This window comes from Homalodisca vitripennis, chromosome X, assembly GCF_021130785.1.
Source record: "Homalodisca vitripennis isolate AUS2020 chromosome X, UT_GWSS_2.1, whole genome shotgun sequence".
In the NCBI taxonomy this organism is placed as follows: domain Eukaryota; kingdom Metazoa; phylum Arthropoda; class Insecta; order Hemiptera; family Cicadellidae; genus Homalodisca; species Homalodisca vitripennis.
Window position 1 is genome coordinate 148,570,225 of NC_060215.1, and position 60,948 is coordinate 148,631,172.

The 60,948-nt window shown below is 38.9% G+C and overlaps 1 protein-coding gene across 1 annotated transcript; it reads right to left on the minus strand.

Annotated features, from left to right (window-relative positions):
* Nucleotides 1-21,838: 21,838 nt before the first annotated feature.
* Nucleotides 21,839-42,671, minus strand: LOC124368621. The gene is made up of 4 exons (XM_046825860.1): nt 42,635-42,671; nt 29,539-30,166; nt 27,747-27,950; nt 21,839-22,281 (listed from the first exon to the last, which is right to left on the minus strand). The coding sequence occupies exons 2-4, from the start codon at nt 30,143-30,145 to the stop codon at nt 22,103-22,105; spliced, it is 990 nt and encodes a 329-aa protein (XP_046681816.1). The 5' UTR covers nt 30,146-30,166; nt 42,635-42,671; the 3' UTR covers nt 21,839-22,102.
* Nucleotides 42,672-60,948: the final 18,277 nt, after the last annotated feature.

Consider the following 60,948-nt stretch of genomic DNA (forward strand, 5'->3'; position numbering starts at 1 on the left):
TTGATCGTGAGAGCACACGAAATTGTTTTACAACTTTATTTTGTATTAACATACAATACTGTCTATTGCAGAAGTACTGAGGAGGACTGTGAACGTGTACGCCCAGAGGTACCTGGCGGTGGCTAATATGACTTTTGAACGTGAGAGCACACGAAATTGTTTTACAACTTTATTTTGTATTAACATACAATACTGTCTATTGCAGAAGTACTGAGGAGGACTGTGAACGTGTACGCCCAGAGGTACCTGGCGGTGGCTAATATGACTTTTGAACGTGAGAGCACACGAAATTGTTTCACAACTTTATTTTGTATTAACATACAATATTGTCTATTGCAGAAGTACTGAGGAGGACTGTGAACGTGTACGCCCAGAGGTACCTGGCGGTGGCTAATATGACTTTTGAACGTGAGAGCACACGAAATTGTTTTACAACTTTATTTTGTATTAACATACAATACTGTCTATTGCAGAAGTACTGAGGAGGACTGTGAACGTGTACGCCCAGAGGTATCTGGCGGTGGCTAATATGACTTTTGAACGTGAAAGCACACGAAATTGTTTTACAACTTTATTTTGTATTAACATACAATACTGTCTATTGCAGAAGTACTGAGGAGGACTGTGAACGTGTACGCCCAGAGGTACCTGGCGGTGGCTAATATGACTTTTGATCGTGAGAGCACACGAAATTGTTTCACAACTTTATTTTGTATTAACATACAATATTGTCTATTGCAGAAGTACTGAGGAGGACTGTGAACGTGTACGCCCAGAGGTACCTGGCGGTGGCTAATACGACTTTTGATCGTGAGAGCACACGAAATTGTTTCACAACTTTATTTTGTATTAACATACAATATTGTCTATTGCAGAAGTACTGAGGAGGACTGTGAACGTGTACGCCCAGAGGTACCTGGCGGTGGCTAATACGACTTTTGAACGTGAGAGCACACGAAATTGTTTTACAACTTTATTTTGTATTAACATACAATACTGTCTATTGCAGAAGTACTGAGGAGGACTGTGAACGTGTACGCCCAGAGGTATCTGGCGGTGGCTAATATGACTTTTGAACGTGAAAGCACACGAAATTGTTTTACAACTTTATTTTGTATTAACATACAATACTGTCTATTGCAGAAGTACTGAGGAGGACTGTGAACGTGTACGCCCAGAGGTACCTGGCGGTGGCTAATATGACTTTTGATCGTGAGAGCACACGAAATTGTTTCACAACTTTATTTTGTATTAACATACAATATTGTCTATTGCAGAAGTACTGAGGAGGACTGTGAACGTGTACGCCCAGAGGTACCTGGCGGTGGCTAATACGACTTTTGATCGTGAGAGCACACGAAATTGTTTTACAACTTTATTTTGTATTAACATACAATACTGTCTATTGCAGAAGTACTGAGGAGGACTGTGAACGTGTACGCCCAGAGGTACCTGGCGGTGGCTAATATGACTTTTGATCGTGAGAGCACACGAAATAGTTTTACAACTTTATTTTGTATTAACATACAATACTGTCTATTGCAGAAGTACTGAGGAGGACTGTGAACGTGTACGCCCAGAGGTACCTGGCGGTGGCTAATATGACTTTTGAACGTGAAAGCACACGAAATTGTTTTACAACTTTATTTTGTATTAACATACAATACTGTCTATTGCAGAAGTACTGAGGAGGACTGTGAACGTGTACGCCCAGAGGTACCTGGCGGTGGCTAATATGACTTTTGAACGTGAGAGCACACGAAATTGTTTCACAACTTTATTTTGTATTAACATACAATATTGTCTATTGCAGAAGTACTGAGGAGGACTGTGAACGTGTACGCCCAGAGGTACCTGGCGGTGGCTAATACGACTTTTGAACGTGAGAGCACACGAAATTGTTTTACAACTTTATTTTGTATTAACATACAATACTGTCTATTGCAGAAGTACTGAGGAGGACTGTGAACGTGTACGCCCAGAGGTACCTGGCGGTGGCTAATATGACTTTTGAACGTGAAAGCACACGAAATTGTTTTACAACTTTATTTTGTATTAACATACAATATTGTCTATTGCAGAAGTACTGAGGAGGACTGTGAACGTGTACGCCCAGAGGTACCTGGCGGTGGCTAATATGACTTTTGAACGTGAGAGCACACGAAATTGTTTCACAACTTTATTTTGTATTAACATACAATATTGTCTATTGCAGAAGTACTGAGGAGGACTGTGAACGTGTACGCCCAGAGGTACCTGGCGGTGGCTAATATGACTTTTGAACGTGAAAGCACACGAAATTGTTTTACAACTTTATTTTGTATTAACATACAATACTGTCTATTGCAGAAGTACTGAGGAAGACGGAAAATAAGTACGCCCAGAGGTACCTGGCGGTGGCTAATATGACTTTTGAACGTGAGAGCACACGAAATTGTTTCACAACTTTATTTTGTATTAACATACAATATTGTCTATTGCAGAAGTACTGAGGAGGACTGTGAACGTGTACGCCCAGAGGTACCTGGCGGTGGCTAATATGACTTTTGAACGTGAAAGCACACGAAATTGTTTTACAACTTTATTTTGTATTAACATACAATACTGTCTATTGCAGAAGTACTGAGGAAGACGGAAAATAAGTACGCCCAGAGGTACCTGGCGGTGGCTAATATGACTTTTGAACGTGAGAGCACACGAAATTGTTTCACAACTTTATTTTGTATTAACATACAATATTGTCTATTGCAGAAGTACTGAGGAGGACTGTGAACGTGTACGCCCAGAGGTACCTGGCGGTGGCTAATATGACTTTTGAACGTGAGAGCACACGAAATTGTTTCACAACTTTATTTTGTATTAACATACAATATTGTCTATTGCAGAAGTACTGAGGAGGACTGTGAACGTGTACGCCCAGAGGTACCTGGCGGTGGCTAATATGACTTTTGAACGTGAGAGCACACGAAATTGTTTTACAACTTTATTTTGTATTAACATACAATACTGTCTATTGCAGAAGTACTGAGGAAGACGGAAAATAAGTACGCCCAGAGGTACCTGGCGGTGGCCCGAGGAGACGCCCGACCGAGGAGGTACAGCCGGGTGGCAGACAACCCTCGGGTGACGAGGGCCAACGCCGGTCTGCAATCCCGCCACATCCTGGAGGGTGCCTACCTCGTAAGGGCGAAGGAAGCTATTACGAGACAACTTAAGTCCGTCTTCAACGTCTTTGAAGGCGATGAATCGGACGGGGAGGTCGGGCCTCTAAACAACGCTACTCTTACGAACCCGCATCAATACGGCAGGACAAGACCACTCAGAGGTTGCCGACAGCATGACGCTGAGGTATGTTACCTTTATGTCGTTCACTACATATATTGTGTTATGTGCCCCAGAACAATAGCTGGGTGCCTAACATAAATAAGGCCAACATCTAGTTATGTGAGCTGGGAACGTTCCCAGTGGGCAGGGAATTTATAAATGGGACTATTTCCAGACCTCCTGAAGGCTTTAAGTTCCCAAAACGAGGGGATGTATGGGAAAACTCGTTTAAATGCGGTTTATTTTGTCTTAAACGGGTTTGAAACCTTAATAGCTTCCAAATGATCAACGATAAAGGCAAACTATCAAAAAGATTGTTATATGCCATGGCAAAAATTTCATCATGGAAGAAACTGAAAATGAGTTTGCACATGATGCGATGGCAGATGAAGATGATGAAAACCATATATTAACACATAACAACTATCCTACACCCATTTAAAATTGAATAATAGCCAATAAAGTGTTAATACAGAAATATTAGTCTTTTTCTTGGAACACCTGATCTGAACCGAGAGATCACGGGTTCAAATCCCGGGGAGGGCCAATCAGGCATAGACACGATAAAGTACTTTGGAAATAAATACCAGTGTTTAATAAATCAGAGTACATCGAAGCCAGCATAGCTTAAAGCTGAGGCTTCAAAGAGAGAGAAAAAAAGTTCATTGTTGTCTTTTCCAATGGGTAGTGTAAAGTGACGCTCTTTGCATCTGTTATTTGTTTGTGTGTGTTTTTAAAATGTTTACAACCCAACAATGAGTTTACATCCTTCAGTTGTGGTGGAAGTATATAAAGAATGTGGTGGAAGGATAAAAATACTGCTATAATAATTGAAGAATTTAGCGGTAAATATCCAGTTGTATTGTTTAACGCGTAAGTGTGGTGTATTAATTATACTTAGTTCAATGTGTTAGCAATACTCTACATAAAGATATAAAATAATGAACTCATACTTTTATTTTCATGTTTGAAATAAAAGATAAATAGTATTCTATCACTTTTCTGTTTTTAACATTATTGTAATAATTTTCGTACTCTGCATTATTATTCGTCCCCAAATTTTAATTTGTATCAAATATTCCTCTCAGCAAAAAAGCCTTATTTAAGTGTGTGTACAAGTAAAAAGTGCAATTATACTTAATAATTTGCCATTACAAACAGCTCATAAAATCTAATAGCCTACAAGAAGTAAACTACAACCATTTGTAATTTATTTAACTGTCCACAATACATGTCGTCCGTGAACACTGAACACGCCATTTACGTAGTCTAAAAATAAGAAAAATAAACAATATAAATAAATACAACATACGGTGCATTTCAAACATATGTTAAATTTATAACATGGGGTCAGCTTTTTTTATTATAGGTTACAACTTTCAAAAATAAAGGCTTTAACTTGTTTTCATAGTTTAGTTCAGAATGTTTTGAGGATCGTGGCTATAATTTAAATAAATTTACACTTCTTATATATTGAAGGATTCTCCTTTCCCAAAAATTTCTAAAATCTTTTAAATAATTTTGTATTGGGATTATTTTCTAATCTCTTAAAAATGAAGATACCTTAAAATATTACTATGTTGCCTATACAGGGTGATTCATGAAGTTCTCCCCCCACTTCTACAGCACATTTTACTAGTAAAAATAATGAAAAAATGTTATATAAACATAGGTCCGAAAACGCTTCGTTAGCGAGTTACAGCTAGCGAAAGATTTCGCCTGAATTCCTGGGTAAAGAGTAAAATAAAGCCATACTGAACTTTTGGAAAGGTTAATTAAGTAAGAAATATCGTGGATTCTTATGTATTTGTACCTGATAAAGCTAATAAAATAGGTTTCAGAACTGTACCTGTAGTCGTTTTTGAGGGATTCAGGGTTAAATGCAAAAAATTGGGGCACGAAACAATGTTTTTTTAAGTTTGATGTACAATAACTTTGTTAAATTGGTAATAAATACATAAAATCAACAAACATTAATTGTAGAGATTTTAATTCTGAGAAAATTGATATAATCAAAGTCTAAAATAAAACAGAAATAAGTACCAAAAAATCGATTTTATTCAGTATAATACATTACTAGTTTTAAGCAAAATTAATCAGGTTGGGCCAACCGTACGCACCTTTTTATAAAAGATGTTCGGACCTATGTTTATATAACCTTGAGTTGTATTTTGTCCCCTGGCATAAACCAAGACAATTGTATACTGTTATGTGTACGAAATACATTTCCACACCGAAAATTAAATTAAAAATCATACACCAAAGGAAATGCTGCACATCTTAGTTATTAATTATTTCATGATTTACACTTTTAATCAATGAATCGCTACTTAAACCTTCCATGACTCAGGAAGGCAACTTCTCCAAAGTTAGGATTAAATGAATACAGCAAAATCATTTATTAAATTTGTAACCACCCTTAGTAAAAAAAAGTAAAAAAACATCGAAACCATTACATTTTTCGATTTAAAAAATCTAAATTAAATGAAAAATAGTTTCAGACAACACTGAATCGAAGTAAATAGAACTCTCTGTTTGAAGTGTCCTACATGTTTGGTTTAACACTTCACATGAAGCTATTTATTGCAACGTTTATCTGGCATTAGTCTTATCAGGAAGTCAGAAGTAGCTATATAATTCTGTGTAATTCATTTAATAGGTTTGTACGACTGAAAAGAGCAAACCTTTCAGAACGCAAATTTCTTAGAAGTAGCGCCTCTCTCTGGATAAAACAGAGAAACTCGTTTAGGTTTTGCTTATTGAATAGTAGTATTGATTTCACCTCACACCCGTAATACTGGTGAAGTCACAATTTTCCACATCCGGTATTCTAGTGAAAATGCGTGGAATGAAAATACACTGCGCAGCGCATCCTTTAAGTCTTCAACTTCCCTGTAAAAAAATTCAGTTTAATATAGAATAATTAGGATAAGTAATTTATTTTCATAACTTTAAACCATTAGTATTTTTAATTGCAAAAGCTTGTAGACATTTTTTAAGTAATGGTCTATGCTTCTCCTTATTGTCTGTACCCAGGTGGTGCGCACGCCAGTGTAAAACAAAAATAAATTAGAGGTTTAGCAAGCTAAGTTTGTTCTAGTCAAGATATGTATACGAATATAATGCGTTTGTCCAACAGCGTCAGCAGGAAGGAGGAGTGCCTTCTGGTGCAGCCGCGCCAACTCCTGCTTCTAGTAGGCCACGCCTTGCTACAGCTGCAGAAGTAGCACCTGCTGCAAACTGCAGAGTGTGTTTGCTAGAGCAGGCAACGCACGTGATCGTCCCTTGCGGGCACCTGTGCGTTTGCGCGGACTGTGCAAGCAGATTCTTCCCTGAGTGTCCGTTGTGCAGGCGCGAATGTATCATGATCATGAGAGTCTACACTTAAGAGGAAAGGTTCGTCAATACAAAACTTAAATCCAATATTTATTTTATACATTTGTAATTTCTTTTCTCATTACGTTGCAGACAAAATACAGGGTTCCTTCTGTGTCTTAAAACTTTTGTTTGCAACACGAACGCGAAACACTCAGTTAAGATGGCGGAAGTGGAGGATGTTGTGCTTGCAGCAGCATGCTGTGTAATTTTACACGATCTTTGCCAATATTTGCTCAGTTATATTTATTATAAAACGATTCAGGCATTGAGTAGTGTGTGAATTTTTGTAAATACAGCTGGGCCAATACCGGATAGTGATCAGTCACTGTAGTTTCTAGAATTATAGGATTAATTTGACTCAAATTATGAAATTTTCCAAAAATATGATCGATACTAGTGTTACTAGATGGTCGCGTTACTCTATCTATACACCCCACGAAACCTGCATCGCTCAGAATATCCATGTACCGTCCTTGCTGTGAATTCGTATTTTATCATTCGTATTAATATTCACAATTAATATCCCCTACTAAAAAACAAAGTTTGTTTCTATTGATATTACAGTACTCATCCAAGGCGTCATTAAAGAGGACAATGTTTGAATTGGGACTGCGGTAAATAGCCAATAATTGACAAGGGAGACCGGCCCAATTGAAGGCGAGAGATAAGGCGGTGGCCACCCCTCCAAGTCTCAGCTCACTGCAAGACACCGATAACGCACTATCTATATAGATAACAAGCCCATCTGATCGATTAATGTTGTAGTATTATCCAAATAATTTGAACCCATTCAAATGCATTAGTTCACTTTCGTTATCGAGCCATGCATCTGATAAATGTATGCAGTTGAATGTAATTTGTAAACTATCCAATAAAAATAAAAATTCAGGGTCTTTTTCTTTTAAGGGCCAGCACCTTACAAACATTCTATACCTGACTGACAGTGCATTAAATCCTTTTTTTGATGTTATTAGTACGTAGGGCAGTAGTCCAGGTACTACTTCTAGTATAAACTCGTCTTATCTTATCAGTGATAAACGCGCGCCGCTTATCTTTTGCCTGTAATGAAACCTGCGTTAGTTCTGTGAGTTATACTTAGTTTTTCTTGTTCAATAAAGCGTGGTGGGTTGATCTGGGCTTGGACTTTGCAAGCTCGAGTTAATTTTTTTTCTCAAAGAGCAAGCAGCGCAAAGCGCTGCGCAGCGGGCAAGCATCGCGTGATCTGAGCTTTGAATAGGCAAGCTAGGGTCTTTTGTGCTGGCCCTTAAACGAAAAAGACCCAAAATTCATCTATATTTTTATTGTAACTTCGAATATTTTGGTGTAATGTATTGAATGTGGTTTCAACGGGTTACTAGTAGACCGCTTGAAATATGTCGAATTTTTAAAATTGTTGATATCCGAACAAGTTTCAATTTTATTATGGGCACGTCGAGGGGATCGTCTTCAATACCTGTATAATCATTTAGCGATTATTAATCTCTAGTTTATTGTCAATTTATGTATCTAACAATGGTATATGTAAACTGAAATCACATAAGGGTATTTATATTTTTAAGTATATAGCATTTATTTGAACACGTATCTAAGAAAAAAAAACTTGTATATAAATTTTAATTTAAATATAAAAATTACTCTGTGGATTTAGATAGATAGATTTAGATACTAACGTATTGGAGTGTTTTCATTTTGAATCTAGATTTCCTCTCTCAGTACCAATTCTTTAAATTCTTAGACGGTGTAGCAATTCATTAAATAGTTTTGGAACCGATTAACTAAACAAACTGATGTCTACACTTCGCTTTCTCCAAATTTGGCACTAGAAGACTGATGTTGCGTGCAGATATACTCGTTCTAGTTGCTTGTTTAGTTTAAACTGGTTTAAATATTTAAAAACCCAATAACATACTATAAGTATGCAATTGATTAAATGTTAAGATATTTTTCAGCAAATAAATGACTGACCCGATCAACCTTTCTAATTTGATACACATTGCGGACTCCGTGTCTCTGACATGGTTATAGACTGAAGCACGGTCGGGTAGGTAATGTATGACACCTTACGTCAAAGTGCCATGCAACATATACCTTTCTACTAATTGGCGTCGTTTGATAAACTCTCGCATGTGATACAATGGGTAATTAATTTGCCTTATCCTTTTATTGAAGTAGCCACCGTGCGCATCCCATTTTAAATGTTGATCTATGATAAAGCCGAATCTTTAGCGTGTTCAACGACTTCAGTGCTACCACATAAACACAAATTCGTACGCAAATGTTCATAACACATAAAAATCAAATCTGTTTTGGAGATCAATTTTTCATAGCGAAAGAGCAAAATGCATTTTGACTTGGTCACGCTGGTGTTGAGTATAAATCTCTGCTTACTTTTCTCCTTGGCCTCAGTTGGTAGGCCTGGTCCTATCTTGTCAACACCTACTCCACAGTTTAACTGATGATTGCTTGTTTTTAGGATATCATGAAAGGTTTACACGAGTTTCACAAGTTTTATTTAATCTGTGAGGTCTGAATTAAAACTGATAGGACAGCATTAACACTTAGCCATAAAAAGTAACCATCAAGCTAACAAGGTCAGACGTGCTGTTTGACGTGACTTTTGGGGGGGCGCAACTAAAATATAAGTACGCTTCGGCCACGCTCGAGAACAACAGTTCGAAATCCACTTTTTGGCATTTTTCATTGCTTGGAGCTAGTACAAACACCTTGTTATTTATTGTTCAGGCTTAATTGTTGGTGTTGATCTTTATTGTATGTTCATTTATTACATCAATATCGTTCCCAACAGAAGACCTTGTATTGTATACAACAATATCAAATTTAGGCAACGGGCTCTGAAAAGGAAAAATATTGTAATAATAATAATAATAATACTCTTTATTACATCAACAATAGTTACAATTGCATTGCATGCGTAATAAAATGGAATTTAAATTGAAACTTAAATTGAAACCACAACTTTAAAATAGAACTATTAATAGGCCTAAAAATAAATTAATAGGCCTATTTTGCGTAAATACAGTATGTGTCACCCTGCTTTATCACTTTATGTCATTCAGTCTTTATTTATCTATATCAGAACCGGGTTTTGTGTTGATACTCTTGAATAACTTCATTAATATCTAATATTTTCATCCCAGCGGCCCATTATGAACTCATCAACAGAGTAAAATGACTTTGACACTAGGAAGTGTTTTAGTCGAGCTTTAAATTGATTGGGGTCGTTTAATTTTTTAATACCCTCAGTGAGCCTGTTGATTAGCTTGACACCAACTTGGGACGGTAAGCGTCCATAAGCCGTCGTTCTGTGCTGCTCGAGTCGGAAGTTGTCCCTGCCTCTAGTCCCGTAGTGGTGGACATCCCTGCCCCGTTCCAACTCACATTTGAGTCGACAGTACAGGATAACCTCTAAAGTAAAGAGACAGGGTTAATTCAGTAATCCAAGACCCCTTAAGCCGTCTTTGCACGACTCTCTGGGATTCAACTTAACAAAATACTAACGCCTTTCTTTTGAGATCTAAAAACTTTTTGAAACATGTTTTTGGAACAACTGCCCCACAATCTCAAGCCGTAAGACAGATATGGATGTATAAGACCAGAGTAGGCGAGTTTTAAAATATCCAAAGAACTACAATTTCCAAGGTTGCGCAGGACATAAATGCCCGAGGCAACCTTAGAGCAAACGCTCTCAACGTGGGTGTTCCATGTCAGCCCTCGATCAAGGTGTTGGAATGTATTCCAAGGAACTTGGTTGATTCAGCTTCATCCAGAAGAACGTCGTCCACCATCACCGTGGGCCGGAGCTGTTAGTCGTCATGCTGTCGAAGTTCATGACGTTTGATTTTAAACTGTTTGTTTTCAAATTGATTCTGGAAAAATACTCGATACATGAATTCAGTTCGATGACCAAATTAATTTCAAGATCGTGTTTTGATTTTGATCTGATACAGAGTCGTGTCGTCAGGATATTGAATCATTTTCCATATTGGACTGATGAGTTCAACCTGTTGACGTATATCAGGAAAAGGACTGGCCCTAGTATTGATCCCTGGGGGACACCATAAGGCATTTTTACCTTCTCTGATAGAGCACTCCCAATCTGCACGCACTGCCCCCTATCTTCCAGATAAGACGAGAGCCACTTATGCGGCAGACCCCGAATACCACTTGTCCACAACTGGTGCATCAGTGTCGCATGATACACGCAGTCAAAGGCTTTGGAGAGGTCGAGAAATTTGCTAATCACATGTTCTCGCCTCTCCAGTCCATCGACAACATTATGAATGAGATCTGTTACGGCATCGATTGTCGACTTGTTTTTCCTGAACCCCAACTATTCGGGACAGAGAACGTCGTAAAGGTCAAGCAATTTTTGAAATTGATTGAGGAAAGCTTTGTCAAAAATTTTGCTGAACACAGGGAGGATTGAAATTGGACGATAATTGCTTGAGATGCAAGGATCGTCTTTTTTGAAAATTGGAATGACTTTGGCAACCTTCAATGCCGATGGGAAGACGCCTTGTGCGAACGATAGATTGATCAATTTTGTGAGTGGTGTCAAAAGATGCTTGACGCACCCTTTGAGTAACCACACAGACATACCATTGATGTCACAGGACTTTTTAGGTTTCAGCTCCTGCACGTTACGAGCCACCTCCGCCTCACCCACGGGGACGGTATTTAGGGAAATGTTGCGGATCATCAATCAAAAATGATGAGAATATGACGAGAGTGACTGTTTGTAAAGAAAGTCACTTTATGAGCCACGTACCACACTGGTTAAGCCTAGCCCTGCGCCCGTCGCGTCCTCCAACATTCAGCATGCGGGCGCGGAGCAGGAGGCGCGGACGGAGTCAATGTTCAACAGTCACTCTCGTCACGTTCTCATCATGTTTTGATTGACGGTCCGCAACATTTCCCTAAATACTGACACGACATTTTTCCTTTTCAGGGCCCGTTGTTGCCTAAATTTGATATTGTTGTATACAATACAAGGTCTTCCAGTTTTGGTTTTTTTTTTTTCCGTTGGGAACGACATTGATGTAATAATTAAGCAATCAATCAATCAATCAAATCTTTACTGTCAAAGACATGGTTTTACATGTATAGCAAACGTAAGTTTTTTATAACTAAAACTTTTTTATATGCACTACATAAAATCCCACTCAGACATACAATTCAGCATTCATTCATTTTCCATGCACTCGCCAATTTTCCCACCTCCAGCGACGTAGTCAATCTTCTGATTGGGCGGTTTCCCAGTTACATGCCAAAAACTCGTTCACACCATTAAAACGCTTGTGATGCCATAAAGCGCTTTAAACGAGTTTTGAGCGCCTTGGGCGTTTTACGCATGTTTGATCCAATTCGACAGCTTGTTGATGAAATGAACACCTGCCTGTGAAGGCAGATGTTCATAAACCACCGTTCTGTGTTTACCAGTTCGGTAGCTATCTCTGCCTATCTGGTCTCATAGGAATGTATGTCTTGGCCACTCTTGTCTTGACACATTTAGACATACAAAACAGACTTGGTTCGAAAATGTAGAGACCCGGCAGAGTCAAACAGCTGCAATTTTTTAAAGGTTTCTCTGCAAGACTCTCAGAAATGCAAATGTGCGATTAGTCGAATCGCTTGTTTTTTGCAATTTGAACACTCTCATCAACTGGTTGTTTGCACAAGCACCCCACAATACCTATCCGTAGCAGAGGTGGGGGTAAATCAAGCCATAATAAGCCGTCACCAGAACCTGAGTAGGGCAATATTTGGCTAGAGACCTCAAAACATAAATGTCTGAGTATAGTTTGGCGCAAACATGGTCAATGTGATCGTTCCATGTCAACCCTCGATCAAGATGTATTTCAAGGAATTTCGAGCTGTAGACTTCTTCTAGTATGGAATCTGCTGTCAGGACGGCAGGGCCACACTCAGAGTCTACAGGCCGCAGAGCAAAGTTGAGGACATTAGTTTTGGATGTGTTTGTTTTGAGATTGAGGCTGTTGAAGTGTTGTACACAATTGTTGATTTCAACAAAAGTGCGTTCTTCCATGAGAGATTTTGATTTCCCGCTGATACAGAGAGTCGTGTCATCAGCATATATGCTGATTAAGGCCAATATAAACTGCTTTTGTTGAACCTAGTTTGTTGTGAAATCGATAGAAAAATTTTACCTCAGTTGAGAATCGATGATATTACTTATGAGCCCATAGAAAATATGTAAGTATTTGTTTAAGTGTATTACGGTTGATTTCGAAAATATAATGTCATAAATGTTAACTATGTAAGTATTTACAGTTTGTATTTTCAACCCTTTCGCTAACCTACCAAATCAAGCGGAGTCGGCGATCGATATCTGACTTAGTGGAAATTTTATTCTTCTAACGATTTCATGCAATTGGCATTCTTTTCCGGAAAGAACTGCCAAATTATTACTTATTGTTCTTAAAATAATGATGTGGTGCTTTGGTTTTTAAAATACTGATGTGATGGTAAGATAAGATAAGATAAAAGTTTTATTGATCATTAGACATTACATGCAATAGATCACGTCAGAATACTTATACTAACAGTAAAATAAACAATTTAAATTAAACACTCATTATAGAAGACGCAATAGTTTACATGTAAAAGTGCATTATAATAATACAATAATTTTAGTGAGACAAAAGTGTACTATTTAGCAGAACAATACACTAAAAAACTATCCCACTGATGTCAGATGAATAAAACTCTGATAAGTCATAAAATGGCCTTTCTACCTGCCACTTATAAAGAACCGTTTTAAATTTATTTAATGTAACACTCTGAGCATTCAGAGGTAGTTTATTGAATAGATCTATTCCAACGGCCTCATATGAAGTTTGAATTTTAGAAAGTCTTGTGAAAAGTTTGCTGATCAGGTTAGCGCCTCGGGTATTGTGAATATGAATGTGCTTATTCAGTGTCAGGTTTTGAAAATTATTTTTGACATGGATCAAACAGTAAAAAATGTAAAGATTGTTAACTGTTAAAATGGCTTCTTTTTTAAAAAATCGGCTTACAATGATCTTTGAAATTAGCATCCGCTATAACTCTCATGGCTTTTTTTCTGAGACAATAAAATTTTATCAATACCATATGCATTGCCCCACAAGAGCAGACCATAACTAATGATGCTCTGAAACAGTGCAAGGTAAACCATTCTTAGCGTATCTTTGGAAACATACAGTTTTAGTTTTCGCAATAAATATATCACTCTGCTCACTTTTTTATGAACATAATCAACATGTATATGCCAAGACAGCGTAGGATCTAGAAAAATTCCTAATAATTTTACACTCTCAATCGTTGTTTCTTTCAAAATTGCTCTATTCAGAGTAAATACCAAGTGTTGGGTCTTCTATGTGTTCATAAATAACATATTGGCTTTATACCAGTTATCGGCTTGATTTAAAATAATTTTTAAATCATTAAAAAATTAAATATAATGAAGGTTGAGTTGTAAAAAAGTAACGTCATCAGCAAACATAACCGATCTGAAATTGACATTGACATCTAAATCATTAACTAACACTAAAAACAAAAGTGGGCCCAGAACAGACCCTGTGGTACCCCATGACAAACCTCAGCATAATTAGAGTAGGTATTATTGCTGAATACCGTTTTAAAACGATTACTGAGATAGGAGTTAAAAAGGGAATTTTCAATACCAATTATTCCATAATACTCTAACTTTTTCAACAAAATTCCCCGGTCGACGCAGTCAAACGCCCTAGAAATATCACATAATGTGGCTCCTGTAGGTGAACCTAGCTCAAACTTGGAAAGCATGTGGGACACAAGTCCCTCGACCGCGTCGATCGTGGACATTCCACACCTAAATCCGAAGTGACTCTTACTGAAAAGACTGTTAATTTCGAAAAAAGAAGTTAATTGAGTTTTTAGGACGGTTTCAAACACTTTGGAAAAACAGGGGACCAGAGAGATTGCTCTGTAGCTGTTTATTTCACCGTAGTTATCTTTCTTAAAAATAGGTACTACCTTAGACATTTTCAATTTAGCGGGAAAACTTCCCTCTAGGAGACAAGCATTTATACATTTAGCCAGTGGATGTGCTATTGCATCGATTACACCCTTCACAATTACTGACGATATGTCATATATGTCACAGCTTCCCGAGGATTTAAAACCCGAAACCAAACGACTCACTTCACCACCAGTCACTGGACGCCAATTGAAGAGCTGGGAAGGGGCCGCCGGGGTACTGCGTTGCAGTAGATCGACAGCAGAAGATGATGGAAGAGAGAGGCTCTGTCGAATCTCGTCCACAGCACTGATGCAGTACTTACTGAAATCTTCAGCATCGGGTTGCTAATGATGTGATGGTCTATCTCTGCCGGTTTCACGATCCACAATAGTCCAAACAGCCTTACACTTGTTATCCGCTGTATTAATGAATTCTTCATTAGACTTCCTTCTTGCAACTTGCAAAGCTTCTCTGTAGATGTGTCTAGAATAGATTACAAAGTAAGGACAACGTATTTAACGAATAAGCCCTACAAGGTTCTCTTTTTTTATATTTTATTTAGTTTCTTTAAAATATGAATATCGTAAAAACCTTTTTTGTACCTTTTCAATTAAATTAATGCGATTAGCAAAATAAGGATTCCATACTATATTGGAAAATTCCAAATTTGATCGGACAAGTGATATATACAATGTTTTTAAGGTTGAAATTGAATGAAAATTTGAAGACTGTCTAATTATAAATCCTAAATTTTTGTAGGCCTTATTTACAATAGATGAGATATGAGGATTGAAAGTTAAAGTAGCATCCAAAATTACGCCTAAATCCTTAAATTCAAATACCCTTTAAAGATTACTACCATTGATGGCATAGTTATTCGAAATTGATATCTTTTTCCTTGTGAATGACATTACTTTGCACTTACTAATATTTAAAAAGATCTTATTTTTACTAGTCCAATCTACAATTGCATCCAAATCCCCCTGTAATGCGTTGGAATCCTGAGGGCTATTGACTACTTTATAAAGTTTAAGGTCATCTGCGTACAGTAAAATTTGTGAATTTTTTGTACAGTTAACAATATCATTAATAAACAAATTGAAAAGTACTGGGCCCAAGTTTGACCCCTGGGGAACCCCTGAAGTTACTAAATATTGACTAGAATTGTGCCCCATATAAGAAACATATTGTAACCTATTAGAAAAGTAAGAAGAAAAAACATTTACCAACTTAGATGAGAAACCTAAATTATGCATTTTACTTAAAATTAAACTGTGATCTACTCTATCAAACGCCTTAGTTAAATCTGTAAATATTACATCTACCTGAGAGTTATTATCCATTTGAAATAAGACATATTCCGTAAAATTCAACAAATTTGCAACAATTGATTTCTTAGTTGAAACCCATGCTGCCTATCAGACATCAATGGTGTCATAAAATTTACAATTTTTTTACAAATAATAATCTCAAATATTTTTGCAGGAGTTGATAAAATGGCAACTGGGCGATAACTCTGTACAAGCTTAGAATTTCCACTTTTAAAAATAGGCGTTACTCGAGTCAATTTAAACAAATCAGGAAAATAACAATTAATTAAACAAATGTTAAAAATTACATAAAGTGGTTTCACAAATATTTCACTACAACCCTTGTAATAATATGATGGGATTTTATCTGGGCCAGCAAATCGTTTACAACTAAGGTATTTAATAGCATCACTTACATCACCCTCAAATATTTTATCAATAACTAAGGCTAGGGAGGATAGACAAGTTCCAGGGTCAGTGAACTTTCCAGTTAAAGAGGATGGAGTGAAAGTAGATTTAAAGTATGTAGCAAATGCTTCCGCTATGTTACTATCCCCTTTAATAATCTGACATCCATCTGACATATAATTATTAGCATTCTTATGATTCCTTGAATTCTTTATAAAATCCCAGAATTTTCTCACATCTTTATTGATGCTACTTTCTACACTATTTAAATAAATATAATAATCCAATTTTATTCTACATGTAATATCTTTCCTTAATCTTTTGAACTCTCTTAAATCTATCTCATTAAAGTTTCGTGTTAACTCCCTTCTAATTCTTATTTTTAATTTAATAATATTTATTAGTTCGTTACTATACCATACTGGATATCCACATTTCACTTTGTTCCTCTTTGGACAACAGTTATCAAAAACTTGATAAATTGCTTTGTACAATAAGTCCACAGCCAAATTAGGATCATTAATATTATACAAAAAGGACCAATCAATGTTCCTAAGACCATGATACAACTCTACAAAATTAGTTTTCTTAAAATTATAACTACTAATGCTGCTGTTATTACTATTTCCTGACTTATTCCAACTATAATGCACCATTCTAGCTTCCAAACATAAAGCAGGGTGGTAATTGTCCTCATTAACAATGGGGCTGTCACAATGATAGGCCAAACCTAGTTCCAGCCAATTTGAAATAACAAAATCCAATGTTCTGCCCTGGTGATTAGGTATAAAATTATGCATAGATAAATTTTCCAACTTCATAAAATTACGTAACTCATTAAAAATGCTGTCACCTTTTCTAAATCTTCGTGAGGAAGTATCCTTAAATTAAAATCCCCAAGAATGCAAATTCTACATTTATGAGTACTACATAACATTTCTACAAATTCAAAAAACCTCTTATAAGCATCTAAATTAGAATTACACCTAAAGTATACTACTCCAATCAGTAAAGTAAATCCCTTACCATCCCTAACTTTAACCCATATCATCTCTTCTGACCTATCAACTAACACATGCTCTGACTGTAAACAATTATTCCTAACAGCTAATAAAACTCCTCCCCCCTTGCCCATTCCACTCACTAGCCTATCCCTATCTCTACGAAAAATACTAAACTCATTGTTAAACATTTCTCCATTATTTATTTCAGGAAGTAACCAGGTTTCTGTCAATGCAATTATGTGATAATCACAAGCTAAAACATTAGTTCTGAAAGTAGTAGTTTTTGACCTAAGCCCTCTTACATTCTGGTAGTATATATATTAAGTACTTTATTACACTTATTCATGTTAGACATAGACATTTGGAGAAAATAAATAGAAAATATAATTTAACAGTATGAGGCTCACTCTGTAATAACCACATAATACTACCAGATAACAGGCCTACTAGGCCTGTATAAACCAGGAAACTAACTTCAGTATAAATATTGTACATTAATATAATACATTTATATGTCTAGGATTGAATATAAAGTAAGGAAAATGTACTTAACGAATAAGCCATACAAGGTTCTCTTGTTACTGAACAAATAGTATGTTGTTAAGAATACATTAACATATTAGATTTTTATATTTTACTCACTTTTACTTTTTTAAGGGTATTTATTAACTTTTATTAACTTTTATTTTTGTAATGTATATGTTTCCTACAGCTGTTATGACTCAGGAAAGATTCGTAAAGTTCACCTTTAATTTCTATTAGCATTGTTTGGGGACAATCCCAAAACAGAAGGTATTGTAAAGATATGTCTAGGATTGAATATAAAGTAAGGAAAATGTACCTAACGAATAAGCCGTACAAGGTTCTCTTGTTACTGAACAAATAGTATGTTGTTAAGAATACATTAACATATTAGATTTTTATATTTTACTCAGTTTTACTTTTTTAGGGTATTTATTAACTTTTATTCACTTTTGTTTTTCTAATGTATATTTTTCCTACAGCTGTTATGACTCAGGAAAGATTCGTAAAGTTCACCTTTAATTTCTACTAGCATTGTTTGGGGACAATCCCAAAACAGAAGGTATTGTAAAGATATGTCTAGGATTGAATATAAAGTAAGGAAATGTACCTAACGAATAAGCCGTACAAGGTTCTCTCTTGTTACTGAATAGTAATGTTAAGAAGAATACATTAACATATTAGATTTTTATATTTTACTCAGTTTTACTTTTTTAGGGTATTTATTAACTTTTATTCACTTTTATTTTTCTAATGTATATGTTTCCTACAGCTGTTATGAAGCAGGAAAGATTCGTAAAGTTCACCTTTAATTTCTATTAGCATTGTTTGGGGACAATCCCAAAACAGAAGGTGTTGTAAAGATATGTCTAGGATTGAACATAAAGTAAGGAAAATGTACTTAACGAATAAGTAATGTTATATAGGATACATTAACATAGGGTTATATTGAAAAATGCTTGTAAATAAACATTTGTTATACTTCTATTTGGGCATTTAGTAACCTTTATTTCCCTTAATTCCCTAATATGTATGCTGCCTATAGACACTATGACGCAGGAGAGTCGACAAGTTCTCCATTAATTTCTATTACCATTCTTTGGGAACAGAAGGTGTTCATGTCTGGGTTCTGGGCAAAGCTCCTGTAGAGGGTTTTGGGAACATAACATGGACAAACGAGACTTGATATTGCAGAGATAGTGGTTTTCTCTAATGGCCACCATTTGCCAGAGGAATGGTAGAGACCAGTGGCGTATCTAGGGGTTGGCTTGAGGGGGATGAACTAATTGAAGAGCACATCACACTGGGAGGAGGGATCGAACAAATTAGACAATTATATAATTTAATAAGTTTGATTAGCTAAAATTAAAATTTCATTACTGTATTTAAACAATTTATATGGCTCTTATACGATTTTTTTTGTTTTTTGGACTTTGGGGGGGGAGTTTATATCCCCCTCATCCACCCCATTAGTTAAACCACTGCTTGAGATCATTCCGCTGTTCATGTTAAATAGAAAACATAGGACGTAGTGTAATGCTAGAAACGTATCTATTAAAATTATCTCTTCATCTCTTAGTCAAATATTATTTTGGTTATAAATCTTATGTATGTAGGAGTGGTCTTTATTTTGTTAAAAAGTTAAATTTATTAGTAAAATGTAATACTTTATTCTTGAAATATAAAATTTTTGTACCCCTATTCACCAACCAATTTCTTAACATATTAAACTCAATAGTGGCCAATTTCAATATATGAATACATTTTAGAACGTAACCCTAGCACTCACAAGCAATAAACTTATCGTAACATTCGTTTAACATCTTCTTTACACAAATACGCAAAATTCATGAAACTGAAGTGTGTCGTTCACTCAAAACCTTACAACTGAATGGATCCTGCTTTGGTGTTGATTTTCCTTCGTCGGCAGAATGCATATATTAAATTCTGAGCTATGTTCAAACGTTCAACTGTCCATGTTTCCAGGAAGTGTATTTACATGTGAGTATGTAGATGATTATAATATGTACACTTGACAGACAAGAAAAAGAATTAAATATAATGTTTAAAATACCTTACTGAAATTGATTTTTTCTAAATTATACAAAAATTATTACTATGGAGAAGCATTTTATAGTAACGGGTTTTAAATTTTTGAAGCGTACGCGGGGATGATTTATTTTCAAATTCGATTTAAAGTGTATTGTGGACTGTTAAAAGAAGAAGTGGTGTGTTAATAATCAATTTAAAAAAAAAACCTTTGTATGAATAAAATACAATTTTAGAAGGATTTAGTTTAGTTAAATGATACATAGGTGATAAATACATGCAAATAAAATAAACAATAGTTTTCAAAGCTGGCAATGGATTGGTTATCGATGCATTTATGTATTAACAATAATCGAGACTATTTAAACGAACAATGTTTTGCCTGAAGGCACGCTTCATTTTGTTGTCCACATATCTCTTCAAAACCTCCCTTCAAGGCCATTGGTGCAATCTTAACAGCTCCTTGTACCTTGGTTATGTTAGGGTACAGGTATTTTAGCAACTCCTCCCCAGTACCTCCTCTGAACATAAATCAAAGTTGGCAACTCCCCAGTACCTACCTCGAACATAAATCAAAGTTAGCAACTCCCCAGTACCTACCTTGAACATAAATCAAAGTTGGCAACTCCCCAGTACCTACCCCGAACATAAATCAAAGTTAGCAACTCCCCAGTACCTACCTCGAACATAAATCAAAGTTAGCAACTCCCCAGTACCTACCTCGAACATAAATCAAAGTTGGCAACTCCCCAGTACCTACCCCGAACATAAATCGAAGTTCTTGAACTTTACGTATCTTTAAGAATCAACTACAATTGAAATGATTTCAGGAAAGGAATCAAAATCATGCATCGGAAGACTGTACGCCTTGTAATTTCCCCAGGGTCCTTTGGAATAGCCTGATGTCCTACGTTCAACATGAAGTAGGTATGACATGATCCTTCTTTTCAACTCACGTCACATTGTGCTGTACTGCCAACAAATGAGATAAGAGTAAAATGAGCAATGAAAATGAGACTTTCCGTTATAAATGTGCAGTATTTAAATACGTCTTACGTTTTGGTCAGAAATCCAAAAGCAATATTGCGCAGCCTTGTACTAAACACAGACGAGCTATCCCAGTAGGCCTACCAAAGGTTTTTGGAATGTTAAACAAATATTTAAACCTGTGTCCGTGTTAAATTTATAACAAGTTTTAACAGTTTCAGTACTGCTTTAACAACGATTTAACACAGAAAGCCAATATTGATTTCGGATTGCTGACAAAAGTGATGTAAAAACCAATTAAGAACTGTTTATTGGAAATCCAGGGGCATGAAACATCAATCTTGATAAATTTGTATTACCCATTGACCTTAACAATGACTAAGCAACGAAATATGTTATATGTCAGCAACCTTATGGGCGGCACATCACTAACCGCAAATGTCGAGATTCTGGGGTTCATGGGCAATTCGAAAGGTCTAGTCTACTGTGGGAGATGACTGTTGGAGTTGGTGGGGTTCCTTAACCTCTGAGATTCTTGTTAGCCTCAACAAGGGTGTGTCACCCCCTGCCTACTTTGACTGGATAGGCTGGTTCAGAGCTGGCCTCTCCTTCTTCCGGGGAGACATGACTTTGAGATGTAGTGCCCTAAATCCTTCCTCATGAATCTCCATAAGAGGCGGCCTCTACTCCCTAACCTTACCCATCCTGAATATCCTGTCACTCCGGAAGCAGCGCAAAGGTTCTTACAGGACTTAGTGCAATGTATAAGCTTCTTGTCCTAAGATAACAAAAAAGCAATGAAAGAAATGACTGGGTCAATAAAACACAATCAATAAAACACTGATAAAATTTATTTAGTTTACGAATACAATATTTAACTCATTAGGCTACTACTGAAAACATGAAATACATACAATAAACACAATAATAAAATATATAAGCAGTAGTAAAAATGTTATTAAGAAAACTGGAATTGGATGTCATGATCAACCTGATGAAACCTCATCCAGAGTGGTATGAGGGAGATGACTGGTGATTGATGATGAGACAAGATGATCTTGATTGTAAATGACCATAATATGGATGGCATATTATGGTTAAGCTTGGTGAAGGCCAGTGGACTTCTCTCGGCCACGGGATTTTGGAAACTGCGGCGTGGTAATGTTCAGGAAACAGTGAGGAACCCATTCTTCTTTGTTCATTACGAAGAACGACACCAGCATCGTCATTACCACTATCAGAACGACTGACATCCCGAAAAGGACTGTCACGGTACCTGTAACATAGACGCCGTGTTAGGAATTCAAGTAACGTCCTCCACCAAAGGAAGGTAGACTAATGAAATAACTTGAATAGTACCTCACAAGAAAAATGTGAAATTTCTAAAACTCTTTCGCCGTTCATTTTGGTCGTACACCATAGCAGTTGTCAAGATATATATGGTGGATTCGCATTCCAACTGTTTTAGTTTTACTTGTATGGCTAGTTTTTGAATATTGAAACAAACACAGTTTGAGAATTTTTTCGAACACATCTTCAACCGTATGGTCAGATTCCGTTATATGCCCTAAACACTTAAATTTTTTTCAATGAACTTAGAACGTTTATAAAACGATGTAGTTGAGTAACAGAACTAACATTCCATCAATCAACAAGCATTTCCAGGTATTGCGATCGGTATTGTTGTCGCTGTTATCTTATCTTTCTCGAGAATCCCGATTACGGCAGGCCGCGCGGCATCACATGATTATTTAAGTTTTTGCACGGTACATAATTTCCTTTCCATTACAATTCTATTATCGAGGGATGTTTTTCATTCGTTGACATCAGCGCGGGGACGGTGCTGCCGATGGCCGGAGGCACTCGCATTTTGGGTGGCGGAGTGTGATCAAGAATAAAAACAAGTTTTGTGTGTTTCTTTTTCAATAAAGAGTTTAGTTTTTGTTTGGTAATGTTTGTTTTTGTTGAATTTTTTTGGATAAATGTAGGGATGTGGTCGATATAATACGTAAGTACCCTTTTTTCTTAGCTAGTAACCAATTGTAATTCATTATAATCATCCGTAAATGAAAAATTAGCGTTGGGGGCATAATGTTAGTTCTGTTACTCAACTACATCGTTTTATAACGTTCTAAGTTCATTAAAAAAAGTTTAAGCGTTGGGGGCATATAACGGAATCTGACTCAACCGTATCTTTGAAATGAGGCATACCTCATATTTCCACGAGTACATGATATGAGATTGTAATGTGCTTGGGATTTAACGTTGTTGTTGTGTGAGGAAATCAAAATGGCTGCCAATATTCCGGCACTTAATTTACCGACTACGGTTCTGCTAGAACAACCTGTAGCTCCACATTATTTCTCTTACACAGTTTGTAAAAATAAAACATTAACCGATTTCCTAAGCTGTATAAATTTCCTTTAACTTGGACGAAGAAAAATTCTCACTTTACAATTTTCCCCTAAGGTCACACAATATTTATGTCTTACCTGAGATTTCAACCTGATAACTCAAACTTCAGTTTTCAAAAGTTATGTAAGTATGTTTTCAAGATCAATTTATTATCCCACGTTACTAGTTTTTAATTCGCCGGTATACGGCAGCAGTTTAACTAAAGGATGTTACATATTTTTGTTTGAATTTTTAAACACTTTAATCACACAATAAATTCTCTAACAGCGTCAAACAAAATGTAACAAATTTTAATTGATTTATTTGATTACATCCCTACGTATGGATATTGTTAATGTGTGATAATATGGAAAACAACCTAAACCGTTTTGTAAACAAATTTAGTTTATTGTTTAAAAGTTTATTGGCATACCTAATAACCGGTCATACCTAATAAACGGTAACGTAAGACAAGTAGAAATTATCCAAAAACATATAAATTCTCAAAAATACAGTTAGAAATATATATATTAGAAATCGAAATTGGAAAAGCTGTAAACAGTTTGGGCATGACTATAAGGAATATAAACAGTAAACATGAATTTTCAATATACAGGAAACCAATCATACTGACATAGTATTACATAAACCATCCAACCACCCGAGACAACAACATAATGGCTTCTTTTAGATTAATGTTCCCATGATAAAAGGTTCCCATGATAAAAACGACTATGATAAAGAGCTACAAACCATAATGTATAAATAACATAACAATGGTTGTAATCAAGAAGAAATCTTTAAACTTCATCGAGATATAAAAACCAAACTGACTAACTTCAATGAACCACTTCCACGAGAAACCTCTAAATTCACTTCAATTTTGAATATGTTTAACCAATACGTTTAAAACATGGGTTATCATAAAGGACCAGCATAAAACGTATAATTAGATATTAAGCAAATAAACATAATAATAGATTATAAAGAAAGAACTAAAAATTCGAATCTCAATAAACATAAAATAATATGATTACGAATATAAATTATGGAAATTGATTTAAATAAACATAACTACAAAAACGGGAAAATTCATTAGACTTATACCTAGTTTCATATTCATGTATTGAACTCTGACTGTGAAATTTATTTATATTTTCTATAATAATTCTATTTTCTGCATAATTACAAACATTCTTATACTAGCATAGCAGATAATATGAAAATATTGCATCATTGCCACAAAGGACAAAGATCAAATAGATTAGAAGACATGGAAACATACAAAGGTCATTGTACATTGAACAATATTTTTAATTAAAGAACCGGCAGCAGGAAGCAACCATTTATGACAGAACCTGAACAATAGGAATACAAACAATGAGGTCAACCTGTATAAGAGATAACGAAGACGCCGTGACTAGGAACCAATCAGTTTGTGCACGACGACAAACTCGGCCTTACAGTCATGGGTTTCACGGCATTTTTATATATAATTATAATTATATAATTTTTATTTCTTTTCAATATACTCCTTTGTGTTTTGAAGGTAACTATTAATAACAGTAAAATGTACCATATTCAAATTATTATTATTAGGCCTATGTATATATTTTCAATAATACACTCGTGGTTTCAGTAAAAATCCTTTACAAGGTTTTGATTTCTGATACAATTACTTATAAAATAACAATTCTCAAAACAACGAACGCTATTAATTTATCGCTTCGATAAATGTGTCCACATGTTTCCGCTGCGAACCACCCCTACCTAGAAGCGGTTGATGTGAACGCTGTGGATGATCGAGTCAGACAGAACAACTTGGCAACACTGTAGCCGACCGGTCCCGAAGAGCCCCGAACCTCGGCCATCGCTGCCGGGTCCCAATACCCTTCTGTCTTTAATTCAACTATAACTGTTTAATTTGGACAACTAGCATAGGCGAATCATTAATTAATTAATTTAATGTCGTGCGTTTGTGTGTGTAGGACACTGTGTTTTTATTTTTATTTTAGTGTACGTTTGAAAATGCCTTGATCGAGAATACATTTGGATGGCTCAAATTGTGAGTACCTACATAATATAAAATTTATAACAGCAATCCCAGAACAAGATCGAAATAAAAATGTTTTATTAAAAGTTTTATTGTGAATTTTGAGTTTAGCTCCGGTTCACCTTCCTCTTGGTACAAGGTCCACCCTCGAGACGCTGCTCTGAGAGGAAGGTGAACCGTAGATAAACTCAACATTCACATTGAATCAACCCTTCTTACCATAGCTACGTTGTGAGTAGTAGTAAAATTACTATACAGGGTGAGTTTTTTAAAGTGATCCAATAGCTAACTTTTTAATTACACGACTTACCGACAGAACCAAAAGTTGATAACGTTATCAATCATTTGAAAAACAGACTATTTTCTTACAGCCGAACTTGACCTACCTATCATACATAGTGTAAATTAAGTCCTGATACGCCTGAATATATATTTCAAACGGATTGGGATATCAATGTACAACGTTCGCCATACCTATTAAAATTATTTTTTGGACTTTGATGGTAAAAAATATTCCCCCTCCTTTTTCAAAAACCCCTTACATTTTAATGTCACCTAGAAAAAGACTAAAATTATGCACACCAGAAACATTAGATACTACGTAAAGGGATAGTTTGAGTCCCCTGAGGAGATAACCCATAAAAATATCACGCATGCATTTATGATGATATGAGCAAGAAAATTGGCCTTACAGGTTATTATTGTTTGCGTTATTTGCCCATATATTTCGCTAGAAACGGCGTAGAGGTGTTTTTCTTAGTGTCATTGAGTTTCTTTTGAATAGACCTTTAATAAGACATGTGAAACCGCACCTCCCCGCTCGCACACCCAACTAGACAATTAGGAAGCGGGCACACATGTGGCGAACGGGAGGGTAGATCAAAAGTAAACCTAGCAGGAAATAAACCCCGTAAATAGCGTGCTCAGATTCATTTACTCATTATAAACTCACCACCACCAACACAGAGTAGAAAAAAAAAACATCTTTAACCAAGATAAGAACCTTTCTGTCGAGATAACGATATTGGTCTGACAAATAAAAAAACTCATTACTACAGTTAACCCCAAAATTTCTGTCGTGTCTCAGGTGCACCTAGATAAATAAAAAAATAGGAACAGCCATAATTTAAAACAATAACTGCCAATTCCACCCGGTAACCTTCGGCTAAAGGCGGGCTCCTAATGAAAACCAAGAAATAAAACTAAATGGCATTTAAACTAAACTTAAAAAACTAAATAACAAAATATAAACTATAATAACTGGCAACAATAACAAAATAAATCAATGAAACAAATAGCAGGGTATCACCGTTGTTTGACTAGGTATATTCAGCTCATCATGGAGGCCAGTTTTCCAGCAGAGCAGGAAACCCTGGAATCTGATGTCTACGACCACCCCTGATGAAAAAGCAGCAGGAGGCAAGAGTTCCTCTCCTGGACCTCGTCAGTGTGAAACTTAGAACTTACGCCAGCATGTTAGTGGGGAAATTAAGAAAGAATTAACATTAAAAACTTGAAAATGTAAAAAATTGACCACAATTTATTAATTCCTCTAACGTGCAAGAATTTCAGAAGTTCCTGAAAAGGATGAGCAGAGCGCTCTGAAACAGTACAGTCAAAGCCTTATGCAGCCACAACGAACAACACTTACAAATACTATATTATAAATACACAACATGAGCCGGGGAGATAACAGGGCTCAAGACTTTGAACCGGCTCACATAATAGGAGTTGCAATTTGAACATTTTAAATGACCCACCTCTACCCCCCTTTAAAAAAGGGGTGGGGAATATTTGTACCGTCTAAAAAGGCCAAACAAGTATTTTAATAGGTACGGTTAAGATTTTATATCGATATCTCAATCCGTTTGGAATATATCCAGGCGTATTAGGACTTAATTTGCACCTTGTATATAATTACAAAATCCGATGTTTTCTCTGATAAATTAAAAATACCATTTTTGAGAGGTTAATAAAAAAGAAACTGCACAGCATAAGGAACTCTGAGACCAATAAGTTTACTTCCTGTATTATCAAAGATACATATAAATAGACAATATATAGCTTGTTATCCATCTCTATAAGAACAATGTTATTATAATTTAACAAAAGGGATCGAGGAGTAGAAAATCCACCTAAAACACCCACTAATAAATTGTACTGACAAACCTTTTTCACACCTAAAGTAATAAATTAGGGGACTATTTGTTGACTATCGTAAAGTTTAACATATGCCCGGGTTCCTTTAAGTTACACAACATGATTTATTGATTATTGTAATTCTGTGTACATACCACATTCTTCCTCAGCAAGCACGATGTCATGTATGGTGATCTGGGCTTCTTGGTAATGATCATCATCAGTTGTCACTTCTGCATGATAAGGTATCCATGTCGGTTCTGCGTCTGACTCAGTAGATGACACATACGTTGTTTTGGCCATGCTCGCGTATGTTGGATGTGGTGGTGGGCCGAAAGATTGTTGGACACTCGGGGTACCTGTCGAATGAAGTTCGTCAGATTTAAATGGGGCAGGCAAGGGGACGGTATCGATTCCTGAACAATTAAGAGAACTCCAGGGATAGGTGGCATTGACTGGAACCAGTGTGACGATTTCTAAAGTAATGAACAAATCTGAGTCTGTTATAAATTGATTTTGATATCTAGGGCTGATACCGTACAGGCCTCCATCGATGTTAATGGGCTCGTCGGATAGTAAACAGATATCGTCGTTGTTTTCAGTCGGTTTAGGAACCTGAGCAGAAAATTTCTCTGGGACTTTTGTATCTTGAAATTTCTCGTACAGGTCAGGCTATTGGCCTGACAAATAAAAAACTCATTACTACAGTTAACCCCAAAATTTCTGTCGTGTCTCAGGTGCACCTAGATAAATAAAAAAATAGGAACAGCCATAATTTAAAACAATAACTGCCAATTCCACCCGGTAACCTTCGGCTAAAGGCGGGCTCCTAATGAAAACCAAGAAATAAAACTAAATGGCATTTAAACTAAACTTAAAAACTAAATAACAAAATATAAACTATAATAACTGGCAACAATAACAAAATAAATCAATGAAACAAATAGCAGGGTATCACCGTTGTTTGTCTAGGTATATTCAGCTCATCATGGAGGCCAGTTTTCCAGCAGAGCAGGAAACCCTGGAATCTGATGTCTACGTCCACCCCTGATGAAAAAGCAGCAGGAGGCAAGAGTTCCTCTCCTGGACCTCGTCAGTGTGAAACTTAGAACTTACGCCAGCATGTTAGTGGGGAAATTAAGAAAGAATTAACATTAAAAACTTGAAAATGTAAAAAATTGACCACAATTTATTAATTCCTCTAACGTGCAAGAATTTCAGAAGTTCCTGAAAAGGATGAGCAGAGCGCTCTGAAACAGTACAGTCAAAGCCTTATGCAGCCACAACGAACAACACTTACAAATACTATATTATAAATACACAACATGAGCCGGGGAGATAACAGGGCTCAAGACTTTGAACCGGCTCACATAATAAGAGTTGCAATTTGAACATTTTAAATGACCCACCTCTACCCCCCTTTAAAAAAGGGGTGGGGAATATTTGTACCGTCTAAAAAGGCCAAACAAGTATTTTAATAGGTACGGTTAAGATTTTATATCGATATCTCAATCCGTTTGGAATATATCCAGGCGTATTAGGACTTAATTTGCACCTTTTATATAATTACAAAATCCGATGTTTTCTCTGATAAATTAAAAATACCATTTTTGAGAGGTTAATAAAAAAGAAACTGCACAGCATAAGGAACTCTGAGACCAATAAGTTTACTTCCTGTATTATCAAAGATACATATAAATAGACAATGTATAGCTTGTTATCCATCTCTATAAGAACAATGTTATTATAATTTAACAAAAGGGATCGAGGAGTAGAAAATCCACCTAAAACACCCACTAATAAATTGTACTGACAAACCTTTTTCACACCTAAAGTAATATATTAGGGGACTATTAATTTGTTGACTATCGTAAAGTTTAACATATGCCCGGGTTCCTTTAAGTTACACAACATGATTTATTGATTATTGTAATTCTGTGTACATACCACATTCTTCCTCAGCAAGCACGATGTCATGTATGGTGATCTGGGCTTCTTGGTAATCATCATCATCCGTTGTCACTTCTGCATGATAAGGTATCCATGTCGGTTCTGCGTCTGACTCAGTAGATGACACATACGTTGTTTTGGCCATGCTCGCGTATGTTGGATGTGGTGGTGGGCCGAAAGATTGTTGGACACTCGGGGTACCTGTCGAATGAAGTTCGTAGGATTTAAATGCGGCAGGCAAGGGGACGGTATCGATTCCTGAACAATTAAGAGAACTCCAGGGATAGGTGGCATTGACTGAAACCAGTGTGACGATTTCTAAAGTAATGAACAAATCTGAGTCTGTTATAAATTGATTTTGATATCTAGGGCTGATACCGTACAGGCCTCCATCGATGTTAATGGGCTCGTCGGATAGTAAACAGATATCGTCGTTGTTTTCAGTTGGTTCAGGAACCTGAGCAGAAAATTTCTCTGGGACTTTTGTATCTTGAAATTTCTCGATAGCTGAATGAAGCGAATGGTAATTCACTGGAAGGGATCTACTCAGCTGTGGAGAGGTCATCATAAGCATACAGCTTACGAATAGTAGTATCGGTATCATACCGACTGTTACTCAAAATTCCTGGAACACAAAAAAACAGATGTTAATATATATTCACGTCGTCTCGATAAATTACACATTACTGGTTGTGTTTGTGTGTGTGTGTGTGTGTGTGTGTGTGTGTGTTTTACAATTTCACAAGTCAAGTCACAAGTCACTTGGGAGGGAATAAATATTAAATGGTCTTACTTCTTACTGACTGATAAATGACGGTGTCATTGTTTCTATAAATGATGCAGTTACATCATAAACAAATTTCGGTACCGTAACTTTTACGTTATTTCACTTTCCTAAATACTCACTTCTACATTTTAACACCTTACAGAACGTTCACAGTATTTTAGATGCTACCGACAGGTATTATAACAATGTAGAACGTAATAAAACATGCCTTTTGACACGTAGCGACAATACAAGCAGATATTAAACTGCCAAATTGGTCATAGACTTGGGTGGACAGGGCGACGCGGGTGACGGAGCACAGCACGGCCTGCCTGGACCATATGTGTTTGTGAGATAAGAGAGTGTGGAGGCCGCCGGGCTACACTACCACTGTCACACCGCTAGCACACCACAACCTGCCAGGACCATATATGTTTGTAAGATAAGAGAGTGTGGAGGCCGCCGGGCTACACTACCACTGTCACACCGCTAGCATACCACGACCTGCCTGGACCATATATGTTTGTGAGATAAGAGAGTGTGGAGGCCGCCGGGCTGCACACCCGTGTCACTGGGCACTACAACACCGGCCTCAGGATCTCAGTACACACGACTGTCACTGCCACTGTCACACCGCTAGCACACCACGACCTGCCTGGACCATATATGTTTGTGAGATAAGAGAGTGTGGAGGCCGCCGGGCTGCACACCCGTGTCACTGGGCACTACAACACCGGCCTCAGGATCTCAGTACACACGACTGTCACTGCCACTGTCACACCGCTAGCACACCACGACCTGCCTGGACCATATATGTTTGTGAGATAAGAGAGTGTGGAGGCCGCCGGGCTGCACACCCGTGTCACTGGGCACTACAACACCGGCCTCAGGATCTCAGTACACACGACTGTCACTGCCACTGTCACACCGCTAGCACACCACAACCTGCCTGGACCATATATGTTTGTGAGATAAGAGAGTGTGGAGGCCGCCGGGCTGCACACCCGTGTCACTGGGCACTACAACACCGGCCTCAGGATCTCAGTACACACGACTGTCACTGCCACTGTCACACCGCTAGCACACCACAACCTGCCTGGACCATATATGTTTGTGAGATAAGAGAGTGTGGAGGCCGCCGGGCTGCACACCCGTGTCACTGGGCACTACAACACCGGCCTCAGGATCTCAGTACACACGACTGTCACTGCCACTGTCACACCGCTAGCACACCACAACCTGCCTGGACCATATATGTTTGTGAGATAAGAGAGTGTGGAGGCCGCCGGGCTGCACACCCGTGTCACTGGGCACTACAACACCGGCCTCAGGATCTCAGTACACACGACTGTCACTGCCACTGTCACACCGCTAGCACACCACGACCTGCCTGGACCATATATGTTTGTGAGATAAGAGAGTGTGGAGGCCGCCGGGCTGCACACCCGTGTCACTGGGCACTACAACACCGGCCTCAGGATCTCAGTACACACGACTGTCACTGCCACTGTCACACCGCTAGCACACCACGACCTGCCTGGACCATATATGTTTGTGAGATAAGAGAGTGTGGAGGCCGCCGGGCTGCACACCCGTGTCACTGGGCACTACAACACCGGCCTCAGGATCTCAGTACACACGACTGTCACTGCCACTGTCACACCGCTAGCACACCACGACCTGCCTGGACCATATATGTTTGTGAGATAAGAGAGTGTGGAGGCCGCCGGGCTGCACACCCGTGTCACTGGGCACTACAACACCGGCCTCAGGATCTCAGTACACACGACTGTCACTGCCACTGTCACACCGCTAGCACACCACGACCTGCCTGGACCATATATGTTTGTGAGATAAGAGAGTGTGGAGGCCGCCGGGCTACACTACCACTGTCACACCGCTAGCATACCACGACCTGCCTGGACCATATATGTTTGTGAGATAAGAGAGTGTGGAGGCCGCCGGGCTGCACACCCGTGTCACTGGGCACTACAACACCGGCCTCAGGATCTCAGTACACACGACTGTCACTGCCACTGTCACACCGCTAGCACACCACAACCTGCCTGGACCATATATGTTTGTGAGATAAGAGAGTGTGGAGGCCGCCGGGCTGCACACCCGTGTCACTGGGCACTACAACACCGGCCTCAGGATCTCAGTACACACGACTGTCACTGCACTGCCACTGTCACACCGCTAGCACACCACAACCTGCCTGGACCATATATGTTTGTAAGATAAGAGAGTGTGGAGGCTGCCGGGCTACACTACCACTGTCACACCGCCAGCATACCACGACCTGCCTGGTGGAAGCCGCCGGGCTGCACACCCGTGTCACTGGGCACTACAACACCGGCCTCAGGATCTCAGTACACACGACTGTCACTCCCACTGTCACACCGCTATCACACCACAACCTGCCTGGACCATATATGTTTGTGAGATAAGAGAGTGTGGAGGCCGCCGGGCTGCACACCCGTGTCACTGGGCACTACAACACCGGCCTCAGGATCTCAGTACACACGACTGTCACTGCCACTGTCACACCGCTAGCACACCACAACCTGCCTGGACCATATATGTTTGTGAGATAAGAGAGTGTGGAGGCCGCCGGGCTACACTACCACTGTCACACCGCTAGCACACCACAACCTGCCTGGACCATATATGTTTGTGAGATAAGAGAGTGTGGAGGCCGCCGGACTGCACACCCGTGTCACTGGGCACTACAACACCGGCCTCAGGATCTCAGTACACACGACTGTCACTACCACTGTCACACCGCTAGCACACCACGACCTGCCTGGACCATATATGTTTGTGAGATAAGAGAGTGTGGAGGCCGCCGGGCTGCACACCCGTGTCACTGGGCACTACAACACCGGCCTCAGGATCTCAGTACACACGACTGTCACTGCCACTGTCACACCGCTAGCACACCACAACCTGCCTGGACCATATATGTTTGTGAGATAAGAGAGTGTGGAGGCCGCCGGACTGCACACCCGTGTCACTGGGCACTACAACACCGGCCTCAGGATCTCAGTACACACGACTGTCACTGCCACTGTCACACCGCTAGCACACCACAACCTGCCTGGACCATATATGTTTGTGAGATAAGAGAGTGTGGAGGCCGCCGGGCTGCACACCCGTGTCACTGGGCACTACAACACCGGCCTCAGGATCTCAGTACACACGACTGTCACTGCCACTGTCACACCGCTAGCACACCACAACCTGCCTGGACCATATATGTTTGTGAGATAAGAGAGTGTGGAGGCCGCCGGACTGCACACCCGTGTCACTGGGCACTACAACACCGGCCTCAGGATCTCAGTACACACGACTGTCACTGCCACTGTCACACCGCTAGCACACCACAACCTGCCTGGACCATATATGTTTGTGAGATAAGAGAGTGTGGAGGCCGCCGGACTGCACACCCGTGTCACTGGGCACTACAACACCGGCCTCAGGATCTCGGTACACACGACTGTCACTGCCACTGTCACACCGCTAGCACACCACAACCTGCCTGGACCATATATGTTTGTGAGATAAGAGAGTGTGGAGGCCGCCGGACTGCACACCCGTGTCACTGGGCACTACAACACCGGCCTCAGGATCTCAGTACACACGACTGTCACTGCCACTGTCACACCGCTAGCACACCACAACCTGCCTGGACCATATATGTTTGTGAGATAAGAGAGTGTGGAGGCCGCCGGACTGCACACCCGTGTCACTGGGCACTACAACACCGGCCTCAGGATCTCAGTACACACGACTGTCACTGCCACTGTCACACCGCTAGCACACCACAACCTGCCTGGACCATATATGTTTGTGAGATAAGAGAGTGTGGAGGCCGCCGGGCTACACTACCACTGTCACACCGCTAGCACACCACAACCTGCCTGGACCATATATGTTTGTAAGATAAGAGAGTGTGGAGGCTGCCGGGCTACACTACCACTGTCACACCGCTAGCATACCACGACCTGCCTGGACCATATATGTTTGTAAGATAAGAGAGTGTGGAGGCTGCCGGGCTACACTACCACTGTCACACCGCTAGCATACCACGACCTGCCTGGACCATATATGTTTGTAAGATAAGAGAGTGTGGAAGCCGCCGGGCTGCACTACCACTGTCACACCGCTAGCACACCACAACCTGCCTGGACCATATATGTTTGTAAGATAAGAGAGTGTGGAGGCTGCCGGGCTACACTACCACTGTCACACCGCTAGCACACCACAACCTGCCTGGACCGTATATGTTTGTGAGATAAGAGAGTGTGGAGGCCGCCGGGCTGCACACCCGTGTCACTGGGCACTACAACACCGGCCTCAAGATCTCAGTACACACGACTGTCACTGCCACTGTCACACCGCTAGCACACCACAACCTGCCTGGACCGTATATGTTTGTGAGATAAGAGAGTGTGGAGGCCGCCGGGCTACACTACCACTGTCACACCGCTAGCACACCACAACCTGCCTGGACCATATATGTTTGTAAGATAAGAGAGTGTGGAGGCCGCCGGGCTACACTACCACTGTCACACCGCTAGCATACCACGACCTGCCTGGACCATATATGTTTATAAGATAAGAGAGTGTGGAGGCCGCCGGGCTGCACACCCGTGTCACTGGGCACTATAACACCGGCCTCAGGATCTCAGTACACACGACTGTCACTGCCACTGTCACACCGCTAGCACACCACAACCTGCCTGGACCATATATGTTTGTGAGATAAGAGAGTGTGGAGGCCGCCGGACTGCACACCCGTGTCACTGGGCACTACAACACCGGCCTCAGGATCTCAGTACACACGACTGTCACTGCCACTGTCACACCGCTAGCACTCTACAACCTGCCTGGACCATATATGTTTGTGAGATAAGAGAGTGTGGAGGCCGCCGGGCTGCACACCCGTGTCACTGGGCACTACAACACCGGCCTCAGGATCTCAGTACACACGACTGTCACTGCCACTGTCACACCGCTAGCGTACCACGACCTGCCTGGACCATATATGTTTGTGAGATAAGAGAGTGTGGAGGCCGCCGGGCTGCACACCCGTGTCACTGGGCACTACAACACCGGCCTCAGGATCTCAGTACACACGACTGTCACTGCCACTGTCACACCGCTAGCACACCACAACCTGCCTGGACCATATATGTTTGTGAGATAAGAGAGTGTGGAGGCCGCCGGGCTGCACACCCGTGTCACTGGGCACTACAACACCGGCCTCAGGATCTCAGTACACACGACTGTCACTGCCACTGTCACACCGCTAGCACACCACAACCTGCCTGGACCATATATGTTTGTGAGATAAGAGAGTGTGGAGGCCGCCGGGCTGCACACCCGTGTCACTGGGCACTACAACACCGGCCTCAGGATCTCAGTACACACGACTGTCACTGCCACTGTCACACCGCTAGCACTCTACAACCTGCCTGGACCATATATGTTTGTGAGATAAGAGAGTGTGGAGGCCGCCGGGCTGCACACCCGTGTCACTGGGCACTACAACACCGGCCTCAGGATCTCAGTACACACGACTGTCACTGCCACTGTCACACCGCTAGCACACCACAACCTGCCTGGACCATATATGTTTGTGAGATAAGAAAGTGTGGAGGCCGCCGGGCTACACTACCACTGTCACACCGCTAGCATACCACGACCTGCCTGGACCATATATGTTTGTAAGATAAGAGAGTGTGGAGGCCGCCGGACTGCACACCTGTGTCACTGGGCACTACAACACCGGCCTCAGGACCACGGTTCACATTCCTGACACTACCAATGACACATATACAACGTTATAATTAAAATTAAAAGAAAAAATAATTGTGCTATATATGGCATTATCATAGTCATTATTAAAAATAATTTGCAGGTATATGTATTAATTTTATATAACATATTTCGTAAGTCTATAGATCAAGGAGTATTTCAGGAACAGCACGACCTCCCTGGACCATGTGTTTGTGAGACACTAGAATGTGCAGGCCGCCGGGCTGCACACCACCCGGCGTGCAGTCACTGGGCACTACAACATCGGTCTCAGGATCACGGTCCACATCTCAATTACAGAAATACCTTGAAGATAATAATATTTTGTCAGAATCTCAATACGGGTTTCGCAAAAAAAAAATACTTTAGACTTTTTGCATGTAATAAATGTATAACTGATGCCTTTCTTTACATTGATCTGGCAAAAGCTTTTGATAGTATAAACAGAAACCTACTTTTGCTTAAACTACATTGCGTTGGAGTTCGCGGATTAGAGCTGAACTTTATCAGAAACTACTTGAGCGGACGTACGCAAACTGTCTCAATTAACAATCATTTAAGTGACACAATGAGTGTTGGTGATGGTGTAGTTCAAGGTAGCACTCTTGGTCCACTTTTACTCGTAATTAATATAAATAATATTGTAATACTTGAGATTACTGGTAGGATATTTCTGTTTGCAGACGACGCTGCAATATTGTTTGAGCGGGGATCGTGGGAGGAGGTCTACCGTGTTGCTGCGGGAGAATTGGCGTTAGTAAAACGGTGGTTTGATGAAAATATTCTAACCATGAATGTTTCAAAAACTAAATGTATGCCGATCTCATTGCGCAGCGCGGGCGAGCCGCCTGTGGACATGAGATTGGTATTCCACTCTTGCGGTGACACGAACAGTGGCTCCTGTGATTGTCGGGTGTTACAGAAAGTGAACCAATACAAGCACCTGGGAGTCATCATGGATATAATAATTTACGTATTTCATCAACTAAATGAAATATTAAATCCCAATGAAATTAAAACTATTTATTACGCTTATGCACAATCGATTTTATAATATGGTATTATAGTATTGGGAGGGCTTACATGTTTATTTTAGATCAGTTAATGATTGTTCAAAATTTAGTTATTAAGGCAGCGTTCAAAAAACCCAACAGATACCCGACTATCTTGCTTTATACAGAAACAACAATTGTTATCAATTCGGCAGTTATAGCCTATTTCAAAATCTTACTGGTTTTCGCAAGGAGCCACAGGCAGGAGATCGTCACCCCTGTCACACATAGATATTTTACAAGGAATGCTGTTAGCGTGGGCCTGCAGGCTCCCCGAGTAGTAAAATCGTATAGTTACACCAATCCATATTACATTGCAAATTTCCTACTCAGAAATATTCCGCAACACATAAGGGACCTGCAGGTCCCGCTGTCCACATACAAAAATCATGTCTCTGTCTGGCTGTTTGAGGTCGGCGCTGAACACGCTGAGTCGCTGCTCTCGTCTATATACTAGACTAATATATATGATCACGTTTATTTACTGGACTAACTTACTTTATTACACGTAACAAACTGTTCTACTGTTCTACTATGGCCGTCTTGCGCCGTTTCGCCTACGGTTCTTACCACCTCTAAATAATTTTAATTATCGATAGTAATAATTTTGTTCAATTCAATAATTTATTCCATAACAAATAACATACCTTACTTTGATTTTCTAATATGATTTGATATAAAAATAACTAGATTATAAAATATTGTAGCATAATTTATGAGGTCTGTGACCAACAAATTACAGTTGTTTATTTTTATATTGGTTTCGAGATAGGTAATTGTTTTTAAAATATTCAAAATTGTTTAGTATGATTAATAAGTTAATAATTATAAAATACCGCTGTTCACAGCAACTAGAAACAGACTCGTCACCACGCACAAGCCTCTGTGGCCCATGTGGGACTAATTTCATGTATACTACGTGTACTGTGTATGTTTGTAAGTTCTGAACAAAATTTGATATTGATTTGATATTCCCATGAATACTTAAAGATTACTAAACAAATTAAATTGAGTTTCAAATTGTTTTAAAAAATATTATAATATTTTTAGAGGCTTGGAAATTTTCGCACATAAAATAATTTATGGAAAGAATCATGTTTTACTAGTATTATACTTCATGATGAAATTATAAAAACGGTATCGAACGAATTAGAAGAATGTTTAGAGTTTAGTGTAGTTCATCAAACATTAGAAGTGTATGATTAAATTTTGATAGTGCTGTAGCTGAATTAATGAGTAGACACTGTTTACCAGATATAATTATTTTTACGGAATATAACACCCGCGCCTCAGGCCGCTCAGAGATGGTCGTGGATCTACTAGTAGAAGTCCGGTCTCTTAGTGCTCTTGAAGAGATAATGTAGAAATATAACACCCGCGCCTCAGGCCGCTCAGAGATGGTCGTGGGTCTACTAGTAGAAGTCCGGTCTCTTAGTGCTCTTGAAGAGATAATGTAGAAATATAACACCCGCGCCTCAGGCCGCTCAGAGATGGTCGTGGGTCTACTAGTAGAAGTCCGGTCTCTTAGTGCTCTTGAAGAGATAATGTAGAAATATAACACCCGCGCCTCAGGCCGCTCAGAGATGGTCGTGGGTCTACTAGTAGAAGTCCGGTCTCTTAGTGCTCTTGAAGAGATAATGTAGAAATATAACACCCGCGCCTCAGGCCGCTCAGAGATGGTCGTGGGTCTACTAGTAGAAGTCCGGTCTCTTAGTGCTCTTGAAGAGATAATGTAGAAATATAACACCCGCGCCTCAGGCCGCTCAGAGATGGTCGTGGGTCTACTAGTAGAAGTCCGGTCTCTTAGTGCTCTTGAAGAGATAATGTAGAAATATAACACCCGCGCCTCAGGCCGCTCAGAGATGGTCGTGGGTCTACTAGTAGAAGTCCGGTCTCTTAGTGCTCTTGAAGAGATAATGTAGAAATAGGACGCCACCTTGTTTAAAAACAGTCCAGGGTAGCAAGGAAAGGTACCCAGGCAGGAATAGGTAGATAGAACGGCAGGGCTTTAAAATATATCACTAAGTAGATCAATCAGACTCTACGTGATAGAGTCTAGTCTGTTCTGTCATATGATAGATTACACTATAAATGCTCAGACAATTTGGATCTAGTACAGTAAATTGTAGGTTATTAGTTATATTATATTTATAAAGCTCTAAATACAGAATTTGTTTAAACATAAAATTATTAAAGTGTGTAACGCCCCCCCCCCCCAAATTTATAGGTCCCGACTTGTTCAGTGGAGAAGGGTGTGGGTTAAGTTCACTGAGATCTACTCCTACTGTAATGTCACTTGCTAATCTCTGATGGAATGCAAGGGTATTTAATAATATTTTTAAGGGCGCCACCCCATTTGTAGTTATGTAGATGAATCTGTAGGACGACAATAGGGAATCAATCCTACGGCCCAGGTGGACAGTGACTCAACAGTAAGGCAGATCAAGCCCAAGGAAAGTACACTATTGACTATTCATGCTTATCCGATTATTAATAGATATAGACACACATACTTAATGACTGAAAGCCTAGTGATTGCCATTCAATGCATAAAACCCACTGTGATACTGTTAGGCCTAACTGTAAGTAATGATCATGCGATACCAGAATTATGATACGAGTCAGGGTTGTCTGACCTTCCTTGTTATGGATATTTATACCAATATGCATATTAGCAATCCAATTTAAATTCGCATTCTAATATGCTAGTTCAGTTTTACTGGTTCAGTGAAATTAATTTAAAAAAAGGGTAAATCAGAAAACCAAATTATTTAATTAAGTGAAGGCAATTTCATTATATCGCAAGGTATACTAGCACCTTCAAAATGATGACAAATTCTAAGAACCTATTATTCAATTGATTGAGACACAAAATATTTCAAAATTTGTCAAAGTGATACCAATATTTGGCAGTTACTACCGTAATACATAACTAGAATTTACCAAGAAAATTGGCTTAAGATTACACAACAAGAGAATGATAGATTAATACCCAAATACATCGAAAGAATAATTGCAGGTGGCCACCATGCTGAAATATTAACATATTATATTTAAACAAGAACACACAACACATTGAAAATACGGTACAACTTAAGTACTAATCCTTGGTATAATCATCCCAGATGTCCAATTGGATATCTTCCTAATGGAAGCGTGACGCGAATTGTCCGTAGGCCTATGCCTACACGTTCCACGGGTAGTACGCTGAAAGGTCTATGATTTTATTGGCTAGCCAATGTTTAATTAAACGGTACAGAAATGTCCCAAACAAAATTATTCATAGAGTGTCAGAATAATGAATATCGGTCGAGGAATGTGTGGAGAAAGTGTAATTTTTTACTAATATATACGAGAGCGTTAAATTTTGGATAAATTAAAGACTTATCCCAGTGTCTAAATAAAACTATGTAATTTAAATCATAAAGTTAGTAAGATTTTAGTTATTAGGCCACCAAATAACAATAACAATAATAACATTATATTGCAGCAGCAACAGGAAGGTGTTTAATTATTACTGTCGAATGTATCACACTTCCAAATTATATGAACTTTTGGCACTAGTAACCACATAGAAATAAATAAATGTAATTTTCTTGTACACTCTAAAAATCATACTCGTCGGCCGACGCTAAGGTTTCTAAGCATAGAGCGATAATCATTATAAATATACTTATAAATTATTAAGTATAACATTTAAGACACGCAAAGATCTGAAATATACTTGAACCACAAATATGTGTGAATAATAATAATATTCTAGCTTTGGTTTGAGTGCGGTGGTAGTTCGGTGGAAGCAACCCCCTCTTGTGGGAGTGGAGAGGCGAGAATGTCCCAAGAATATCCGTTAGGCTCACACGTCCACAGGGACCGCAGCATCCTTAGTCGCGGACCAGAATGACAGACAGACACCCAGCATACAAGTACGAGGAGTAGCCCTCAAATTCATTCTCAAACTTCAACAATTTCCCTCTGCCAGGATAATTCAATATTACATGGACACAATAACTGTACCTCACGCGTCAGTCCAAACCACAGCGTATCTACGTCCTGTCCACAATGGCAGGTCCTATCTTAGGACGTAGCACGAAGGACTGCTGACGTCAAGGACAAGTACGTCCAGTGATAACGTACTTTCTGCAAACCTGATCAACCGTCGATCAGCTGATCACGACACGCCCGCACAACTCTAAAGGCCTGTGACATATCCAACTGCCGTTAAGGTGTCCAAACGTGGAAGGAGCTCCAATTCCACTACATAATTTTGTGAGAATGGCCAATTCTCAAATACGGTATTTAACCACAGTGCTGTTACAGAATCGGGGATTTTAGAATATGAAATGCAAATTTATGTTAATACCAAATAGTTTGAGTTACGTCAGTTCCAATGAGACTCAACGAGGTAGTATAATATTTTACGCGTTATAAATTGTGAACCTGTAAAATTTCAAACAGCAGATATTTATAAATCAAAGAGTTATAAATCAATCATGTGTGTTTCAGATCCTAACGACAGAAATTTTCTGGAGACGAACATCTACTATGAATTGATCTGGATTTGACCACCAATCCCTCTAACCATCCAAAACAACTCAAGCCCTCCCTCTTTCAATCCCAGTTCCTAACCGGGATAACATATTAGTTAACTATGCCTGTAAATAAAGTCAAAGTTCATGATATGTCTACTAATGGTTGTTCATATGAAACTATGAAATCTATTTACCACGAGTATACTGTATTTTCGTATAAGTAAATTGTAAAATATGACATACAACGAGTATTGTTACTACAGAGTACTATGAAACGTGATAAACTTATAAGCTTAGTTATCCATGTAAGGAAGAGATCAGGTTGCAGATCTCGAAACGTAGTGTTACTGATTTTTTTATCACTGAAGGATGGAAAATGTCCGGAAAATTCCTGTTTCCTTCACAATCATCACCGTCAAAAACAAACTCTAAACAAATAGATGATTCTTATGTCAACTGTATAAAAACCATAACTTCCGATAAAAATAGATCTAAGTTTTCATCAAAGAAATAAAAACAAAAAATATATATTGTATATAATTAGAAAAACTATTTTTGTTTTAAACAGTTAAACACGACTAATTTTCTTTTCCAACAGGAAACAGCAGCATGTCCACAAAGTTTCCTATATAAAATCCATTTTATTTTTTAAATATCCTTTAATTTTAATAAGATTAAACCATAAATTGTGATATAGAAATTTAAATTAGCTTTATATCCGAGCTCCAAACCTTTTTTAACTTTCAAGAAATATTATGCCATTAAGTGAGAAAAGTGATTTACCTAACACAATTTTACATAAATACTTTTAATATTTAAGATTTGTACGCAAAACGTATTTGAGGTTTCTACATGGAAAAAACTAAAGACCGTTTATATTTGATTTAGCAGACAAAATATAATATAAAATATAAGAAGCTTACCTGTCTGAAAGAACGATGAGTAGTTGTACCAAAGGCGTGGAGGAATAATACCAGGAGTAGCGATAACATAAAGTAAACTCTCGATTACTCGACTATTTAGAATTCTCGATCTTTCGGTTGTTTGCTCAAACGAATGAATGATTGATTGTCTGATGTTTCGATATAGCCTAATCAGTGTTTGCACAGTACGATTTTAATAATAATAACTATTATTTCTAAACTTTGATAAATTATTTATTTAAATAATAATAAAATTAATGTTAGGTTAAGGTTATAAGTTTGTTTAAGTAAGTATGCTTGCTGCGAAATGCAATGAATGTTTTTTTTTATCGTAGTGGAGTACATTTAACACTAAAGTCGTACCGATTAATAAACTAAATTTTGTCTGTGTTAAAACATAGACATAGAGTTTTCTCGTTTATATTCAAATAATCGGTAGACCTTTAATTAATTAAAGCAATTAATTGAGCAGTTAATTGTTTTAAATATCGCCAGAGCAGATCTGTTTTAAAACATTTCGATTATTAATATTTAAAGCTAACACTTTAATTGCTTATGATTATATTAATCGTATGCTTTAAAAACAGTACTGAGATGTTTTTATGATAATAAAACTAAATTATGCCCTTAACTCTACATAGGTTTGAATAATTCGCTATAAACAACATTTTTTATGTGTTAAATTCAACATATGTATCTCATACATATATATATATATATATATATATATATATATATATATATATATATATATATATATATATATATATATATATATATCGTTTTGATGCAGGCCTTATCATAATATAGTCGGATTATCTGGCTTGAAATGCTAGAAATTATCCATGACAGAAGCCGATGTTAAATCATTTCATAGTTCTATCGCTCAAGAAAAATAAATGAGATATTACGATTCGTTCTCTTCAGTATCACAACACATTCAAAATAATCGATTATTTTGTTCGATAACTATTTCGATTATCGATGTGCTCGATTTTTCCACCACTAACTCAGCTAAGTGCGCGCTCCTTATCTGCGTCATTTCTTTTAAGCCCCTCCCATGTTTTGGCTACAAGGAATGCTTGGGCGTTTCATCCAGCCTTGAAATGCGGTATCATCATTTCTGTTATCTGTTGTATTCCTAAGTTATCGACAGTTTATTTTGCTTAGGCATTAAAAAACTTGCTTGTTTAGAGTACAACTATAACAACAAGATACAGAAAGACGTGAGTGGTTTTCCCTGTTTAACAAACAGAACCTGGTTTTATTATAATAAGAAATATGGAGGATAGCAGATAATAACACCTTTGTTTCATTTCTATTCATTTATTCTATCACTAAACATCAGATCAAAAACAGATTAAGAAGTTTAAGTGAATTAAGGCATCTGTTCAAGTTCAAATCATCTTTATTCAGAAACACACACAATACATTTTTATATACTTCCCATTCAACTCGTAGGTTGCGCGTGGGATTAAAGTAATTATTATATAGTTATTATTTCAACTATTAATTTGTACAATGCCCTTACGACAGCAATTACGTGATATACAACAGTTATAACATGATATACAAATAATTATTATATAATTTAAAAATATAACATGGTTACAGCAATTAATTATAAACTTCATAATCAATGAAGAATTAAAAGGTTTGACAACAAATATATCTTTATAAATAGTGCAATAAATAACAACAAAAACAACAACAAACTTCCTCAAGTAGTCTACACAAAAATATAGGGTGTACATAAAGTCCTGCACGGGTATAATATTTTCTGAACGATAACAGATAAAGAAACAAGATTTGGTACATCAATAGTACACCTAAAAATCTACTTTTTGAAGGAACTATCAGTTTTCTGTAATATCATGGGGACGTCCCGCAAGGAGTCAGAAGGAAATCTTAAATAGGAGCATAGGTCAATATGGACATCATTTTAAAGGGCTTATCTAGCAGAGTTTTAATGCCGCAAACCGCACTCAAAAAGATTGATCCAGTACAAAATGGCGGCTGTTCAAAGATTTTACTTGGTTACATTTTATTAGTAGCCATAACCCCAGTAAAGCAAAACTGCAAACCAAACGAATACTGCAGCTAACTACTACATTATGCTTGTCAGTTGTACAGAAGTGAATTATGACATTAGTTATCCTCAAGGGTTACAAATTTGGTCCTAATATATTGATAACGGGGGAAAACCTGATAACAGTAACAATTAGAAATCTCAGCGAACTATGACGATCGGAAACACTTCCTGTTTTCATAAAGTGTTCAACAGTTCTCCCTACAGTTGTTCTAGAAATTGGCTGCCTCTCGTGAAAGTAGTCATTAAATAAATGGCATGCTTCCTCGTGTGATCGTCTGTTATTTCCCCAACCATCATAAGAAGTGTTATAGGTTCACGTTCGTCAAGCGACATATTGTAGTTGAAGAACTACAAGCAATACGACAAACTCTTTTGTACTAAAGCGCACTGATAAAATGGATGGACAGCACTACTAAAACAAGAAAACTAGAATAGCCTACTATGAATAGACTGGCTAATAGGAAAGTCCTAACTGCGACCCAAAGATAAGAGATTTCTAATTGTTACTGTTATCAGGTTTTCCCCGTTATCAATATATTAGGACCAAATTTGTAACCCTTGAGGATAACTAATGTCATAATTCACTTCTGTACAACTGACAAGCATAATGTAGTAGTTAGCTGCAGTATTCGTTTGGTTGCAGTTTTGCTTTACTGGGGTTATGGCTACTAATAAAATGTAACCAAGTAAAATCTTTGAACAGCCGCCATTTTGTACTGGATCAATCTTTTTGAGTGCGGTTTGCGGCATTAAAACTCTGCTAGATAAGTCCTTTAAAATGATGTCCATATTGACCTATGCTCCTATTTAAGATTTCCTTCTGACTCCTTGCGGGACGTCCCCATGATATTACAGAAAACTGATAGTTCCTTCAAAAAGTAGATTTTTAGGTGTAGTATTGATGTACCAAATCTTGTTTCTTTATCTGTTATTGTTCAGAAAATATTATACCTGTGCAGGACTTTATGTACACCCTGAGAGTGGCCCATAAGTCAGTTGTCACTTGCAATTTTTTAAGACGATGTTTGTATAGAACAACGTGGAAGCCATTTTGAGCACCTATTTGTAGGTTAGATACTCTTTAAATTAATAATTAAAAATAAATAATAATAATTACATTAATAATACAATACTTTGTACAAATAAAGTATTTGTACTTTTCTAGTAACTTTGTATTTTCATTTCTGACAACTGACTTATGGGCCACCCTGTATATCCATAAATATATCTATAATAAATAACAGTATAACAAAATCAAACAACGCAATAACTTTGACTAGAACCGCAAACATGCAAAAAATAAGTAACATAAAATTTTGTATCAAGTATTGTAAGTTTGAAAAAAAAAACAAGTTTGCTCCCAAAAAACCCATATTTGTTATCATTAAATTGTGTTTACTACAAAAGATATTACCTTCATTTTCACTTTAGGCTTAGCTTAAAATATTACGCTGTTTCCATAATACTGCACTATTGAATTAAACAATCTAGGTACCTGATAACATAGTTGTGTTCTACAAACTTCCTTTACAAAAAATTGTGTTTCAAGAAACATGTATTGTGTACTGCGAGTTACTCTATTAATTTCTCTAAACTGATATTGTTGTAAATATTTATAAACATGCATTACAGCACTATAAACATATAACTGTTCAAACTTCAAAATATTATGTTCATAAAACAAATAACTCATGCTCTCCATCCGCCTTAACCCATCAACTGTGCGCAGTGAATGTTTCAGACACATTATAATATTCCTGATTATGGTTGGGTAGTGTAGCGTTTTTAAAGCTACATTGATTTATATTTTTAATTAAAACTTAAATTAAATAAAAATTTTGGGATCGAAATATTGGGATTTAATTTTAGATTAGATTGTGAAATGTCAGGGTAAAAACGAACATGTAATCCTTTGGCAAGTTAGTACTGGTAGTTTTAAATTGTTAGGAAGGCAGGTTGACTGCCTTGAATTGATTAGAACTTGTCTTGTTGCGAGTATTGTTCTCCTGGTTTGATACAGCTGGACCAATGAGAGAGCACCACGGATGTCCTGCAAAGTTGAAGGAAAGGGAAGAAGTATTTAATCGCCCGCTCATAATTTTCGCCCTTCTTTTGGTTATTTTCGTGAGTAAAGTTAATTGCAGTGCGCCGTATTTCTTAAATTTTTTTCCGCGAGTGATTTTGAGGTAAGCACCAAATTTATTTTACGTTTTATTGAAATAGTCATCCTGATCTGATTTTAAATTAATCTTGTTGTCTTTTTTATAGGGAAAATTAAATTCATAGAAACTACAGAGCAATCTGAATAACTTATTCTCGAAGAACAATAGAGCATAATAGAATCATACAAGTTACATTTGGTTCATGCTTGCAAGAGAAGTGAATTAAAATTGAACTGTTTTAATAAATTTAAATGAGATTTGGAAAGGTAGTAATTTATTAATATTTAACTGGAACTGTTTTATTGTGAATTATTAACTGGAAATTGAACTTTAATAATTGTTAGAGAGAGTTGTAATCTGAATTGCAGAGACTTGAAAGTTAAGGTTCAAATAGTGGAAAGAGAAGTTTAAATTTTTATTTTGAATTTTGAGTGAACTTAGAAGTGAACATTTTTATTTTAGTTATTTCCAAGTGGTATTTCATTTTTATTTTAAAACTTTATTGTTTTATTTTAGAAGAGAGGTCTGATTTTTAGTTTGATATATTTGATTAATATTTTTATTTCTTGCCAAAGGAATTTTTAAATTTACTAAAAGGTTTGTCAATTATTTGTGGAAAATAGAGTGATACAAATTCTAAAACGTTGAACTTATTAATTTGCCAGTTTAAAATAAATCCATTATTTTATTTAGAACTGTGATTTTTATTTTAGACAAACCAGATAATATTTAATAGTTAACAAATTTAGTAATACATTGTACTTAATATTCACTAGGAGCTTACTAATCAAAAAATATTTTATATCGTCTTGGATGTCTCATTGATAATTTAAATATTAATACTCTGGAATATTAATATCAACAATCCAAGTCGTTATAGGTAGGTTCCTCCATAATGAATTAAACCATACCTCAGGGTATTCTCAAACCACAAGTAGAGATTTCTTAAATGGTCACCACCAACACAATTTTTCATATGGTACAGCCCGTAGTTAATCTTATTAAGTTTTTTGACAAGTAATTAGCGCATTGATCCCATTTTAGGTATTGGTCAACATTAAGCCCTAGATACTTAACAGATGCGACTATTTCAATACTTTCACATGTACAAGAATACAAACATTGGTGTTTATGCCAAACCAAATCAAAGGTATTTTAGGTTGTCCTTAGAAATATCACAGTCAAAAAACATTATGCACTTCGATTTTGGTGAGTTAATGAGTAATTTATTTTGAATTAGCCAAGCAGAGATTTGTTCCAAATCTTTATGAATTTTGTATTTTAATGAGTCTCTGTTGTAAGCTGAGCACACCAAAGCTGTGTCATCGGCATAAGCAAAGATTGATAAATTAAAATTCAGACTTAACATATAGTTTATGTATATTAAAAACATTATAGGCCCTAAAACCTCCCCATTGTGGTGTGCCGTAGCGCAAGTACATTGAATCAATCAAAACATTGTTCACCTTAACAGCCTGTCTTCTATGATAGCAAAAGGATTCCAACCACTTTAGTGCGTTACCTCCTATACCATACAATCTTAATTTATTTATGAATATATTAATATCCAAAGCATCAAATGCCTTCTGCATATCCAAGTAAATTGCAAGTGTACACTTATTTTTATTTATAGAGTTAGTAATGCAACTATATGTTTATCTATGGGTATGTCTGTACCCCTCTTCTTCAGAAAGCCAAACTGATTTCTGGAGAACAGGGACCTCTCAAAAAAGTAATCTAGTAACTTGGTTTTTATTACTAGTTCAAATACCTTAGCTATTGTGTTTATTACAGAGATCGGACGGTATGATAAAACACTAGAGACAACACCTGTCTTATAAATTGGTACTACAATAGCTACCTTAAAACTATCAGGAAACATTCCTAAACTTAAAGATTCCCTAAAAATATGTAACAACAAAGGGGTAACAATATCCATATTTTCCTTAATTGTTCCGCTACTTATACTATCAACCCCACTACTAATTTTTTTTTAGTGTATTAATGGCATTTACCACTTCATCAAGGCTACGATCAAGGCCTTCAAGGTGCACATTACATTCTGAAATATTATCATTAAATAAATCACAACCAAAAGCTTCAGATCGCAGATTTAGAATAATACTTGTAAAATATGAGTTAAACTCATTAGCTACAATTTTTTCATTACCATTAACATTCAACACCACATCTCCCACTTGGATATTATTTAAAGAATTTTTGTTCCCCTTTACAATTTCAACTGTTGTTCTGTGACATCTCCAGCGTATCCGCTGGAATGTATGTAAACAGAGTCACCGCAGCTTATCAGCCGAGGCGGAGCAGGCACTCGGCCACTGTCAGCCTGTACACAGCGACACTGCCACACTCAGCATCTTTCACTTCCGCTGGAATGTGTATGTAGTAAACAGAGTCACCGCAGCTTATCAGCTGGAGCGGAGCAGGCACTCGGCCACTGTCAGCCTGTACACAGCGACACTGCCACACTCAGCATCTGTCACTTCCGCTGGAATGTGTATGTAGTAAACAGAGTCACCGCAGCTTATCAGCCGAGGCGGAGCAGGCACTCGGCCACTGTCAGCCTGTACACAGCGACACTGCCACACTCAGCATCTTTCACTTCCGCTGGAATGTGTATGTAGTAAACAGAGTCACCGCAGCTTATCAGCCGAGGCGGAGCAGGCACTCGGCCACTGTCAGCCTGTACACAGCGACACTGCCACACTCAGCATATGTCACTTCCGCTGGAATGTATGTAAACAGAGTCAACCGCAGCTTATCAGCTGGAGGCGGAGCAGGCACTCGGCCACTGTCAGCCTGTACACAGTGACACTGCCACACTCAGCATATGTCACTTCCGCTGGAATGTATGTAGTAAACAGAGTCACCGCAGCTTATCAGCTGGGGCGGAGCAGGCACTCGGCCACTGTCAGCCTGTACACAGCGACACTGCCACACTCAGCATCTTTCACTTCCGCTGGAATGTGTATGTAGTAAACAGAGTCACCGCAGCTTATCAGCCGGAACGGAGCAGGCACTCGGCCACTGTCAGCCTGTACACAGCGACACTGCCACACTCAGCATCTGTCACTTCCGCTGGAATGTGTATGTAGTAAACAGAGTCACCGCAGCTTATCAGCTGGGGCGGAGCAGGCACTCGGCCACTGTCAGCCTGTACACAGCGACACAGCCACACTCAGCATCTGTCACTTCCGCTGGAATGTGTATGTAGTAAACAGAGTCACCGCAGCTTATCAGCTGGAACGGAGCAGGCACTCGGCCACTGTCAACCTGTACACAGCGACACTGCCACACTCAGCATCTGTCACTTCCGCTGGAATGTATGTAGTAAACAGAGTCACCGCAGCTTATCAGCTGGGGCGGAGCAGGCACTCGGCCACTGTGTCAGCCTGTACACAGCGACACTGCCACACTCAGCATCTGTCACTTCCGCTGGAATGTATGTAGTAAACAGAGTCACCGCAGCTTATCAGCTGGGGCGGAGCAGGCACTCGGCCACTGTCAGCCTGTACACAGCGACACTGCCACACTCAGCATCTGTCACTTCCGCTGGAATGTGTATGTAGTAAACAGAGTCACCGCAGCTTATCAGCCGGGGCGGAGCAGGCACTCGGCCACTGTCAGCCTGTACACAGCGACACTGCCACACTCAGCATCTGTCACTTCCGCTGGAATGTGTATGTAGTAAACAGAGTCACCGCAGCTTATCAGCTGGGGCGGAGCAACCACTCGGCCACTGTCAGCCTGTACACAGCGACACTGCCACACTCAGCTTCTGTCACTTCCGCTGGAATGTGTATGTAGTAAACAGAGTCACCGCAGCTTATCAGCTGGGGCGGAGCAGGCACTCGGCCACTGTCAGCCTGTACACAGCGACACTGCCACACTCAGCATCTGTCACTTCCGCTGGAATGTATGTAAACAGAGTCACCGCAGCTTATCAGCCGAGGCCGAGGAGGCACTCGGCTACTGTCCGCCTGTACACAGCGACACTGCCACACTCAGCATCTGTCACTTCCGCTGGAATGTATGTAAACAGAGTCACCGCAGAATATCAGCCGAGGCGGAGCAGGCACTCGGCTACTGTCCGCCTGTACACAGCGACACTGCCACACTCAGCATCTGTCACTTCCGCTGGAATGTATGTAAACAGAGTCACCGCAGCTTATCAGCCGAGGCGGAGCAGGCACTCGGCCACTGTCCGCCTGTACACAGCGACACTGCCACACTCAGCATCTGTCACTTCCGCTGGAATGTATGTAAACAGAGTCACCGCAGCTTATCAGCCGAGGCGGAGCAGGCACTCGGCTACTGTCCGCCTGTACACAGCGACACTGCTACACTCAGCATCTGTCACTTCCGCTGGAATGTATGTAAACAGAGTCACCGCAGAATATCAGCCGAGGCGGAGCAGGCACTCGGCTACTGTCCGCCTGTACACAGCGACACTGCCACACTCAGCATCTGTCACTTCCGCTGGAATGTATGTAAACAGAGTCACCGCAGCTTATCAGCCGAGGCGGAGCAGGCACTCGGCCACTGTCCGCCTGTACACAGCGACACTGCCACACTCAGCATCTGTCACTTCCGCTGGAATGTATGTAAACAGAGTCACCGCAGCTTATCAGCCGAGGCGGAGCAGGCACTCGGCTACTGTCAGCCTGTACACAGCGACACTGCCACACTCAGCATCTGTCACTTCCGCTGGAATGTATGTAAACAGAGTCACCGCAGCTTATCAGCCGAGGCGGAGCAGGCACTCGGCTACTGTCCGCCTGTACACAGCGACACTGCCACACTCAGCATCTGTCACTTCCGCTGGAATGTATGTAAACAGAGTCACCGCAGCTTATCAGCCGAGGCCGAGGAGGCACTCGGCTACTGTCAGCCTGTACACAGCGACACTGCCACACTCAGCATCTGTCACTTCCGCTGGAATGTATGTAAACAGAGTCACCGCAGCTTATCAGCCGAGGCGGAGCAGGCACTCGGCCACTGTCCGCCTGTACACAGCGACACTGCCACACTCAGCATCTGTCACTTCCGCTGGAATGTATGTAGTAAACAGAGTCACCGCAGCTTATCAGCCGAGGCGGAGCAGGCACTCGGCCACTGTCAGCCTGTACACAGCGACACTGCCACACTCAGCATCTGTCACTTCCGCTGGAATGTGTATGTAGTAAACAGAGTCACCGCAGCTTATCAGCCGAGGCGGAGCAGGCACTCGGCCACTGTGTCAGCCTGTACACAGCGACACTGCCACACTCAGCATCTGTCACTTCCGCTGGAATGTATGTAGTAAACAGAGTCACCGCAGCTTATCAGCCGAGGCGGAGCAGGCACTCGGCCACTGTCCGCCTGTACACAGCGACACTGCCACACTCAGCATCTGTCACTTCCGCTGGAATGTATGTAAACAGAGTCACCGCAGCTTATCAGCCGAGGCCGAGGAGGCACTCGGCTACTGTCCGCCTGTACACAGCGACACTGCCACACTCAGCATCTGTCACTTCCGCTGGAATGTATGTAAACAGAGTCACCGCAGAATATCAGCTGGGGCGGAGCAGGCACTCGGCCACTGTCAGCCTGTACACAGTGACACACTGCCACACTCAGCATCTGTCACTTCCGCTGGAATGTATGTAAACAGAGTCACCGCAGCTTATCAGCCGAGGCCGAGGAGGCACTCGGCTACTGTCAGCCTGTACACAGCGACACTGCCACACTCAGCATCTGTCACTTCCGCTGGAATGTATGTAAACAGAGTCACCGCAGCTTATCAGCCGGGGCGGAGCAGGCACTCGGCCACTGTGTCAGCCTGTACACAGCGACACTGCCACACTCAGCATCTGTCACTTCCGCTGGAATGTGTATGTAGTAAACAGAGTCACCGCAGCTTATCAGCTGGGGCGGAGCAGGCACTCGGCCACTGTGTCAGCCTGTACACAGCGACACTGCCACACTCAGCATCTGTCACTTCCGCTGGAATGTGTATGTAGTAAACAGAGTCACCGCAGCTTATCAGCCGAGGCGGAGGAGGCACTCGGCCACTGTCAGCCTGTACACAGCGACACTGCCACACTCAGCATCTGTCACTTCCGCTGGAATGTGTATGTAGTAAACAGAGTCACCGCAGCTTATCAGCCGAGGCGGAGCAGGCACTCGGCCACTGTGTCAGCCTGTACACAGCGACACTGCCACACTCAGCATCTGTCACTTCCGCTGGAATGTATGTAAACAGAGTCACCGCAGAATATCAGCTGGGGCGGAGCAGGCACTCGGCCACTGTGTCAGCCTGTACACAGCGACACTGCCACACTCAGCATCTGTCACTTCCGCTGGAATGTATGTAAACAGAGTCACCGCAGAATATCAGCTGGGGCGGAGCAGGCACTCGGCCACTGTGTCAGCCTGTACACAGCGACACTGCCACACTCAGCATCTGTCACTTCCGCTGGGAATGTATGTAAACAGAGTCACCGCAGAATATCAGCTGGGGCGGAGAGCAGGCACTCGGCCACTGTGTCAGCCTGTACACAGCGACACTGCCACACTCAGCTTCTGTCACTTCCGCTGGAATGTATGTAAACAGAGTCACCGCAGAATATCAGCTGGGGCGGAGCAGGCACTCGGCCACTGTGTCAGCCTGTACACAGCGACACTGCCACACTCAGCATCTGTCACTTCCGCTGGAATGTATGTAAACAGAGTCACCGCAGAATATCAGCTGGGGCGGAGCAGGCACTCGGCCACTGTGTCAGCCTGTACACAGCGACACTGCCACACTCAGCTTCTGTCACTTCCGCTGGAATGTATGTAAACAGAGTCACCGCAGCTTATCAGCTGGGGCGGAGCAGGCACTCGGCCACTGTGTCAGCCTGTACACAGCGACACTGCCACACTCAGCATCTGTCACTTCCGCTGGAATGTATGTAGTAAACAGAGTCACCGCAGCTTATCAGCTGGGGCGGAGCAGGCACTCGGCCACTGTGTCAGCCTGTACACAGCGACACTGCCACACTCAGCATCTGTCACTTCCGCTGGAATGTTTCTATGAAGACGACGAGCTGAATAGTCTGCATTACTATTTCCTATTCAATTCAAGAATTCTTTTTTGTCATTATTTAACAATTATACAAAATTGTATGACATGCGTCACTAATCCTATTTTTCAGCCAATAAGCTTCGTCATTTATAATAAAACATTAAAATAAAAATTAAATAAACATTTCAAATAAGTAATAGTTATGATAATAATAAAAATTCATTCAATAAATAATTATACATATACACATATTTTAAAATCTGTCATATCAACTGAGTCGCACACCCTTCAGCTCCCCACATCTTTCAGCTCTGACAACGTTGGTTGCTGAGTTCCATATTGTATGTAGGCCTTTGGACGTAGAAGCCAAAACGTAACCTGTTACTTGTTGAATATTGATGATTACTTTCTTGATAAATTGTTTAGTTTTTTCAAAGAAAAAGAAGAAGCCAATTCCTTTTTAAGCTTCGTAGGCATCTGCCTGTGCGAGGATCTTATCAAACAGAATAAGAAGGAGATTTGGTACAGTGCGAGGTTCGATAAACCTAAATTGCTTTATCATTAGAAACGTGAATTAGAAGTGGCTTAATAACAAGTTGTCTACAGTTAAAAACAAGAAATTCATAAAATAAAATAGTATTGGGAAATTTGTGATTATTTTTGAGAACAGTTATAATTATCGACCTATGGTGTGTCCGCCCGCGGCTACAGAGCGACAGAGGAGATACCGCCCCACGTCGAAGTTGCCGCACTGTAGTACAGATAACATAGGAGAAATGGATTTATTCAATTTAACATTTCTTTAAAAATGTAAGTTTACCTAGTCCAGTGGACTTTTTTGCAGAACCCATGATCTCCAAAAACATTACAGTAATATACGTACCATGCGAGGGGCGCACGGGACATGGTCCTCCCTCCTCCCAGCAGCAATTGATATCAAAATAATAATTCATTCAATCATATTTTTCCGACTAAAAATAAAATTTCTGTTGGAACTTTGAAATGAATGAGGATCTAATATATAAATTCAAATTTTATATCTATTTTAATTTACGAAATACACGTACTGTATATTAATTCAATTTTGTTCAAAAAGCCAAATTTGTAAACTACGAAAGTGAGGCTAGTTTTTACTATTTCTTGTAGCTTCTACCTGTACCCGGTACATTCAGTGACCGAGTACAAAATGTACTGATTTTTAATCATAAGTTACAGAGTACTCCTAAAATGGTAAAGGTACATGTTCCATTTATTGCTACTGGTAAACAAGACGAAACCGAGTACTTTTAAGCAGTAACGGCTGTAAACGTGCAAAGTATCTACATCGTTAAAGTACCTGTAAGCGTAACCTGTACCAGGTACTTTCGGTTTGCGGAAGAACGAGTACCCGGTACAAAGTATCTGTTCCAGTAATCCGGACCTATCAGTTGTCACAGTAGTGAGTGAGTTGCCAAGCTCTGATCAGTTCTGTACTGTGGTAGTTTGTTGTCATTCGTTGTCACTACGAGACAACACCGCCCTGGGCAGTCTGACGAGTTGCGAGTTAAAAACGCAGTTGCTGGTTACAAAACATTGAAAAATTCTACTCAATAATTCTGGGTTAAAAAATAAACGTTTTAAACAGTGCTTTATAAAACTGCAAGCTCAAGATAATGATTAAGACCTCCGTAACGAGACCAATGCAAATTTTTTGTGGTCCATTTTGTTAAGAATAACATGAAAGATGGTCGTTTAATAACAACTTTATTTTTTTATGCTACTCTGACTTTCTACAATTACAACGAAATTACAGAACACTTGTATCTATCTTTTATAAACATTTGGTCAAGTTTCCGAGGTATGAACTTTCAAAGTTGCAGTTTGGTTGAAAAGCGCCAAAGACTGGCATCTTTCGTTGATCTAATATAAAAACTAAAAGTTATTGTTTGTTTACAGTTTTATATGACGAAACGTATAAATAAAGAAACTAAATTGCAATATAACTCCCGTTATTGTAGCTTCATTAGTTTAGCTTTGATCTTACTTTATGATTCAAACTGAATTTTTGACAGCAGATTTTAATTATCCCTTTATATGCTTCCTGGTGATTGGTGGTAGAATGGTTTTACTGTAAACTTTATACACTCGACCCCTCTTCGCCCGCATTTTATTAGTTCAGAAATAATAAAATAACGATGTTAAGACCTAATATTTCAAAGATTTCACGGGGGAGGGCCCTTGGATCCCCTATTTATTAGGCGGGTTTCTATAACCCCGACTCCTCTGTGTTTCTGACACCCCCAAAGAAAATTTCTGGGTACGCCACTGTACCATGCATTTACATTATAATGAATAATGTATAATGATTTATTTAATACAAAATACAAGTGCAAATTACAAATTACACAAATGGAATTTACACTGCCATAGTTTCAAGTAGCGTGGCGGGGCAACACAAATAAAAAACATGTAATTAAAGTAAAGTCAGTCCAGCTTATGATTTTCCTTTGATAAGAGCAGAACTTCACTCCGTACCGTCTGTGTTCATCTCTTATCACAATACACTATCAGTACGTCAATTGTTCGTAGCTTATGTCTAATATGACATTTCTACAACATAAACATGAAACCCAAATAAAATAAAATAAATAAAAATAAACGAAAATGGCCTTTAAAACAAAGTTTGTAAACAAACTACTTTATTCAGGGTTTTAGTATATTTTATAACCATAAGTATACTATACAAAAGGTTTCAAAAATAACTTAATACTTATATTTGAAATAAAAAATAAACAATCACTTATCTCAACTACCATTTATACATTTGGCTTTATAGGATACATTTTTACATTGGCACATTGTTTAAAAAACGTAAATCACTATTTAAGCCACACATTTAACTTTCAGAGAAAAGATTCTTAAATTAGGACATAATTTGATATTATATGGTAAACTATTGAAAGATTTTGGACCTACATAAACAAAAGATTATCTGAACAGTGATTTCCTAACTGTAAGAACTCGAAAAACATTATTTCCATAACTTCGTGTACTGTAAAAATGGTTGGTTTGTTTTCGTGTTACCACTTTTAATATAAGACAAGCGCAAAACTTTATAGATAAACAGGTGCTGTATTGGTAATATTTTTAATTGATTGTATAATGGAAAAGAACTTTCTCTCTTTCGTTTGCTAAGGATTATTCTTATTATTCTATCAAATAAATCTAAACTTTGTGTGACTAGGTGGGAGAATGCATTACTTACTTAGTAGTACCATTATTACAGCTATAATCTCTAGGGTATTGGTGACAAAACAATGGTTTGAGCAAGGGATCATTGGAAAGTGGACAGCACAGAACAAGCAAGAGGGAGGAAACATGGACTGTGAATTATGAATTATGGAAGAGGAAAACACTGTAATTAGGTTAAAAATGGCAAAGCACTCAGAATAGACCCTTGATGGCTTGGATCGACATGTATGTTCATCACCGAGTACAATAATAAAATATATTCATCCTGATGAGGCAAAACCGCCAATGTGACTCTTGTGTAAATTTGCACTCTTCCCAATATTTGCATGATATTGAGTGTTTAATAAGATTGTCCAGCTCGTAGGAACTAATAAGAACCATGCAGTGCTACCTGATAACTGTTTTGTGTTTTTTTGTGATGTAGGCTAACAATGGCATTTTCTGAAATACAGTCCATGGCGTTGTGAAATATTTACGATCCATGGACTCTGTGTCGAGAATTTTCATTTTAGGGAATTCATCTCCAAGTCGCTTTAGAAGCCAGTTTACAAGAAAGTTCTTGTCATTTACTTTATGCGAGTTGTGCGTATCGAACCGATAAGGGATTGTGACTAAAATAATGCTGGGAGTTTAAAATTTTCAATTTCATTTTTGTATCTTATAAGTACGTTATTTTAATTTGAGTTACTGATATTGTTTGTACCAGCTATTAACACTATCCAATCGTCTTCGCAGAACTCTGAAATCGATATGTTGAGGAAAATGTCAGTTGACTCAGCGCCAGGTTTACATTCAACAATCACTTTGTATTCATTATTACCCAACTGAGACATCAGGTGCACAGACATATGCCGACCATGACTATCTGAGTGAACGTTTATTTTTCTTCTTACTTTCTTGTCCGGCTGTTTGTGTTTTTTCCGTGTTGTTTTAGTCCTGCTTTAAGATTTTGTATTAGGCTTTGCATCTTCGGTTTCAAAACTTGGTTTTACATTTTTTTTGTCTTGCTTGTATTTTTTAGATTTAGGGCTATCGTTTTCCTCCGGAGATATTTCTGGTGGAGTCAAGCAGTTATTTTGTTGCTGTAACTCTTTATTGTTCACTGACACACTTCACTTGATTTCTTTCTTAGAAACCTGAACAGCAATGTCCTAATTATTATTTTAGACTGCTGTTTCAGAAGACTATCATTTTTTTCATCTCAATTTCTTGAACGGTTTTATTTTTGGAATCCTTGAGAGTTTTTATTTCCGCTTTCAATAATTCAATTTGATTCTCCATAGAATCCTCTAAGCACAAAGAGTCTCCCAGAACTTACTTTTTGTTAAGTTTTTCAATTTCCAGACATTTCTTCATGGCAGAATTCTCTTCATGTATAGCCCTTAGCGATTTTTTCAAGTCGTCATTGACCTTAAGAGCAGAGTCCAATTTATTTTAACACGACTCGGGGATCAAGTCAACGGCAGCATCACTTGAGTATTTGTCAGCAATAACTTTCAGTACCTATGAAATTGTATTGCTGAGTCGATTACTTTTTCATTCTTCAGAGACGAGAGATCATCTTGAGTTGTTTTAAGTAAATTGCTGCCTGCACGAGTTATTATTGTCGCCATTCAGAACGCCTTCAATCTGTGTTCCACTACTCCTGTGCTGGTGTGCAACACATGAGAGTATTCTAAATCCGAAGGCTGCGCTGGACAACAGTTGTGAGTTTGTCTAATTATTGAAACTCCAAGGATAGCGCACACATTACTTATGTGATAAAATGTATCAGTTAGTCCAAATAAAACAAAAAACAAAAAAAAACAGCATTTTCCACTGTAAAATAACAATTTGGAGTTTATATAAGTTGCAAAAAATATATATTGTCCAAGTGAGTTTCGAACAACTGATTTTGGACGACCAATAAATTACAGTTCTAACCTTTTCCTTTTGAAATGGTCATTTTCAGTGGACTTAGTTCTAATTGCTCTTAGAACCTTGTCCACCCAAAATTATCATTGCAACATATAAGGCTTAGGATGACAAGAACTTACATACTAAGAAGTACGTTACTTAATTCACTTTTAATTTTATGAACTGCATATACAGGGTGTAAATTAAGTCCTGATTAAGAAAAGAAGTGCATAACTGTAAATTAACTTCTCTTTGAAAAGAGTGGTGACAAATCCAAAAAAAGTAATTTATAAGCATGGTGAAGGTTGTACATTGATATCTCAATCGGTTGGAATATATCCAGGCATATCAGGACTTAATTTACTTCCTTAAATGTAAGTAAGCCCGTGTATTCACATATTCAAATACATCAAAATGAATTTGAACACTTAAGTAAGTGGATAAGTGTGTTTCTCGACTTATCCAAAGCATTCGACTGTGTTGACCATAATACACTTCTTGACAAACTTAAATCTCATGGCATTCGAGGTGTGCCCCTGCTGTGGATTAAATCATTTCTAAGCCATAGAACACAGACTTTCCAAATTACAAATCACCTTTCAAGCCCATTGGATTTGAGATATGGAGTTCCCCAAGGCCCTATCCTCAGTCCAATCCTTTTTCTGGTCTATGTCAATGACATCGAGTCATCACTTCTGTACGGGAATCTCGTGCAGTATGCTGATGACACGACTCTCTGTTTTAACAAAAAATCAAAAGAAGTTATGGAACAAAAAGCTTTTGTTGACCTTAACAACTGCGTCCAACACTTTCATAGCCTCAACCTCTCAACACATACCACTAAGTCTAATTTTCTGAATTTCGCCCTGCGGCCAATGGACGTTGGGTGTGGGCCTTCCGTCATGCTGGGAGACTCCACATTAGAAGAAGTTTACTCCTCCAAATTCCTTGGAATATATCTTGATCGAGGTTTGACATGGAATGTTCACACTGATTCAGTTTGTTTAAAATTAGCATCTGGCGTTTATGTTTTAAGATCTTTAGCCAAATACTGTCCAAGTCAGGTGCTGATGGCGGCGTATTACGGCCTGATTTAACCCACATCTTTCCTACGGAGTGATTTTGTGGGGAGCTTGTTTAAACAATCAAATTTTGAGAGTTTTCACGCCAACATGAACTTCAGAGAGTCGTGCAGACCAGCTTTCAAAAATTGCAGCTGTTGACTCTGCCATGTCTCTATATCTTGGAGGCAGTTTTATTCTGTAAGTCAGAATGTGCCCTGACTAGGGGCCGGGACGTACATTAATATGAAACGAGAGGCAGAGACAACTACCGTACTGGGCGACACAGAACAGTGGTTTATGAACACCTGCCCTCGCAGGCAGGTGTCCGTTTCATCAACAGTTTGCCTGATTCCATGAGAAACGTACAAACGCCCAAGGCGTTAAAAACTCGTCTGAAGCGCTTTTTAGCATCTAAAGCATCGACGAGTTTGTGAATTATAGTGGGGAAACCTCCAATCTAGAAGACTGATACTGGCGTTGGCGGTGGAGAGAATTGGCGAGTAAGTGGTATGGATGAATGTAACGATTGTATGTCTGAATGTGGTATTGTGAACGAATGTAAAAATTATAGATTTATTCAGTATGACTTTTGCCACATAATTGTAATATTATCAACAGCAATAAAAGACTTGACTTTGACTTGAAATAAATACAATTTCTCTGGAAGAATCGAATTCAAACCTACAAATATTCCTTCGTTTGGACTAATAGTATTCAAATAAAGTATTCAAGAGCTGTATTCGTATTCATTGGAGAGTTTTAAATGAATTTGTGTGTGTGTGTGTGGACTATAAAAAGAATAA

Coding starts and splice junctions, on each gene's coding strand:
- LOC124368621 (XM_046825860.1), bottom strand. CDS start 30,145: ATGATACCGATACTACTATTCGTAAGCTGTATGCTTATGATGACCTCT. Junction 27,951..29,538: donor GCTTGCTGAGGAAGAATGTG/GTATGTACACAG, acceptor TTCATTCGACAG/GTACCCCGAGTGTCCAACAA. Junction 22,282..27,746: donor GCTTGCTGAGGAAGAATGTG/GTATGTACACAG, acceptor TCTATGTTACAG/GTACCGTGACAGTCCTTTTC.